This window comes from Harpia harpyja, chromosome 16 (assembly GCF_026419915.1).
Source record: "Harpia harpyja isolate bHarHar1 chromosome 16, bHarHar1 primary haplotype, whole genome shotgun sequence".
Taxonomy (NCBI): domain Eukaryota; kingdom Metazoa; phylum Chordata; class Aves; order Accipitriformes; family Accipitridae; genus Harpia; species Harpia harpyja.
The window spans coordinates 15,762,439-15,833,477 of NC_068955.1; the positions used below are offsets into that span (position 1 = coordinate 15,762,439).

The 71,039-nt window shown below is 48.5% G+C and overlaps 1 protein-coding gene across 1 annotated transcript; it reads right to left on the minus strand.

Moving 5' to 3' along the window:
• Positions 1 to 14,162: 14,162 nt before the first annotated feature.
• Positions 14,163 to 31,875, minus strand: TH (tyrosine hydroxylase). The gene is made up of 13 exons (XM_052811256.1): positions 31,786 to 31,875; positions 27,352 to 27,555; positions 23,951 to 24,125; positions 23,044 to 23,132; positions 22,760 to 22,827; positions 20,957 to 21,007; positions 19,929 to 20,074; positions 19,378 to 19,513; positions 19,175 to 19,244; positions 18,808 to 18,864; positions 18,109 to 18,204; positions 17,805 to 17,938; positions 14,163 to 14,880 (listed from the first exon to the last, which is right to left on the minus strand). Exons 1-13 carry the CDS (start codon positions 31,873 to 31,875, stop codon positions 14,721 to 14,723), a joined length of 1,476 nt encoding a protein of 491 aa, XP_052667216.1. The 3' UTR covers positions 14,163 to 14,720.
• Between the last annotated feature and the right edge of the window lie 39,164 nt (positions 31,876 to 71,039).

Sequence of the window (71,039 nt, forward strand, 5' to 3'; positions counted from 1 at the left end):
ATATTGGATGTACTTGAATGACCTAGTGGTATACCCATGAAGAAGGTCTCAGGTTTCAGCAAGATATGAATACTGGGAATTCACTTACTCAGACCTTCTTTCTACCAGGAGAAGATGGGGAATTAGCAGCTACACAGGATAAAACCTGGCATTTTACCCCATTTGAAGTAGGTTGTTGAAGCCAGGAGCAGAAACCTTGTGCCACTTGCAGAATTACCCTACAGATCCCCTTAGCAGTTGTTTTCCTGCAGTCACCACACTGCATGAGGTCTGATGGATCTCAGTCCAGTGGTCGCCTTGGAGAGGTTCCGGAGCAGGGTGTTCCCCAGGTTGATCACACACTGAGATTTGCCATTTAGGGTTTTCCTTCTTGCACTTTTGAACATTACCTGTGCTCACCTGAATTCATGTTTTATTGAGAGTGGGACTTTGTAAGGAAACTCCTCTGTCCACTTTCTTCTCCCTTCTGGGTAGCTTCCCTGCTGGGCTTCGCCCTTCCCCGAGGCTTACCCCACTGATGTAGCAAAAAAAGCTATTTTATTTTGTGTTGGAAGTGCCACACTATTAGTCTGTTGCTTCACTTACTCTTGGCTAACCAAATCCTGGAGGTAGCTTCGAAAAGCTTGTGGCATTTCCACAGCATGCCCCAGCAGGGGAAGGGTTGACTGTACCCGAGCATTCAGGAATCCCTCTTGGCTTGTTGTAGTTTTGGTGCAGAAATAAGCCAGAAGATTTATTGGAAGGAAAAAAGATATCACGCTGGCTCAAAGTTCAGCATGGGCCAATTTTTTTTTGCAAAAGTTTCCTACTATGATTTTTTTTTCCCCTTCCAAAATATGATCACTTTGATTATTTATTGGAAACCATATTTTCTTACCATAAATGGTCATTTGGAATACAAAAAATGCTAGCAGTGATATAAATGGATATAAAATGGATATAAACTGCGGAAAGTTTTGTCTTAGAGGGAAAACTCCCATGTCAGCAGCAAACTGAGAGAAGGGGCCAAAAAGGGAGCCCATTTCTCAATGGAAAAGTTTGTCTAAAGAAAAATCTCAGCTCACTCCTTCCAGGTTGGGCTTCCCCATGATTTTCATGTGATTAGGCAGCGACAGGCCAAACGCTCGTCCATTGTTTCAGCTACGCATGCCTCCTGTGACCCCCCCAGATCCCCAGCTCCACATTGGGCTCACTTGGCCAAAGGGTGGGAGCAGCTGGGTGGGAGTGGGCTGCTCCTGGCTCCTGCCCTTTGTGCTAAACCACCTTTAGACGTGACTTGAAGCCACCTCCCTCACTCACATCCCCCTGACCCCAAGCAGTTGCATCAGTGGGAACGAGGTTTAGGCAATCCCCAGTGTCATGTAATCAAGTTTTACAGTCCGTTGCCAGCACAATAAAATCTTTACTACTGTAGATGTCTAGCATTTTCGAACCCTGTCCTGAAAAAATAACAAGCCCGCTATGGGGGAACTAGTTAACAATTACAAGTTTGTGCAAGTTTTACTGACAGCAAAGGTCAGGTCTGGAGGCGAGTGGGTTCTCGGAGAGCACCCGGGGACCCCGAAACGCCACCCGCATCCCCGCCACTGCTTTCATGCTCAGCAGCCACCGTCGGGGCTGCTCTGCCTGTCCCCGGGTGTGTGTTGCCCCAAAAGCGGAGCTGAGAGCAACGCAGCAGTGACAGCCTGCCTCCTTTTCCCTGCAGGGCAAATTCGGTGGCCTGTGAAACAAATAGCCCCAGAGGAGGAACCGCCTGCCAATGCACCCCTGTGCTGCACCAGCAGCCTGCTGAAACACGGCCCTGAGGCACCCGGAGGGGTCTGCACCCCCAAGAGCAGCTTTTGGTGGTGGCCAGCCCCTGGGAGGTGCTCCACTATGGCCACTGGTAGCTGGGGATGTGTAGTTGGGGCAATGCGTTCAAGTACATGCGCCATTTGAGCTACAGAGGTGTAGCTTTTCACTCGGTACAGGGAAATGGGGTCCCCCCAGGACCCCGTGGTTGCCCCCTCCAGGCTTTGCTCCGCTTCCCATGCAGGGTGCAGCAGCAGCCGGTGGCATGGCGCAGAGCAGGGAAGCTGGCATCCTTGGTGCTCCTTGTCTCCGTGTGGTTTCCAGCAGCTGTAATCCCATTGGCGTGTCCAAGCACCCGTGGAGTGGCAGCGTGTGACTGTCCCGCCAGCGGCAGTGGCACGAGTCAAAGGGTGGGGAGGTGGACCTGGCACTGAGGAGGGTACTTAATCACAGGAATGCTTGCAACCAAATCCTGCGATGCCTGCAGAGATACGTGGCAGGTGGGGCAGCCGCCGTGGGCTTGGGGCCGGGGGGAGAGGGGGCTGCTATAGAAGGGTGAGGCTCTGCGGCTTATCTGCAGCCACACAATGAGAGATGCCCTTTCTTCAAAAGGGGCATTGTGCAAGCAGAGAAGGGGGCCACTCACTGGGATACAAGTAATCTCAGCTGCTTCTATAAACTACTCCAGGCAGCAGCCTGGGTGCAGGGCATGTGAGCCATCCCCATCACCCCGCCAGCCACCAGGCTCAAGGGAGACGCTCCTGCCAGACTGCGGATTTCACAACGTTCCAGGCTCTTCCAGGCCAGGGACATTATCTTGCTGCTTAGAGCACAAAGGGTTGATTCATAAAATGGAGGGTGTAACCCAAAGCCCAGTGTAACCAACCAGGTCTGGCCAATCAGTTTCTGTCACCTTTGGGTTAGCTGCTAACAGCAGAGAGGGTTGTGAGTACATCCGCACCTCTGGAGATGCAGCTTACTGGTAGAAGATGATCCAGGGAGCAACTCAGAAGAGCCAGTAGCTTTCATGAGAGGACAAGGGAGTTTCCCAAGTGTGCTGTGGCTCTGAGAACAGCCTCCTGCAACCCAAACCCTCTGGCCGTCCCTCCTGAGTACATCACACCTCTCAGCAGGGAAATGCTGGCCTTTGGCCAGCCCAGCTCACTGGGGACCATGGAACCAGCAAACTGGTTTGGCTGCACCTTGCTCAAGCCCCCCCTGGCCTCTGCAGGCTCAAACCTCTACACAAGTACAGCTACCCAAGAAAAATAGACCAAATTTAATGATCTCTAGGGTAAAGCTCCCAAAATCTTTCCCATCCACCTTGGGAAGAGCATATGTGAGGTTATAAATATAGATGGAAAAAACAAGTGTGCTCCTTTTAACCCCATTAAAATATTACTGGCCACATATTTTTTGAGAAAGTAGAGGAGAAAATAGCACCTAAAAGCTGCTAATAGTTCCTAGACACAGCTATTAGCAGATGCAGCAGAACAAATTAGTGTGTTTATCAATGAGGAGAAGATGAAATCTGTGGCTATTAATGGCCCAAAAGTAATCCTTGGCCTAGATAGAGAAACATTAGAAGAGGTGATGAAACCATACTAGAGGACAAGTAGTGAACAACAAAAGCAACAAATAACTTCCACAGAGTGGAGACACGCTGGAAAAGTAGCCTGAATCAGCACCAATCCAAAAATACACATTTTCAGCACTGATACCACTTCTGTCCTTCTTCATGTTGTGGAAGTCCGTGAGAACAACCAAAGAGGATCTTGACCTGGTCCTCAGGAAGCAACCATGAGAGGGGCTATTGAGTCCATCAGGGAGTTTTCTCCAGTGTCCACAACTGTAGGCACTGAAGTCTTAGGGTGCCACCACCATGGCTTCCACAGCCGGTGGCATCACAGGCACCACTTGGAAAGCAAAGGCATGGATGACCCGGAGAAGCCTTTGGTGAAATAGAGAAGAAGATGACCTGGTCCTTGGCCACTGTGCTAGAAAGCATGGGCAGGCCACCAGAGAGCAGCAGACATAGCAGAAATCGATGGGTGCTATAGCCAGTTGAGGCAGTGAGGGGGTAAGGAGTGAAATGCCAAAAAATGAAGGAATGGTTTTTGCTGGCTCAGGCTGGATTTGTCCCCTGCTGTAAAGTGGTGTCACAGGTTGAAAATAAATGATCGTGTCACATACTTCTGTGTTGTCTGCCACTGCTCATCTCTGCAGCTGTGGGTGCACTGTCGACATCTGTCACAGTGTCTCTGATGATAAAATTGGGGACTGCAAGTGATACTGTAAGGGGACATTGAGGAACAACGTACTCATTCTCGCACTACACTTTCTGCTGAGTTTAAATATGAAGATTTGAGACCCCGTTTTCTAGAATAAACTTTACTTTAAAAGCCACTGCTTTGCTATTAGGGTGCTCTTGGAGATTTTGGCTAATGCTGCCCTGATGCTGCTGCCCTGAGGCCCCACTTTTCTCCAGGAGATGTGGCTTGCTATCTGAAGGTACCGCTCGCTCCTTCGCCTTCGCAGGGTGCTCCAAGCTTTAGCACTTCGGATGCCTCCAGCTGGGTTGGGACCCGAGACAGGAGCTGTGATTTTTTCCACCTTCCCCCTCACTCCCACAGCATCACCCACGTGGGAACTGGTGTTTCGCTGACCAGCACAGCTCTGCGCCAAAGGACCTTTGCTAACACAGCATCCGGCAGCAAATAAAACCCAACCCACCATTGCTCTTGTCAGCAGTGGCTGCTCCCAGGCATCCATCTCCCTGGCGTTATCGCCAGCACCACTGGTTATTCCTCGCTCCCGGGATGCTCTGCCAGGACCGGGAGGTGCCGAGGTCTTGCAGAAGGGCTGACCCCCTCCCTGCTCGCAGTCAGCCGGACCCCACTGTAGAGTGCTCTGATCTTCCCTGCCAGGGGATGGGGACTCCCTGGTCCGATATCATTAATTATCACTGGGTAAGTGGATTGTTTTGAACACTTAAAGCTACTTTAAGGATTTGGATGCACACCGGTAACCAGTCTGTAGGCTTGCCTATGGGTTCCTAGACAAGGAGGTGTAAATCCTACTGATAAGGCTTGTTAACGTTAGGGGCCTGGGGAGGGGGAGATGAGGGGGTGTTTGGAGCCAGGCACAGGGATCTCCAGGGGCCAGGAGGGGTGAGCCTGCCGCTGCAGCCCCCTCCTCCTGCCGGGGAGCCCTGGGCCGGGGGGAGGCACTGGGGTGCTGCGGGCAGTCGGGGTCAGGCTGATTTACAGCAGCGGAGGAACCAGGGCTGTTAATTCAAAGGTGCCGCTTATCGGTGTTTAGAAAGCAAGCTCCGATCTGTTGGTTAGCAATTTGGCCTTTGCTGTAAATAGAGGGGCCCCGTGCTTTGCTCTGACATTTTTGTCCTTATTATCTTGTTTCAGCCTCTGAGGGAGGTGGGAGAGTTATTTAAGGCTGACCTTAGTGGAAGGAAAATGAACAACTCCCTTACCCCACCCCGTTTTTCTCTCTGCTGTCCTGGGTAACAACTGTTGCATTGAACTATCTGTGCGAGATACTTAATCCTCCACCAACCCTGCAAATATTTTGTAGATCAATTCACCCTGCTGTGCCCAGAGAAAATAATCGCAAAGAGACCACGTAGAACTAATGAAGGGAGTGAAAAAATGGATTTTGCATTATTATCCCTCCAGGAAAATCAATGAAGATGGGCCTTGACCCCATCAGGCACTGGAGCTCACCACTGAGCCTGTCCGGTCTTGCATCACTGTGGTTCAGGTCTAATTCAAACCTGTGTTTCACAGGAGTTTCAAAACTAGTTGCTCCATCCCAAGCTAAACCTCTGAACATCACTTACAGAAACATGTGATAGTGGCTGGTTGGAGGTGGAGGGAGTATTTTGGATTTGGGGAAATATAGATCGTGACACAAACCCTCTACGGTTCTGAAGGAGAGGATTTGGGGGATGTGCAGGGAGTCTGGGTGGGGTGGGTACATGGTTTTGGGAGGCTTGCAGTACAGAAGTCAGTATGTGCGCGTGCTCCAGCTGCTCCTGGGTGATATACACCGTGTACAAGGTGGTGGAAGTGAATTCATTAACAGAGACATGAAGAAACCCTCGTTCATTTGAAGCACAGCACCTGCAAGTCTGAAAAATGTCCAATCTCCAAATACTTGTTTTATTGACCTGCCACCACCAACCCTACCAGCTGCACAAGAGTGCTGCAAGGCTATGGTAGCACATCTGGGGTGCAGTCACATAGGTTTTAAAATCCCTTACCTAATCTTTGCAAACCTCTCTATTCAGTTAAAAAAACAAAAAGCACCCCCCCCCCCCCAAAATCTCCTGATCAGTTTTCAAGACATTTCAGATACTTTCTGCTTTCAGCCGTGCCAGAAAAATGTCAAAAGATCGTCTTTCCCCTAGAAAACCTAGTGTTTTCCCAATCATTGTAATGAACAAGTGTAGGAAAACTGAAAACAAATTCTTTGCAGTGGAAAGTGCAGTACCTTTTCTGGTCCCTGGGGAAAAAAACAAGTCTGATTTGAGCTGGATTAGCAGTACGAATGACAGCTCAGGTCAGCTGCAGCCTTATCCAAATCAATTCCCATCTCCAGGGGGGCGGTGCGTGTGTGCGCGCATACCTGCGGCTATAGGATTTGTAAATAATTGAGTTCTTCTGATCCGTACCATCACAGCACAAGAAGAAAGATTTGGTCCTGAGGGGGCTGACAGAGGTTCAAGCCCCAGATCTGCCACTTAGACGCTTCTTCCCAAAGCTGTTTAGGCATGTAATTACTTTTCAGGCTCTGCGCCTGGTCTGAGTCTCTCTGATTCTCTGCCTCCTTTTATCTGTCAGCCTTTTACAGGGACAAGAGTACTTCTCTACCTCCCAAGCGTGTAATGAAGATGAATTCATTACAGCTGTAACACTTTAACGAGCGCTATGAAGATACAGGGTATCCTTACAAGTCCTAAATTAGGAAACTCCCTCTCAGACACTGCTGGGGTGCCTGGATGCATAGTCCAGACCTGTGCCGGCAACACATTAATCTACCTCTGTCTGTGATTCTGGAAGGCATTTAACCAGAGAAAGAGTCTGGCTTTCATGTAAAAGCCAAGCTTGCAGCAGTGACTGGAATTAGTTTCCTTAAACATAAGGATAACTGGAGTAGGAAACACTTATGTGGCCTTGGGCATCTCTTCTGGTCTCCGGGGGTGCATTCCAGTTCCTGGGCATCCTGTATCCCATCCACCACTCCCACATGGATGCAGCAGATGCCTTAGGTCATCTAAAATAGTCCCTACGCTTAAGCAAGCAGGATCCTCCCCTAATTACTCTTAGAAGGGTGTTCAACATTTAGGCTCAGAGTTGCATAGCCTGGTTACACGCAAACCAGACTACATTACCAGGCACAGTGCACACGCTGGCATTCCTACATGGCCAGCATTACTGGAACTGAACAGAAACAGTGAGAAATGCTGGGAGAGAAAGCACGTAGCGAAGGCAAGCCCCCTGGTGTGTTACTATTTAAAAGAGACCTCCCAACTACTGTTCCATGCATAATTGTGCAATTGGTAATATCCTGGCAAAGAAAGGCTTAGATCAGCTCGTCTGCAAACAAGGGACCATTTTTCACCTCCAAGTTAACATTTTGCATGAGCACAAGTTGCGGATCTCCTGCCGTAACGGGCCCCAGGTTGGATTTTGCGTACTGCCTGCAGGCAAGATGGCTGGCTGACTTGAATCTGGACAGCAGAAGGACGCAAGAGCCAAACTCAGGATGCTAGACCAGAAATATAATTTTTTTATTCTTAATATCATGTCAGCAGCAGCACGATTCCAAAATGAAAAATAATTCTGTTTCGTATTTCTTTACGCAGAGAGACAGACAGACAGATCCACCCACAACAGCAGCAGCGACAACAGCAAGAGACTGCTCAGCGAGGCACTGGGACACGCAGATACCAGAGGGTACGGTGGGGCCTGGCTCCGAGGAAGGCTCTTCTCCTTTCTTCCTCCCTCACCAGCCATCACCTCCATCTACAGGAGGGTTTAACCTGGGCTGACCCATCACCTTGGCTTTCTCCAGGTCACTTTTTATAGAGCTTGCAGCCACATTTGGTAAAGTCTGGGGAAATGGCATGAAGGCTCCCATGACCCACCCAAAGGACATGAGCTTATGCTTAGCTCTAAGCAGCCACATAATCCTACAAATCTGTTCCACTGTCAGGAAAAAGGAATTTATAACATCTTTTGGTGGAGGGTGTGACTGGGTAGATCCTCAAAGTCTTTTCCCCTGAGCAATTTCATTCAAGGCAACTCTACAAATCTGACCAGCCTTGTGCGCAATACTTCAGGGATACCTTAAGATGAAATTTAAAGCATGGGAAAAATCTAAGACGACTCAGGAAAAAGCCTAAAAACAGGAATATTGGAGGGCTACAGGAAATCCCAACAATATCAGAGATTACAGCAGGGGCTGTGGGCGCCTCTCCAGCCCACAGGAAGCTGATGGGTGATAGAGACCAAATGTTCCCCAATACAGGAGAACGGATGAAGGCAGACTCAAGGATCCACCGCCTCTATTAGTGGGACTGGTATAGGAAGCAGCAATAATCCATGCCGACCGAGCCAAGGCAACTTCAGAGTATCAGCTGCTTCAACGGGAAAATTGTGTTTTAAAAGAGTCTATCAAGTGACTTGAAATAAGTTTGTCTTTAGAAAAGGAATACCATCTAGTGGCCCAAAAAGGCAATAAGGAGGTGCAATGGCAATTAGAGAATCAGATGAATTTAGAAAAAGAGAAGGAAAAACTGCAGAAGTAAGGAGAGGGATTAACATATATAGTGCAGTGATTCACCCTGGAGCAAGGGAGAGCTCAAAAGGGACCTGATCATAGTAAATGCAAAGCTAAAATTAGACACTTTCAAAAGCAGATTGGGATGCAAAAATTAAAAATAACTGCTGTAGCTGCAGGAAGTGGTGGAGAGAACTGGATCGGGAGCCATCAGAGAAAGATGATTTCAAGGATGATATGGGCAAATGAGAAAGAAAGAGAAGTTGGGAATAGCAGCATATCCCACAAAAACTGCAAGTGCTATCCCGGGGCAGGCAGGTACAGCAGATCAAACTGCTGTAGCTGATAAAATGAAAAAAAGTGACCCCAAGGCAGGTAGCTGCAGATATGAAGCCACTGAAAGGAAGCACAACAGTAGAGTGGAGTGTACGACTTAGAGAAATTGCTTCAAATTTTGAATTAAATGGGAATTAAGCAGTAAATTGATTAGAGCCTGTGCTCCACCAGCTTTTATTCATTGCACATTGGGCACCTCCTCGAACATTTCATCAAGCCATCATGGGCATTTCATCAAATTGCCCAGCAGAATGGTAAGACAAGGATGCAACTGGCAGCATTAACATGAGTCCATAAGCTTGAGGAAGATGGAGAGCCTTTAATGAACTGATGGGGAGCTGTTCAAATGTCAGCAGGACATGATACCATGTACCAACCACCCACTCCCAATGGAGCACAGGTATCTCCATTGCCCCTGGCAGCCCCGAGGCTGAGTCAGGCTCCTTGGACAGCAGATGAATTAGGAGAGCTAGCGGCACAAATGCACCCCCACGATTCACAGCAAACTCCCATATGGCAAAATGCAGGGGAAGAAGCAATTTACAGAGTTGCTTTCACATTAAGAGACAAACAATATACTTTTATTTGCATCCCACAGGGCCGAGCACCTGCCCCACTGCACACACTTGCATTAGAAAAGTGTTTGAATGATGGTATCTGAGAGATGAAGGAAAGAAATTGTCTTATGTGAATAATATTCGGGGACCACAGCTACAGAAGAAGAGGTACAAGAGAGAAGTAGCCGAGTTTTAAAATTAATAGACCAAAAGGGATTTAAAGTCAATTTGAATACGGCACAATTAATGCAACCCCAGGTTAACTGCTTGGGAATTCGAACTGGTGAAATAAGAAGATGGATAGATGCTAGAAAGGTTAAGTTTTCTGTGAAATAAAGACTCCCACTAACCAGTCCCAACTCTGAAGAGTGCTGGGAGGATTTAATTTCTTATGGCAGCATATCTATAACTGTGCTAGTATCTTCTGGAAGCATATCCATCTTTGCTAGTACCAGCAGAGCATTATGGAAATGACAGAAAAAGAATCAGGAAGGGAGCTGGAGCAAAGAGCAAGACCGTGCTTTATCTAACGTGAAAGAAGCTGCTTGAAAAGCTCCTGCACTAAAATTCGCAGTCAAAGGAAAATTATTTGTAATAAGAATTCCAACATGAGCTGATTCTGTGGGACCAGTACTGTTCCAGAAAAATAGTGAAGGAAAATGGATACCGGTAGCATGAGTCCTCCTCTCTCCAGGGGCTGCACCAAAATTTCCCTCGCCATAAGAAAGCCTGGCTAGAGGCAGTCTGGCCTGTGATGGTCTTTGAGGCTTTCCCCCTTGATAGTCCAGTTGTACGCTAGTCTACTCATACTCTGCTCTTAAGCACAAAGAGAAGAAATGGTTATTAATATGGATATCTTTTTAAAGGAAACTGGTAATAAACCAAAGGTATTGAGCACTCAATGGGAGTGCTAAATTTGAACAAGAAGGAAAAATAATCTAAGATACTGCTATTAGAGGAATGAGGGAACAAATAGTGGGGAAACTAGAGAAAGGATCATGCCAAGGAGCTTACAGGCTGTCAGTAAAAGACAAACCCCCTCACAATATCTCTCTACAGATAGCTACTATGCTGATAATAGGATAAAATATTGGATGCATGAGAGGGAGAAAGGCAATGGCAAACACATAATGGGACACCATGAAGAAAACAGGAGGTTTATTTCACAAGTCTAGAGGGAGAGTGGGAATAAAATATGTGTAAATGGTGTTAAAGTACATGGGAAGACTGAAAGCAATACTGAGAAACAATTTAGTGAGCAAGTAGATAAATTGACTCAGAGTTTGTTTACTGCAGCCCCAACGAGGAATCAGCTAAAAGGGAAAATGGGATGGATACTGTGGCTGGCTGAATGAGAGCAAGTTATCTTAGACTGTCGTAATAAGTTACATAAAGGAGTACAGGGTACTCTGAAAAGAGTGCAAAGAATTTATATTTGGCCCCAAACGAAGCAAGAAATAGAGGACATAAATAAAAACTGCATAAGGCGTGCAATGATGCAAAAGTGGACTAGTAAAAGAAAGCTGCCAACTCTATTGCACTGGCTAAACTGAGGACCTCGGCAAATACTGCAAAGGGATTATCCAGGTAAACTGTCACAAACTAAAGAAGGTTATCAGTATCTCTTTGTAACTATGAATATCTTTCCAGGATGGATTAAGGCTCTTCCACCTAAAAGGAATACAGCTGCTTGAACTGTAAAAATGCTGTTAAAGAGAATTGTCCATAGGTATGGAACAGCAGCTGAGATAGGATGAGATGAAGAGCGGACGGGGGGTGGTGGTGGTGGTGGTGTTGTAAGTGAGGTAACTTGAGCCTTAATGAGTAAACTGGGGATTAAGCAAGGACTGCATATACCCTACCACCTGCAATCCTCCAGACTGGTAGACAGAAATGAGTCAGACTATTAAAAACAGACTAAAGAAAATTGTAGGACAATATCCAAAACAATGCGCTGAAAAGTTAACCTCAATATTAGTAGCTTTAAGAAGCAGTGAAAGATTAGGGCCTGGCTTACAACCCTACCATATTTTGTTTGGATAGCCCGTTCCGTGGCGGCCCTAAAATATTATGGCAGGATAAAGAAGAAAACAAGGCTTGGGTAGAAGCAGCAACATGAGAAAAATAGGTAAAATGAGAAAGGAAGAATCCAATTCATATCTGGCTTATGAAATAAGGGGCCAAGTAATGTATCTGAAATCAGATAAAAAGGAACAAGCCCTAGAGACAAAATGGAAGGGGACCTATTATGTTACTAATAGGATAAGTCCTCTAAGATATTAAATAGATGAGGGCAATGGTAAATACAAATGGGTTCATGTTTCTCAGATGTCCCCCTAAGGGGCCAAAAAATTCTGGAATCTGTCATGAATTTGTCAAGAACACAGACACAGAAAATGCCCCAAAGAGGAACCTCCAGCACCTGTTCAGCCTGAGCCCCCGCACTCACAGCACGCCCCAGCTCAGCCTCATCTCTCGGAAGCAAACAGGAGCGGCCCGCATGGTGTTTACCTCACGTGTGGCTGCAGTAGATCTGTTTATATGCTTGCATGCTAACGGGGCTGGTTCATGCTTCAAGTTTTGCTTATTTTCTATTTTTGTAGGGCAACAGATTTTACTACAGCTCCTCGAACAAGCAACAGCTGACAGAGTCACGGAGCAGCAATGCAAAATCCAAGGCAAGGCGGAGGAGTTGAGGGCTCCTGCAGTTGCAAGGATTTTTAACTTGGCTTTTCACTCCATATTAATAGCTTTGGTCTTTTTATAAATTGCATTAATTTTAGACATTTAACAAGGCAGATAATGACTGTGATGTACTTTGGAGAACTAGAGGCAACCATCTTCAGACCTTTATGGGTTTTGAGGCCAGGCCAGAAAGCAAACACCTCCACGGAGACTCCCTGCTCAGTCCTGATCAGGAGCCTGGCATCACTGCAGGGTTTGCAGCATCCTTGCTGCACTCATGGGCAGTAACCCAGGAGCTGGAGACTACCAAAGGAGAGGAGGAACAGTGACCTGCAGTAATGTGGCATTGCTATTACTGACAAGGCCATAAGCTCTGCATTAACTATACAGGCTTCATTGTTACTTCTTGCCTGTTTGAAGCTTTATTTTCTTTATCTTAGTCTGTTTTACTGGAGTCACCAATAAGATTTTCATGGCTAGATAGCTAACCTATGACCTAACCTGCCTTAGTCTTGCATAGCTTGCTCCAGCTACTTAATCAAAGAGTAATAGCTTAAGACCCCAAATTAAAAATTGTTACAGCCCTTAAGGGAACCTTGAGAGTTACAGCTCAAGATCTGGATCCACCCAGATTGGGAAATCATAGCTGAAGCTTTGAAAAAAGTGCTCTAAAATTATAACAACTCAATGAACTCAGTAGTTTTATTAATTTATGGGACAATCAGAGGAGGAGGAACAGCTTGAGGAGAAGTAGCTAGCCATAGTGTTGAACTGCTGATTTCAGTAATGGCCTTTTAAGCAATTTAGGAGGAATTTAGGAGGGGGGTCAAATAAGAAAGGAAACAGAAAGGAGGGATTGAAGTAGGTGGGAGACTAAGTGCTGTCAGTAGCTCAGTAGTTACAATTTGAGAGAACTGGGGGTTAAGCATATGTATGTGAAGGTCTGAAATGGGATAAAGTGTAATGGATTGTAAACTATTATGACTGAGCTACATAACATTGGAGAGCGATGGTATATATAAATATTGGAGGATACTTACACCTAATAGCCAAAACTTAACTGCTAAGCCTTGCATTTCTTTAAAGAGGAAATTATAAAAATAGTATATAGTGGACAAGGGTGGTAAAAGTCTATACAGAAATGTTATAACTGGTCATGCAAACATCTATGTGTAATTCTCCCCTTCGCTGTCCCCCACAGCTGTTTAGCTGCCTCCACGCATCCCAAGCCCAGCTCTGATACTGCACAGCTGCATAACCTTGGGCCAAACTTCTGAGCAAACCGCTAAGTTATGAGACAGCCTGCAAGAAGATAAGAAGGGCAAAAGCAGGGGGAGGAAAACTGAGAGCTTTGGATCACATCAAGCCATTAATTTCTACAGTGAAAGCTGGATGAAACTGGGTTTGAGCATCCTAACCATGTGCTACCTTCCTCAGAAATGGCCAGCAATGGCATTAGTCACACACCTGAGCTACATCAGGTGACAGTGACATTGGGATATCTAAGAACAAGACAATGCTGTACCTGTGTAATAGACTGGAAAAGTGAAAGCATGTGAAATCCTCCCAAGGACTGGAGAACTTGGGGCACCAGTGGCCCTACTCAGTCTGCCATTACCAATAAAGTCAGGACACCAAGAGGCTGCCGAGGCTGCTCAGGGCCACCAGCCCACAGGAACATCAATAGCTGTGACTGCTATCTGCTGTGAAGGGTGGCAGCTGGGCTTTTGAGGACTCCCTGCTGTGGGAAGCTCTTAAAAGAGGATTTGAAGGGGATGCCCACATGCTGGTCTGGGGTGGCCAGGGCTTGCTCTGTGGTGCTTGTGCTGGGAATGATGCAGGTAGATCAGGGCTGCTCTATGCCAGACAGGCAACTCCTAGCTTAGGTCAGTTTGGAGGTTCAGGGGAGCTACAATGCTCGCCCTGAGGCATCCCCGGGTCCCCACGTGCTTAAGCAACCCCCTGTGCAAGAAGCTATGGGGAGGCTGGGAGCTGAAATTTCAAACTCATAGGGCTGGTTCAGGCAGAAAAGTTTCTAGAGCAGCTCTTCATTTCCCAAATGTATGAGGCTGTAGGAGGTAGGAGATGGTGGGGACTGAGGGTCCCTCATGAAGTTCCTATAGGAGTTGCTCTGGGGCTAAAAAAGCAGATTAATTTATTCTCTCGAACTGCAAAAAATAGATTTCCTCTCTCTCTCTCTTTTTAAATAAAGAAGCTTTTCTCCTCTTCCTTGCACCCAGGAGCCTAGCACACAGCTCTTGACTTCAACTTTGTAGCTTGGCCGTGCTTTTGGTGTGTGTTAAGCCTCTTCCAGCGGTCAATAGAAAAGCTACCCAAAAAGCCAGCAACCCTTGGGTCCATCCCTCTGCCCTCCTCCAAGCTGGCCCTAGATATAAAAGTGGAAAGCTGTTGGGGTTGCATGGTGACAGGCAGCAATGCGAATGTTTGGAGAAGACAGGTAGGAGTTAATAGGTGGGAACTAGGCGAGAGCAGAGCAGGCGGGTTTGGGGCTGTGTGGGAAGAGGGGAAGGAAAGAGCCCAGTTCTCATATTAACTGATAACATTGAGCGCGTTAATCAGCGAGTGAAGCTCATCCCTTACACTCTCCAGGGAGTGGCAGATCGTCTGAGGGCTGTCCAAGAGCTCGATGCTGTGGGTGTAGGGCTCGTATTTCACCGAGAAGGGCCGCTTGATGTGTGCCGCGTAGCTCCTGCAAGGAAAAGGTGCAGAGGGCTTGGTACAAGAAATGGGTCCTGAGTCTCCATCCTACCCACCACCGTTTACCCAGATCACAACAGGTTAATGCCTCCTTTAGGCAGAGTTTCTAGGTTAGCACAAAAGCTCTGGTCTCCTACCTTTCCAGCTCCACAGGGCTATAGCAGTAGTTGAGATCCCTTCTCTTCAGCAAGGAAGACCATGAGTTTGACTGCAGGTTTCCATGGGCTGAACACATGGGCTTGCATCAAACTGGAGGGTACACTGAACTGGTCACTTCCATGGCCATCACCAGGCATCCTCTACTTCAATTTCTTTTTTTCTTTTTCAAAAATGCCAAGGAGATTTAGAAGCTAATCGCAGGGAAAGCCCGTGGAATTATAGTATTATATTCCTAAATCCTTTCTGACATTCATTTATTGACTAATCTCTGCTTGGGGAGGGGGGAACTAGCTGCAAGCTCTATTCAGGATAGATTTGACAGGCTGTGGCTCAGGCCTGGGTGAGAGGATGGGAATTGCATTATCAGAGCCATGTGCTTGAGCAAAGTTGCACTACTGTACCCAAAGCCAGCTGGAGTCCAGATCTCAGTAATGAGCCTGACTTTACCTGATACCTCTCAAGAGCAAGACCACCTTGCTACCTTTCTAATGGAGAAGTACATGGTCAAGTGAAAACAAATCAAGGGTAAGTTTTCTCCAAAGTTGCTCCTGTTCACCTCCAACACCAAAATTTGTACATTTGACAGGGTACAGGTTTTTTTCTTTAGCGGCCGTGTAAATATGGAGCTGGGGATCTATATTTAGGTACCCATGGCTACAGTCTCATGCTGGAAAGGCCTGGGAAGATGAGGGGACAAACAGCACTAGCACCAGGCATGCTCCTCGCCTCTGCTGAGGCTTCACCCTTTCGCTCCTGAATTGCTTAGCTTAGGGTACCCTCTTGTGGCTACCGTGGGTCTGCTCTGGCGCAGGGCTCGGGGAAAACGCATCCCTTTCTCGGACAGATTCTCCTCTGGCTGGTACCACATGCCGTGGGGAAACCTAGTCCTGAATTGCTGGGGCTGGGGGGGAGAATACCAGACAGGGCCAAGGGGCAACACGGTCAAAGCCACAGGTTGGCGCTGGCAGGGAGCTGCCAGGCTTGCAGGGAAACAAAAAGAAGTGCAAACGGAGGGGTTTTCTGCATGCTCACGTTGTCCAGTTCCTAAAAGATGTAGCTTATCTCAGTACTACCAGGCAAGGTCCAGCTCATCTCACTTATTAACGTTATTGGCCACTGTGATGACTCGTAGCACAGCTGCTAATGGTTAGAAACTTGCCCTCCAACATGGGTGTGTTGACACCTTTTTGAAGCATACAAGTAACACATGGATGCCTAGAAGGGCACTGAGGAGGTGTGTCCACCCTGGAAAACTAGTAGGAAGTTTTCTTTCTAGGAAAAGAGGCTTTTCATGAGGGATAACACTGATAATCAGTGTTCATGGTGGCAACTGCCAGTAATGCAAAAAATATAGAAGTTTTAATGTTTTCACCTCATAGAGTAACATCTCTGTGGTCTCTGAGCTCTTTAAAGAGGATCATTTACAGTGCTTGTCACTGTCAAAACCCTCTAGCCTCATCCTGGCTGTGTATATGGTGTATTTTTACTTTTTAAATGCAAGGAAATGACTCATTAGGCCACGGTTGGTTGGGTTTCTTTAAAGCAGCCTAGTGTGTGTGAGAGGACGGGCTCCCCAGCTACTTGCTTTTGAGCAGCTGGACTCCGGGTTGTATGAACGGTGCAAGTGAGGGTAATAAAAGCAGAAGCTGAAATATAGCAGTCCTCACCACGTTATTTATATGAAATACCCCACTTGCAGGAACTGCAAAGTCATGTACATTGTGTAATACTTCGTCTCATCCTACCCCTTTCCTAAGGTAAAATGGTATAGGTAAAGTTTACCTCTGTCAGTCAAATGTTAAAGGACTGAGCTTTCCTCCTGTGGGCAATTCTGGGTATGACTAAGCAAATCCTCTTCTGAACACATGTCCGTGGGTAGAGCTGCCCCTCTCCATCCTGTCTGAAGTCCCACAGGATGGGGAAACCCAATTACACTGGCGGGATGCTGTCTGGCATCTGCTAACCGGTGTTAACCAGCTTAGGAGGCAGAAGTTCCTTTTTTTCCATGGATAAATCTATCCATGTCAAGCAAATATTTTTTGTTTGTGTATGAGCTACTAACGATGCCTGGGGGGGGAGTTGCTGTTTGAATGCTAAATGGCTACATTGCCCAGCATCTGCTCAGAAAGACAAACATCATTCTACATCCTAAATTCAGAGAATGCCACCATTTTGAGCAGCTCTTCACCTCTCTCCTAAAACTTTCAGCCACAGAGCAAACTTTTACATGACACAGAAGCCTGTGTTTCAGAAGGACACATGCTGGCGAGATGCTCCCATGAAGGACAGCCAGTACCTGACCTGTATTGCTTGGCCCTTCTGCAGTGAGGAAGCAGAGGGGGTCCTGGTGAGTGCTTTGGGTCTCCAACTGCTGGACCACCAGCCCTCTGTTATGTTGCTTGGCCTCCCCTGGGAACTTGAGATGGTCTGTAACTCCTTCCTGTGAGAATTAGGCAGACGAGCTAGATTTGTCCCTTTTCTTGCTCCCTCAGTCTTGTCTCCAAGAATGCCTCCCACTCCATCCCACTCCTCCACACCCTTGAGTCCAGCATATTTTGGGGGGACTCTTGGGTGAATCCAAGGGAATGAAGCTGGACCCTGTAGGAACTGGAGAATCACTTTACTTTGAAAGACCTGACAACACTTTCCAGAGTACTTCTGAGACCCTGAGCTGAAAGCAGCCATGGTGTCAAACCCTGTTTCAATAAATTATATCTTCATTTCCTTCTGTTTGAGTGTCTCACTGCCCAGTCCTACCTCAGTTTACTTTTGGCATCGCTGAAGCTCTCGGACACAAAATATACAGGCTGGTAGTTCTGGTCCTGGTAGGGCTGAACAGCAGCAGCATCAGGGTCAAAGTCTCGCACCTCTGGTTCATCTGACAAGGAGTGCTATGGACACAGCAGAAAAATGTCAGCATGAAATTAAGGGATCAGAGAGCACATATGTGATAGACAGAGGTGGAGAACAGATTGGGTAAAGCCATTGGAGCTGTGCAGAGGAAGAAGGTTTTTTGCTGTAAAGGGTCTAGAGCAGAGAGGCAAGTTATGCTGGGACTTACTATGAGCTCCCCGTAGGAAGACAGGAGCCCGGCTCCATAGGCTTTGACTATCCCGTTCTGTCTGCAGAGCCCAAACTCCACCGTAAACCAGTAAAGCTGTGAAAGGAGAAAGAAAATATGCATAGGGGATGCAGCTCCTCATCTTCATCTCCTTGTCACTTCTGAGCCCTTGCATCATGACTGATGTCTGGGGTTGTTTAAATGAACGGGTGCCTGGCATTTTGTCCCCTCTCCTTACCCTGCACCCATCGCAGCCAGAGCAAAGTGCTAAACTAAGTTGCTGCCACACCAGGACAGATGGAAACTGTGTCCCTGAGCTGGTCCTCTGCATGCCTGGCTGCTGCACGGTGCTGCCATTCGGTGTCCTTGGAGCAGGTCGGGTCACCTTGCCAAGGGAGAGCCAAAGGAAGTGGGTGCCATTTAATCCCATCCCAAAGAGTCCCAGCAGTGCTGTTGTTAGAAATACGATGCTTGATGATACTCTGGTGCCTGAGAAAATTGGGTTAATGTGCAAGTGAGCTCTGCTGTTTAACTGATCTCTGCTCTGCACAGTCATCATGAAAAAGCAGGTCTGAAACAGCTCGGGTAGGGGCTCTGAGCCTGCAAACCTGGGGACACCAGGCTGGACCAGTCCCCTTGATACTGCAGAAGTGCTGCTGGAGGGGTTGGGGCCCCCATCTAGCAAAGAGAAAAACTTACCGTTGCGAGTTTCTCAATTTCTTCATCAGTTGCTCCCAGAGACGCCAGCCCAATGTCCTGGGAAGAGAAGGGAAAGGGCGAACATCAGGACAGATTTGGTCTGAGGGCCTTACGCGTGCATTGCTCTGTTTTATTGCCTTGAGACAACAGTTATTGTTGCCCTGCACTGCCATGCATCTGCTGGGGCTTCATCATGCTCGCACTAAAAATGCTTTGCTGCAGTCTGATATTTTTACTCTGTATTAGTGTTCTCAGTCTATCACTAGGACTCCTGAATATCATGTTTAATATAAATAAATCCTAGAATAAGAGTTTAGGTGGCAAGACCGGGGTCGGTTTGGGGCAAGGAAGCAGACAACCACCTTACCTGAGAGAACTGGGCAAACGTCTTGTCAGCCAGCATTGGGACATGCCCCAGCAGCTCATGACAGCAATCCCTGCCAATGCCCATGGGGAAAGGAGGAAAATGTGGTCAGCAGTGGACAGAGTTTGTCCATTAGGGAGAAAGTTAATTACTGGCCAGGTGAGATGTCTGAGCAGGGGAGGCCATCAGGGCTGGGCAATACTCACGGCTCGGGGGAGTGCATGGGCGAGGACGCATGGCGGATGTACTGCGTGCACTGGAAGACACGGAAGGCCAGGCTGGCGAGGAAGTCCCGCGCCGACAGCAAGCCAGCCACCGGCCGGAGCTGGAAGCCGGTCCTCTCTGAAACAGCGCATACTGTCTCTGCAGGGGTGCACAGCCCACGGGCTGTGCTGGTGTCCCGCATTCCCAGCATGGACAGAAAAAACATCGGTGCTGGAAACTAAAGGGCTTCTGCTGTGCCAAGCATAATCTTTTTGCTCCTGCTAGGGAGCAAAATCTGCTCTTTAGGTGCTCAGTGGGATCATTTGACTATGAGCTTGACCTTCAGTTGCAGCCCACTGTGTTTAGCTGCAGTCCCCACCACCTGGGGTCTACCCCGGTCCTCTGTCATCAATGCAAAAGCCTCTACCAGCTCTCCTCCCAAATCTCAGTTCACACACTCCTCCTTCCAGTTCGGGTTTCCCAGCTGTAGCTGCCACCACTGTGCTGGAGCCCCAGCAGACCCTGGACCTGGGTCCCCCAGGCTCGTACCCACCTTTCAGGAAGCGGGAGACCTCCTCCAGCTGAGGGATGTTGTTCTCATTGTAGCCACAGAATTTCTCCAGCAGATTGAAAGCTTCAAGATACTCCTTGCAGGCATGGGTGGGGTACAGGCTCTTCAGGGTGCTATACACCTCCTTCCTTCAGGACAAGAGGTAGCAGACGTTCAGTGGCTTGATGTGTCTAGTCCTCTCCTGTCCTCTGGTTATACACTATCAAGGACTCGTGCCTCTAGGTTTCTTGTCCTTTTGCCTTTCTCTACCACTAAGTCTATGTCTGTGCGCATTGGTAGGGGTATGTAAACATACAGACACACATTCAAATGAGCCTCCAAAGTCAGCAGCTGTATCTGCACAGACCTATTTCTGACCTTGAAGGTCAGAAGATTGTATAAAAGGTATTAACTGGAATGAAAATATTCCCTGTAGGTTAGCTCCTGAAGTTGCACTATGAAGACAGTCAATATAACCAGGAGATGACATTGCTTAGGAGCCTGTGTACTCAGCTCGTATGAGCTGGCCTTGTTTTCAGATACACTCCTGCAGCAACACTTCTGGAAGTAATCATGTTCAAAGTGTTTTCCTAAGTGAGGCCAGCGAGGTACCATGCAGATATTCACTGCAGGCCTCATACTTCTTTCTGCAGCTATGATAACTGCCCTTTGGAGGCTGCTACTAAGCCAGGTCCCCTTAGAAAAGTGGGATTCCAAATTATCTGCCTTGCTCTCTGGGGAGGCTCCTTTGGAGGAAACTCCTGGGGGCTGCAGCCTGGAAGTGCTCTCGGTGCAGCCCCAAGAGAAGATGAGACAGAGCATCACTGTTTTGGAGGTAGCTTGCTCTCCCAAATGCAGTCCCTACCATAAAACGCCACGCAATGAGTTACTGGTTTTTATAACAAGCCGTTAAGTAGGATGCTTGCACTCCTGATACATTTTTCAAGAAGTCATGCCCTAACTGTTTAGGTTTTGATTCCCAGCTTCTAGTGGTGAAGCCAATAAAGGTCACAGATTAAATCAGCGCTCACCAGGTAGCGATCTCGTCCGCCGTGTACTCCACATGAGGGATCGGGTCCCCACTGCAAGGCAAAAGCACCATTACTGACAGCAGCAGAGCACAAGCTAGACTCCTCTTCCCTTTGAGAAGGAAGCACTTTGGAGAAGCTCTGCATGATATTGATCAATCTTCTTTAAACCAAACAAGGGGGTGACAGGAAAGACAAAGCCTTAGCACTGGGTCATTTGTACAAGTGTAACAAATACATAGACACAGAGAAAAGCATTAGTCTAGCCAGAAGTTATAAATGAACAAGGGATGCACAAAAGCTTAGCAGGCATAATATTGTCCAGAAAAAACAATGGTCTTCACCGGAAAAAATTGAAACTTTGTGTGAAAATAAATTAATTTCATGTGCCTGAAATTCAGGGGCTGATGGCTCCAAGAATGAATCAGTGGCTGGGAAATAAAAGCAGGTAATGAGGAAAACTAAATGCATTTGAACTGCAGAAAAATATATTGTCAGTAAGATTAAGGACAGCAAGAAAAGAAAATCTTAACATTGATATAAGTGGGAACTAAAGAAGACTGACACTTTTGTCTTTTCTGCATCATAATTAGCAACTGTATTTCCTAAATCCTTCTGTTCTGTATTTGAACAAATGAAGTATTCACATATTACAGTGATAAAGCATAGTTCCTCTTCCATTAACAGCCTGAAGGGATGCTACACAGTGGCTCATAAATGCTAACCTGCAGATGAGATGTGAGGAAAGACATCTTAAATGGGTGCATCACCTAGGACAGTATTTCTTCCTGTGTCCCTCAGGACTCTCTTGCTGGCACAGTGACTTTCTGTACATTTAGTATTAGTACCAGATAAAAACATCAATGTCTGTATTCGGGGCTTCAAATCTGCAAAGAACATGAAACCTAACAGAGCAGAAAGCCGTGCCAGGATCACACCAGTTGCCGGGGTAGCTCAAGAAGGTGACCCATATAATTTCCATAGCCTGCTTTCAGCACAGCTCACTACAGAAATCAGCATTTAAAGTCCTGCTCAGAGAAGGAGATGCTACAGTGGAAGGCAGTGTTACTGAATAGGATCTAGGGAATATTTTACAAACCCAACTGAATATTAGAGCTCTGTTGGATGTTGTAGTGAAAAGGCTGAGTCCTATCACTGCATATATCAGAACAGGAGTATTAAGTAGGAGTACAAGAGACAGTCTTAAATCTATATCAGACAATGATAAGACCATTACTGGAGTCTATTTAATTTATCAGAGAGAGGAGGTGAACCATTTAGTCTATAAATTTCCTCACAGCAAAAAAATATATCTGATAGCAGAATTCAATCTAGCAAATGAAAGGCATGTATGATCCATTGGGTGAAAGCTAAAGCTACCAACATTTGGTTTAGAAATAAAACCCACATTTTTTTCACACCCAGGATAATGAACCATTGGAACAAGTTTTCTGGGCATATAGTAGCTTTTTCAGTACTTGAAACACTGGAAGTCAAAACTAGATGTCATTCTGAAAGAGATGCTACATTTCAGAGTTAAGTTTGAGGTCTGATGGAATTATAAGTAGCTTTTGTTATGCAGGAGGTTTATTCTGGCTTTATCAATGTATGAATTAATGACTACAGTAATTTTTTAATTGAGACTGGAAGACATAGAGAGAAGAGGGACACAAAAAGAGCTGGCCAGGCTGAATGTGGAGACAAAACATAAAAGAAGAGAAGTCTCATGCAGGTAGAACAAGGACTTCCCAACAGGTTGCATTGACATGGCATTATCCTTGCATGGATGTTAGGAAAGAGACTTACTGCTTATAGTGAAAAGCAATTTCTGCTATCGATTTCCTTCTCTGGCGATATACTTGGTCAGAGTAGCCCTGTGATGACAAATAGGAACAGAGACAGGATTTTTAATCGGTTACTAAAATTTCCTACCCAACAAAATTCATCACTGGCTGGAGAAATTTCTCTCATGTTGGTGATTGCACTACAGTTCCCTGATCAGCTCCACTAATGGGTGTTCTCCAGCTCCCTGCTTCTGAGGGAAGGCTCAGGACTCCAACGTGAGGCTGTGCCCACACAGACTAACTCACCGGGTGATCCAGATCCAAGTCAGGGTCAAACTTGGTGACCAAATGGTGGCACTTGTCCAATTCACAAATTTTTCTGGGAAACCAGTGAACTGTAGGGAGAGAGAAAGAGAAAAACTGTCTGTGGAAGTGAAGATGGAGCATCTCCTGCTGAGAAGGGCTTGTGAGGTTGAGTAAGATACATCTGACCCGGTGTACCAAATGCACACCCACAACAAACAGCACATGACACAGCTGTGCCTTCCAGGCAGTAGTCCCACACTCTCAATGCTCATGTCCTAGAGTCAGGTCTAATGCCATTATCTGTATCTCATGACTTCCCTGTCCATCTCTCAGCAGAGTATTTTGTGACAAAAGTAAACAAGAAGATGAAAACTGGATTTTACTTAAAGATTCTAGACTTCACATTCACACACATCTAGACCTCACAAATCCAGAATTCCAACTGGTTGTAGAGAGATCACTGCAGATCTCTAGGGAGATTTTACAATAAGAATCACCTTGCCTTCAGAACAGGATGGCATGGGGAGTGTCTTGTAATTTAGTGCTGGATCTGTACAGAGTTCCCGACACATAGGTAGGAAACTACTTTACATTTATAATATAAAACACTGGAATAGAGATGGAGAACTCTGTAAGAGAGGTATGAGCAAAGCATGAAATTTCATCTCCTATTTCTATTTTTTCAATCTGGCACCAGAAGAATGGGCTATGGACTCTGGAGTCTGTTGAGAAATGGACAAGGAGGGAAGTGGATTTCAGGATTCAGCCGTCCCAGAGGCAGTCTCTTCTGTTTTGCTCAAATTCAGCATACAGTAGCCCTTCCTCTTCTTGGGGAATAACAAAGTCTCCACCCCGTTTCTACAGCTCAGCCTCTCCACAAAAGTGAAACAGTTTGTAAGTTCCTTACATTTGTCTTCCTTAGTGGTCCTCACGTCTTCTGCTACCCTCTTGATGGAGCTAATGAAAGTATTGAGGTCAGAGCTGTGGACTTCACAGCGCACAAAGTATTCCAGTTCAGCGGTCCCTTCACGGGGCTTTCGGCTAAGCCTGGTCTCCAGGTGGTGAATTTTAGCTTCAAATGTCTTTGGGGACATGGAAAAGGAGAACAAAAACATTAAACAATGCTTAAAACACCTGCTGGTACTTCCCAAAGGTGTCCATATGGATACATTTGGGAGGGACTCCCCCTTGTCTTTTTCTTCTTCCTTTTTTTCCCCACTGGGATAAACACACTTATCCATTAATTCCACAGTTTTTCCTTCTGGACAGACAACTGGTGGGGCTGGTCAATAACTATCAACAGAAGACTTCCACCATGGCAAAGAAGATCGTATCAAGAGGGGAAACCGATGCGGCAAAATGCCACCTCCTATGACCCCCTGTCCTTTAATCTCCCACTTAAGGCAAAGGTGCTTTTTTACCGGTTGAGGGGGGAAGGGGTTGGCGATGACGCAGAAGGGGCGGGCCCTGCCCGGGCGCGGGCAGGCGGCGCGGCGCTGGCCATGGTGCTGAACCGGCGGGGCTGAGCCCCAGCCGGTCGGCAGTCGTTTGGGCTCCTGATCAGAACTGACTCCCAAAGAATAAGAAGGAGACGGAATGGAGCCTACAGTCGTCCAAAGGGCCTGGTAGATTTGTGGGTATTTTCTTTAGCTCAGTGAAAACTGGCAGCACAAGCCCAAGGCCCTGGGCAATGAACCCACCTTTCTAAAGTCCCTGCAAGGTCTGTGGTAGAGGAAAGGACATGATTTCTCTTGTTAATCAGGGGCAGAAAGATGAGAAGGAACAGATGTAATGCCACAGGTAAATCAAATTTAGGACCGTGTTTTTTAATGTACCTACCAACTTCACTATTACATTGTCCCCTCAACAATCAATACCTTTGCATTAATCTGACAGCCGTGATTGCATTACCTATGCTTTGGCTGCATGTAACACATACAGAAGAGCGAAACCAGCTTCCCTGCAGCCTGGTTCATGATGAGGCAAATGTCATTATGCCCATCTGCTTTCATATCTTGTACCTTCATTGCCGGAGGGATCTGGGAAATGAATCTTCCTCTGTTGTGGCTTGACATGCTTGTCTTTTTATTATATTTAAAGTGCTCTCTGTGACAAGCTCAAAGAGCTTTTTTAGTAAGAAAGCTCTTGATGTGGCAAGTAAATTGCTCCAGGAAGAAACAAATAATATTTGAACATAAGCTGCCTCTACTTCTTGCTTGATGTTTTAAAAATTATTTAAATTATAGACTTTAAACGCAGCGTAACATGAAATCTACCAAGTACAAAAGCCTATACTTCTATGTTTCATACTCGCTAAGCAGTCTGTTGCATTTGAAATGTTACACTGATGGATTTTTCATGCCTTATCTGGCAGCTGTGCAGTTCTAGGAAGGAGATCCCAACCATGAAAACACCAAGGCTTTTGTCTGACAAGCTTGTCTTAGAGATTCAGTCTTGAGATAAGAAACATATGTTGTCCAGAAAACAGCTTTTCTTGCAGCAGTCCTCTTAGAGGAGATGCAAGTTGTTTTGTAATTGCTGAAGATCTTAAACACTTTTCATAAGATGATCAGAGATAGTACTGCATGGGCAATGAATAGTTAGAATGCCCTACAATTTCAGGGAAATACTTATCCCCCAAACACACTTTTTGTATGCTTACAGCTGTTAAGTAGTGGTTTTGCTGTACAGTGTTGCTGGTGATCTGTTTTTACCCCAGAAGTGGTTGCATTTCATGGGGAAGAAGGTGTTACATAATTACCATGTGTATTAATATATGAGCTAGCAGCACGCCCTTGTAACGAGAAAGGCCAACCACATACTGAATTGTAGTAGCAGACTACAAGACTGTAGATAACAGGTCAAAGGAAGTGATTCCTCTATCTCTATCTATCCCAGATGAGGGAGACCACATCTGGAGTACCATGTCCCATAGAAGAAAGACATTGATGAGCTGTAGCAGGTATACTGGAGGACTGTCAAGATGCTCAGGGGGCTGGAGCACAAACGTTATATGAATAAAGACTGAGGGAATTGGATTTGTTCAGCCTTAAGAAGTGAAGGGGTAGGGGAGATCAGTTCACTGTCTGCTAGTACCTGGTAGGAGGATGTAAAGAAGACAGAGCCAGACTCGTCTGAAAAGCATACAGTGGGACAGCAAGAGGCAATGGGCAAAAGCTGGAAGCAAGGACATTAAAAAGGAAAGGGAAAGAGAAAAATCTTTTTACCACGAAGGCAGTTAAACACTGCTCAAGGAGTCCAAGGAGACTGTGGGATCTCTACCTTGGTGATATTCAAAATGCAACAAGCACAGCCCTGAGCAACCTGCTGTGACTGGACCTGCTTTGAGCAGGAGGTTGGCCTAGAGACCTCTGGAGGCCCCTTACTACCCATGTGACTAGTTAATAGGAACAAATTGTCCTCTTACTGCTGAAGTCAATGAAATTACACTACTGTAGACAAAACATATCTCAGAACCTCAGTTTGCAAACCACTTTTGAATCCTTCTGGATGAAAATGTACTACATAAATGCAAGTTGTTGTGTTTTGATTACTGTTTAAATAGGCAGCGCTTATCTCAGTCTTTCCATTCATGGTACTGTGATTGTAGATAATGCAATATTATAGTGCTGGCTGGGGGAAAAAGCTCAATTAGTTACCAGTTTTCCTTGGTATTAAAGCCATATACAGGGCGCATCTCAGTGGGGGACCAATAGAACCTTTAATATTTGAATCAAATTAATCCCTGAAGTAGGGAGGTAATTTTGAAATCAATATGCCAATACCAGTTTTACACCCAGGGTGAAGTTGTTCCTGTAACTCTTTGGCCAAGGACCAATGTGGCAATGCCATTCAGAGACTGCCAAAGCCTTGACCCCCCAAGTAAGGTGGGTTTGGTCTGTAGCCATGCAGGACACACAGCTTGCTTTGAATGTGGGATCAGAGCCCTGCACATGAAGTTGAAGTGCTGAGCAGTGGAGGGGGCTGTCAGACTACGCTACAAGCCACAAGAGTGTGGATTGTAGGTGTGAAACTGTGTGGTTGGATCCAGTAATTAAGCAAAGCTAAGCCCAGAGCTTAACAGCACTACCAGACAGAGATACGGCTCATTCTTACTGATGGAAAGTGAGGGCATGCTGGGGCATGAGCAAAGCATGACTGTGGGGACATCAGACAATTAACTGATAATTTGCAGTAGGCAGACCTAGTCTGAGTCTTCTTTAGTAGACTGAAGTGATATTTCTCACAGAAGAGCCATGAAACCTGTAGTGTGTTCCTTGAGTCCCATACAACAGGTTAGGTACTCACCTCAAATACCTTAAGGGCACGGGACAGTGGTGAAGTCTTGGCTCCCTTGAGCATGAAGAAGAGGTTCAGCATGGCTCTCCCATCCTTCTCCTCAAAGACAATGGTCTCTGTAGACTCTGCAGCATCAGTGGCTGCAGCTGCAGCCTCTCTTTCCTTCCTGGCATCTTCAATGAGGCTTTGACGTCTACCAATGAACCGCGGAGACTGAAGGCAGAACAGAAATAAGTAACACTTCTGATAGAACTGTAGGGGAGATCAGAGGCATCCCCGGTAGCTGGATGAGGTGTGACCAATGTGTCTCAGCAGAGGAAGAAGGGGAAGGTTGGACTGGCTTGCCTGGCTTTGTAGAGGAAGATCTGGTGATGAGGACTGAGGCTTTAGAATTGAACTTTCAGAAATGTGGAGCTTTAGGAAAAATCTGTGTAAAATATCCTTGTAGCACGACTGGAGAGTGGGCTTCTCCCCTCACCTTTCCTAGCAACAGTTTTCAATATCCTTCAAAAAATAAAAACCAGAAACAATCTTACGCGGTTTTCAGGTGTCTGATGAACCCAAGTGGAGTGGCATTAGATAAACATGAAGTCATCTGAGAAAAGATACACTGTGAGGGACAGCTGAAGCCCACAGCTGCGACCTGGCCAGGAAACACGAATGGTTTGCAGGTGTATTAGCAGGGCAGCTTAGCTAAATTGTTCCCAGGATCCAACGTGACATTTTCTTCTGACATTGAGTGGATGCTTGCCCATCGAAGTGTAATTGGAACCACATCCGTATACTCCAGAAAATAAATTCCTCCCACTGATCTACAGATTTGTTTTGTCCCAACAAACTCCTGCAGATTTCTGTTACTTGGAATTGCACCTAAAATGCTGCAACTCTCTGCCTGGGGTCATGTTAGGTCACTTTTTATATTTATAGTGAGCTACAAACTATTTCAATCACTGCTGTTTCTTTTGTTATACAAATAGCTCATATACAAACTTATTTGTTCTTGGTCTTTTTACAACCAGTTTTCCATTTAGAGGCAGCTCAGCTGGTTCCAATACCCAAACCAGATGACAAACCCTCAGAACTTGCTAAAAGAAACCCGGGGCAGCACTGAAGAAGGAGCAGCACATAAAGCCATCCAGCGCCTGCATAGATAGCAGGACTGGCTGCAGTTTTCCCTCTGATTACATTGAAAATATCTGGAAAAAGATATAGATGCTAACCAAGCAGCACCTCCCCTGCCTTATGAAAATTTGGAGAATGTTTTCCTTTTAAAAAGGCAGCCTGCTGAACTACTAAGCCCACTTTCTCTCTGATTTTCAAAGCTCCCCATCAGTAACTAATGTTTCCTGTGAAAATCCTCTTGGATGCTTTACCGGTGTAAAGCTGACATTTTAAATGCAGCCTGAAAAATACAGCTCAGCTTTCAGTGTGTTTTATATCACTACTGTGTTTAAAGCTAAGCTGGTGTTTACTTTAAAGTGCTTGCAATAAGCAGGGCGAACAGCCTTGTGCTAGCCACCATAACTGGGCTCTGCAGCTGCCCCAAGCTGGGCAGTGCATTAGCTAAGGATGTTCTATCACACTGTGCCTCGAGATGCAGAGGTGCAGCAGGATTTTACATCTGGGGTGGGGAAATTAGACCCCATGTTTAAGCTGTAAATCAGGTTAAAGTCCAACTGGGAGGAGTTTAAATAGCGAGAAGACTTGTGTTACTGCAAAGCTGCACTGGGAGAGGCAGCCTCGACCAGTCAGACTCATGTGCTGGGACTGGGTGGCCCCTGGCAGGCAGGAGTGGGGGTTTCAGTCCCTCTTGAGGGGCCCCTGAAGCTGCTTAGCTCCATGCTGGCATGTGGGTGGGTAAATTAAAAAAAAAAATAAAATAAAGTCTGAATCTTGCTTGTGAGAAGAGGGCTGGGAGGGGTCTGCCTGCCTGCTGCCTCCTCTGCCGGGTAGGGCTGCCTGGCTGCATGCTCCCCATCTCATCCTCCTCTCCTCTGCCCCTCACATGTACGCTCATTAGCCTATTACCTCCTTTTGCTGGAAATTAGGAATCTGGCATATAAACTAACCAAACTGATCTCTCATGATAAATGCTTTCCTTTCTTCGGAAGGCACAGTTACCTGGTATTTCTGAATTGACTTGCAGACTAGCTCCCTGAGTGCATATCTAGCTACAGTGAGAATTCTATTTTGATTTTGCAAAGCATTTATTTGCCTAACCGGGGCCTGAGTTTGACAGTCATTCACCTCTTATGAAGGGTTAGTTTGCACCTCTTACAAAGGGTTAGTGCATTTTTCCTTCTTTGAATTTGCTGCCACTCAGAGTGCCCAGCCTTAGTAGTGACACTAAAAATACTGTGTTCTGAGTTAAAGTACTTTGGCTTTTTTTTCCTGGCTCATTATTTGCAACAAGCAGGAAGGATTGTAAAGACAGTTTCCCTCCCTGTAGCATGGGGACAGTAACGTCCCACTCCTGCTTGCCTGGGAGCTCCTTCCTGCTGGTTTGCCTCCAACTGCTCTCTGCTGCCTGGCTCTGCTTGTGTGCCCTGTAACCAAATCCTGCTCCAGCTACAGTCCTGGGGCGTCTTGTAAAAACTATTAGGAGCAGAAAAACTAAATAAGTATCGAAAGATTTTTTTGAGGTGTGAGTTTGACCAGCTGCCCAGCTGACATGTAAAATACCTGCCGGTGTAGGTGAGTTCTGGGATTGCAAAGGTCTTTTTTTTCCCCACAGTTTGCACAGTTTCCCCTGCAGCAGGGTGAGGTCACCACAAGGGCCAGGGACACGCAATGTCACATACAAATGCAGAGTCATGCCTCTTGCCTGGTAGAAGCCAGCAAAATAAGTGACGGGGTTGTGGAGATCTCCTGTGCTAGGTGACAGCAAAGGGCAAAGCCTTTCATACAGCCTGCTCTTGAAATGATCCTCACAGGGCTAAGTTTTAAATTTTTTTTATTTTTCTAAGAATTTCCATTCAAAGAAGGGACGCGAAGACGGGCTGAGGTTTTATGTCCACCCCAGGCTGGAGGAGCCGTTTACCCCAAGCATGTTGCCACGCTCCTGCCATCACACTTGGTGAACCCAAATTCCTCTGGCCCCTTTGTTCAGTGGCCCATTTCCTATCAAACATGAAGCAGCAGCCCAGAGTGTGTAATAACCAAACACTCTCCCCTCCTCCAGACAACAATGAGCATCTCAAATACTGATTTGATGAGCAGCCTGGAAAATACCAGGTTTTCAAGAACGACTTAAGTGTTCATTATTTCGCCAGAATGAAAACGGTTGTGCAAGAGGGAAGCCTTCCTTGATTTCCATTTATTAGAGAAAGCAAGCTCACCTCCTTGTTTCCTAAATGTTTCCCTTCCTTTCCAGCACACTCCACTCTCCAAAACACCTCTTGCTGCCTATGTAGCAGCTGATTTTACAAAGTCAGAGCATCACAGAGGGTTAAGAGGAGGGCGGATGAACAAGGCAGCGGGCATAGGGGAGGAAAATGGGGAGCTCTTTAACCGACCTGCTGGAGTCACCCTGCAGACATCTGCCGAACATATCTGCTCCCTAACCTGGCTCGATTCCCGGGTTTCCTCCTGCCGAGCACCCTGAGGGGTTCCCCTCCCGGTGCACCCGCTGCCACCAGCTGCTCTGGCTCCTCCAGGGTCACCCACAGCCTGGCCACATCTCTGACCCACAGGACTGTCCCGTGGTGGGAGTCTCCGGGCTCCTCCTGTCTGCCCTGGCATTTGGGTTAGGAGGTGAAATGTCCCTGTCCCTACAGCCAGTCCCATGGGTTGGCCAGACTTAGCTTTCTAAAGGCACTTGACAGCTCAGCAGGAAGTTTTTCTCTCCTTTCCCTGTCACATACAGATCTGGTGTGTGCAGAAGCATTCCCCGGGCTAAACCCAGGGCTGAGACCACATCAGGGAGGGCTGGGAACAGAAGCAGGGGAAGAATGTGCTGGGAGAGAGTGGAACTGCGGACGCAGCAGAAGCGAACAAACTGATTCAATTGCCTGTGCCTCATATGTTGTCTGAAATAACAGCCACACTTTTTCATTATGCTGGAACAGGTAAAATCTCTGCAGTTTATTGCCTTGAAACCAGGAAGGCATTAGATTTTTGAATTGCCTTTCACGGTGGGGATTCCTTGTTATTCCTGCCTTAGGTCTATGGGTTATTTACCTTGCTTTTGGTTGGGGGGGGTGGGCGTCGCATTAGTCCAAGATTTCATCCCCCCAGATGGTTGCATTTCACATGTACCAGTATGCAGAGAGAACTGTTCAGGTAATTTCCCTTTGCCAGCCTGGAGCCCAGAGGTGCCAATGTGGGGGAACTCCCACAAAGGCAGTGTTGGTCCATCTATCCCTGCCTGCCTCTGCCTATAGCTACAGGAGAGGCTGCGGTTTTTGGAGGGGGAGGGAAAGAAGTGGAGTAGGGTTGTCTTACCATGATGGCCTCAGCTTGCTTGGAGTCCAGCTCTGACACCGCCCTGCGGAAGCCTTTGGCTGCAGAGGTGGAGATGTTCGGGGTTGGCATCTTTGCTCTTCCACGAGCTCTGCTCTCCGCTTTCCAGCTCCTTGCCAGCTTTTTATAGGGCAGGGCTGACGTCAAAGACTCTTTCAAATCTTCTCTCCCCCCCGCCACCTCCCCATCATCACCTCCCTCCTCTCTCCCCCTCGGGCTGAGAGGAGGAGGGGACGTGAAGGAGAGAAACGTTTCTGTCCCATTAAATCTAATCGCTACAAAGATTGCAGACACCCTGCCTTCGCTGACCAGACACTCCCCCCACCTGTTTGCCTGTACCCAAAAGATTTCTACTCTGTTTTTTCCTTCCCTTCTCCTTGACGGAGTTCATTCTCATGCCGTGTTGCAGTCCAACACATTTGCTTTCCCAGGTTGGGAGCTGCATGAAAGGATTTTGATCTGTGAAAGGATGAAATAAAAGGAAGGAAGAGATTCAGCCCTCTAGCCCTTTTTTCCCCTTGTTTGCCTTGTCATTGAGGCAGTAAAGGAATAGGAAAATAACACTGATTCCCCTAAGGCAGCCGCGGGACTGGATGCTGTTCTCACGTACGCACCTCCCAACACCCGGCTCCTGCAAACGTTCTGCATTTCAGTGCTCTCTGACCACCTCATGTCTTGGCTTGGCCATGTAATGCTGACAGCAGGATGGCAGAATTGGGCCCCTTGAGTCCTCAGAGATGAAAAAGGCTTTAAAGAAAATAACCTGGAAAAACACTCTCAATCCTGCCTTCCCCAGGGCTTTGCTCCTCTTGCAGTAATTCCTAAGAGACCAAATGCCTGAGGACAGCTGGGGCTGTGACAGTGGGTGGCAGCTCAGGACCCGTCCTGGACTTTGCTTTGCTGTGAGTAAAAGTGGCCTTTTTCTCCTGGGGGATTTGTAGCATCTCTTCCACCCCAAACCAGCACTGAGGGAATGCATGGTCCTGCTTCGTGTGAGCCAGTGCCACGCTGGGGACAGGGCACCGGCTGGCACAAATCCCTGCTGGCCACCTTGCCAACCACAGCATTGCTTTGGAAGACATCTGCTGAAGACACCTGGTTAGCATTGGTGGCTCATCCTTCCCATGGTGGGACAGCTGAGTTCATGCCAACGTGCTGATGATTTTTGCAGTGCCAAAAGCCCTGGAGGATCGACATCCCATTGACCTCCTCAAGGTTGCAAAGGTCTTGACGTTTGCCATCTCCTGCAAACACCAGGGAGCAGAGAGCATGATCAATGTTGCCAGCCCCACCAAGGCAGCTTGGGAAGCCCCCACTGGCTAGAGGCTGGTAGAAGTTAAAGCTGAAGTAAGCAGTTGGCAGCAGCTCAAGATTTGGCCAATAGTGAGCCAAAATTCATTTTAAGTCAGGTGGAGCAGCTTCTCTTATTGTGGGTGCTGAGGACACCATGCTGTTCAGTACAGTGGAAACCAGAGGAAGGAGTTAAGCAGCCATCAGGGCTCCTCTCTCCCCAGTCTCTGTGTCCTCCTGTGTGGTACCACCTCGCACACCGAGAGCAGTCCTTGCTTCTGCTTTAATTTCATCCCTAATCCCCTCTGAGTCTCCTAAACTTTCTATTTTCCCTCTGCAAAACCCTGGATGCTTGAAACACAAGATAAAAACCCACCAAACTGATCGAGGGTAATGCTGCCTGGTGTTGCAGGATCATCTTGAAAAACATTTTGCAGGCAGGTCCCAAGTCATGCCCGCTGCCCAGCAGCTGGGCCAGGAGCAGTGCTGCAGGCTCAGTCACCTCCTAGCTCCCGGGGTGGCCTTGGGGACCCCCTTACTGGGAGACACGAATTAGCACAATCCTACCGTTGATTTTTTTTGTGCCACTGGCTGAGGTGGGCCATGGTAGCCAGACAAGCTGGGCTATGAGAAACACAACTCCAAAATACCGGCGCTCACTCTCATGCTGCCGCCTTAGCCAGGCGTCCCAGATGCACTCGCTGCAGGCTGCACCTTTTCACAACCCTTTTAAGCCCATTTTTTCCAGCAGGTGCACAGAACAGATGATCTTCGGCATTGCTTCGGGCTGCCACTGAGACACTGCTGTCACCTAAGGAGTGACGGCTCTCTTCGATGGCCGGGCTCACTGACCTGCTCAGGAATTGATTGCCTGCTGGCTAAGGTAATGAAGAGTTTGGGGGATGACCGTGGGACAGCATTCATTTAAAACATAGCCCAGCTCCTGCTGAAGTTAATCTTTCCATGAAACTTAAAAAGTTTAGCATCTCATGCAGATTGCCACCCATGTTGTCTCATGTTCTGTCCTGACTTTTTTGAAGCAAGATTTTTCTCAGGGATCTCATAGGCAGGACTTTCAAGCAGTATGATGCTCATTTCCATGCCGGAACATTTCTGTCTTACCCCAATCACAGCCACAGAGTGTGAAGAGGGATGCCCACCCCAGACAATCCCACAGAAGTCAATCACAGGAATTCATCTTGTTTTTTACCTGGCAAGAGATCTGGTCCTGTTCAGAAACCAAGGTAAAAAATTATTGGATTTGGGGGGGGGGGGGGTGGTAAGTTTATCTTCAGTATCCTTTTTGATATAGGGGGGATTAAAGACAAGCAGTAAGTCAGTAGACTGTCAGAAGCAGCTCCTTCAAACAAGCAGGTGTCTGTTCTAGGTTCCACCAGTGTCTTGCCTTAGGAAGACTGAATCCACTCTGCTGTTAGTGCTTCCTACTATGTAGGAAGCCGATCCCATATGGAAATATATGAGTTAAAAGCAAACTAAGACCATATTGGTCATCTGAAGATAATATATGAAAACTGGCAGGAAGAAGAACCAACTCTAAAAGAGGCCACAAAAATAAAACTTACGTATCTTTCATGTTATACATCAATGAAGAGCCCTCACTGGGGATTCTGTAACTCCATTAATGCCAATAAAGTAAACATACAAAGAAAGCAAAGAAGATGCCTCTTGCAGCAATTGCCTGCTTGCTTTGCTGAAGAAGTTGTCTTATGCAGCTTCACAGCCACACGAGGCCATTTCATGCAACGGTGGTGTTAGATAACCTAGGATGAAGCTGCAACGGTGTTAAGAGCAGAAAGCCATAGTTAGGCTAAGTACTCGAGAAATGTTTAAAACTATTCAGTGACTTTGCTAGTGTGATACACTGTTAATATATGAGCATTGTCAATGAAGGGCCTTGCCAAGATTGTGCCAGATTCACTGGGATTTCATTTGGGAAGCAAAAAGGGACTTGGGTAGGAGGAGAGTTACAAGAATTGCATTTGAATATTTTTATCAAAGAAACTTTCAATTCTGGGTGAGCTCTTCTGGATTACACTACATTTAAAACAGCATGTAGAATATGGAATTTCAGCATTTTTTGTTTGAGGTTTTCAGTTCAATTTTAGGACAAAGACAAAATTCAAGTTATTTAATAAATTTGATCTCTTTTCCTTCATACTGTTTTCTTACCTTAAAATCAGAAAGAGAAATCATTTTGCTAGACCTTTTATTTTTTGGTAACTGACTTAGTTTAAAGGTCTCTTTAGAACAGCATTTGCCAGGGTTGATAAAGCTAAAATCAGCCATCAAAGCAAGTTCCAGTTATTCAAATTTGTAATCAATTTGCTGAAAGGATAGCCTTAAAATGTCAGTTCATGTAAAGAATTGAGAAAATTCGTAAAGTACTTTAAGAAATATGGGAACAGAACGGGTCACTCAGCCTTCCTGCAGACTGTAACATATTCAGTGATCCCATATGAAGGATCTTCTGACAAACAGTGGCTTTAAAAAGCGCCAATAACATCAGACAAGCTCTCAAGACTATTGTATGAATAGATGGTATTTCTTTGTATATATTTCCTTTTTTTCTTTCGTCTTATTACGTATTGTTTCTCTCCTTGTGAAATCCAGTACTTCATTTAAGCTCATCAGTTCTTCTATTTAGTTATCTCATCCCAAAACCCTTGATTTTTAATCCCTCTTCTTTACATGGATGACAAATTAGTTGTACAACTCTTTTCTTCTTTAAGCCCTGCTAATCTGTCACCCCCCATCCCTGTCTGGTGATGAGAGTCCTGCATTGTATGGAAATACTCTCCAGCACAGAGGTTCCACGTAGCCAAAGTGAAGTCCTGCTTTCCATGCAACCAAGGGCAAAACTTCCAGATTGCCACAAGTGATGGTAGGACTTTCTCCCTCTGATAAGAGTGGAAAAATCAGGTTGGTTCTCCTGTCCTGGAGGAGAGGACAGAGAGGAGAGCTGACAGAGGACGTGAGCTGGGAGAAACCACGTGGCAGCAGGTTCTCCTTTTGGGCAGGAAGGTGGGCAGTGGGTGGATGCCCTTCAGAGCAGTGTTATCAGCATAGCTGCAAGAGGACAGGCATTCTTTTTTCACAGCCAGTCCAGTGCAAAGCTCCTTAACACATTTTCCACCTGTGTCCTTCCCAGGCTAAGTCCCACCTTTTTGGAGACCACCCACAGCTTGGACATTTCCATCTCTTTGTGTGTCTACATCTCTATAAACCACCTGTTTGGGTCCATGTTTAAGTTCTGCTGCTATCAGGCATGACTTCTGGGGGATGTGAGCCTGTTTGGTTAAACCAAGCCAGGCTTGTCTCAGCTTTTGTCATGTTTGACTAACTACCAGATTTGCTAATGAGGAAGAGGAGCCTTTAGGAAGCTTTATGAAAGAAATACAACAGATGGATGGGTCTTCATCAGTGCTTTGTTTCTCACACTCCAACCACATGACCGTCCTTGAATGTGTGTGGGTGCCATGTGTATCCAGCTGTGTGTTTTAAGGGATTAATCTGACATAAAGCAGAAACAGCAAACTCTGTTGGACACTGCTTCACTGCGCCAGTCCCCAGACAGAAAAGCCCATAAACTGGGCAGCTCCGGCTGTGCCTCCCTCAAGGGTAAAGCAGACCCAAAAAGAATCCAGAAATGGCATTAAGGTGCAGACTGCTGCTGGTCCTTGGGAGACTCATTTCACCTGCCACTGGATGCAGGATTGGCGTTGCAGAGAGACGAGCAAGATATTTTCTTCTTTGGCTGGATCCATGTGGTCATTTTGCACATCTTCAAGCACTGTTTGCAATAATCACCATTCCTGAGCACCTCAGGTATGGGCACCAAGAGGAAAAACCCATCTGCCCAATTACCGTCCCTCACCATGGGAGTTGGAGGGATCTCCACGCAACAGCCTGTGGTCTTGATACAAGTCCCAGGGTAAATCAGTGGCAAAGGCACCTACAGCCCAGCCTGGTGAGGGTGGGGGTCTCTCCAGTGGCCCAGGCAGCTTCAGGGACAGGGTTTGTGCTGTGAGAGTGCCCCGCCAAGAGCCAAAGGAAGGGACAGTGTATGCTGATGTGAGGGTGAGCTGTCATCTCCCATCACAACCGAGGCAAACCTGATGGCCATGTGGGATGCCTAGGCCCCCTTGTTGCTCTTTCTCCCACCCACATGCTCTCTCTCCCTCTTCCCCTCCACAGCCTGAATAATTACAGTCTGCCACATGAAGCAATTACAGGGGGGTTAGCCAGCTCGATCAAGAGATGTTTTTTTCTCTTCTCCCTTCACAGCTCCATTCAACATCCCTGAGTGCCGCAAAGGAGTTTAATAACCCATAATGACACCTCAGGGCTCCACGTCATTGCAGCCTCCCTAGGACTGGGGCAGTGACAGGAGGAAAAAAAAAAAGATAATTAAAATCCTCATCTCCCTCTTAACTTTGCAGCCTCCTATTATCTAGAAAACACTGAATTTCATGCTCACGCTCTTTCACAACTGATGAGCCCAGGCGAATGGGGGCCGCAAGCAGCAGAGATGTGCTAGCTCTTCAGTAAGGGCAGCGATATGTTTTACGTTGCCCTGGGAGAAAAGCTCTGCCAGATCAGATGGTCATGGCCCTCCATTTCCCGCACTGCAGAGGCAACCGCTGGGACATGAAGAACTGAAGTACAAGGGTTGTTCTTCCAGCCAGTGGGTAAATCCCAAGGCAAAATCAAAAAAGCCAGCTATGTTAAAAAAAAAAAAAAGGCAGAAGATACACTTTCCTAGAGAAGATGCAGTAGGGCTGTGCAACCTCCTCCAGTGCTGTTTTGCCTCGGTATGTGCCAGTACATATTCACAGTGTAGTGTACAGGATAGATGTGCTCCACAGACGCAAACCGATGACTTAAGGACCCAGGCCAATACTCTCAGCAACTAAATGCAAACCTCTGTGTCCAAGATTTCACATTTCAGAAGGCCAGATTAGTCTTTAACTAAATCTGAGAATATTCCTACTACCCACAAAAAATGCCCTCCCACCCCTGGTTTTGAAGCATGGGGCCAGCTGGTCTCGCAACTTTGTTTTCATCTCCACATTCAGATACAAAATTTTGTACTCATGCTGCTCAAATTTTGCCTCAAAACCCATTGAATCTCCTCTCATCGGTCAACAATGAAAATGCAATTCTGGGAAGTTTTTACAGCAATCAACTTTTCAGAGGAAAATAACCTGGTTTCTAGCAAAATAGTGAATGGTTTGGGGAAAGGGTTTTCAGAGGGAAGGGAGGCTGCTTGGATGGAGGAAAAAACTCAGCACCTCCCCAGGAACTGAGAATTTAGCCTTGAGTTTTCAGAAGCAAAAGCAGCAACAATCCCTCTCTCTTTCAGGAAATGGACTTGGAACAGGCCAGCGAAAATTCAGAAATATTGTATTGATGATTCACCCACCGCTGCAGAATCCAAAACAACCATCTTGTCTCGGATCAATGGGGAAGCACTTAGGAGCAATTTTCTCTTTGGAAATGTGGGCAGCAAGCAGACAGTCAGGAGCAGGTGACAGAATAAAATGCACAGTCTCTTGGAGCATGCCGTCTTGTCAGGTTGTAAAATTAATTGCTGACACCTCTGGCCCACTGTGTTTCAACTGGTAGAAAACTTCTTTAACAAGGTCATCAGGGAATGTCACCTTTGTGCGGAAAGGTAGCCTATGTGTATTGCAACAGGTGTCTCCTCCTGCACTACCAGTCCTTGTGATTTCAATTTATTTCTGTGATACCCAATATTTTACTCCCAGCTCCTGGAGTCAGCTTTCTTTAAAAAAAAAAAAAAAAAATTAAATGCAGCCCTTTTGAGGAGGAAAGATTGAAGAGGAGTCTAGGAGCTCCCAAAGAGGTAGAAAAACCCTCCAGAAACAGTAATTATCATATGGAGATCTGGCACAGAATTTTTGAACATTGAGTTTGACAGTGAATTTACTTTTCTGGGAAAAAAAAAAGGTTGTGCAGGTAAATAACTAACTGAAAACATCAGAAACATTATGACAAGAAAAATCAAATGTCCAGCACTAATCCTATTGCCAACAACCAGCACAGAAAAGACAGGGCTGCTCACCGCATGGCTGTGGGCAAGTCGTTTAACTCACTGCCTTTGTTTCCTGCCTTCTGCCTCGAGGCTGGTAATTGCTGTAACCTTCACGTGCAAAGAACCAGTTAATAGTGGGCAACAGATGTAGAAATCGATGGAAATATTTAACTCTCTCCTCCTTTCAGTCTGATTGCCCATCAGGCCTTTGCATTGCTGAATAGATGTGGAAAAGGAATTCATGCTACTGCTCATTTTTCTCCAGACCCTTAGAAGTCCCAGCACTAAGAGGTTTGCAGTGACCTGGATCCTCCAACTCTTTCTCTAGATGAACAGAGAAAGTTGAGGGCTTGTCCTCATTTTATTGCCAAGTTCATTAAGTCCCAGTCCTACTGTATTAAGTCATTCTTGTAAGTGGGCTTTGGGGCGCTTAGTCTCTTCACTGCTAGTGACCATGGTGTCTGGCTTGATGTGTTTCAACCTCTTGCTCATCCACCCATGCCCATGGAGTAAGACGTAATTTATCTAACTCATGGCGGCATCAGAACAGAGAAAGACAAGCTGTGGTGAGGGACCCAAATCAAGTTCCCGTTGCCCTTTCAGAAGGACTGGAAACACTGCACTGTGTGTTGGTGTGGTCTTAGCACAGCCTAAGCTGATGGTGTGGGACCAGAAGGGACTTTGATCCATTGCCACCAGTCCCATGTGACTGTTAGGACCTGCACTGCAAGGCTGCACAGTGTGGCTGGGACAGGTCTGGACCCCACATCTCTTCTTGAACCGTTCCCCTGAGTCTTGTTTTCTCCTCAGTTTCCCAGTCACCCACCCCTCACTGCTCTAGCTGTGGAAGCAAACGATGCTAAAAGAAGCCAAGGATTTTCCATCAGTGATTTGTCAGTGTTTGTCCAACACTTTCCTTTTTCATGAACATGTCACTTCTTTGACGTAGATATATCTCCTTCCCCCTCCTCTTACCCCGTTACTCATCTTCCGTACCAGCAGCTCCAGGTCAGCAAGGTGGACCAGCAAAATGCAGCTCAGTGCTACTTCTGTGTGAACAGAAAATCACCGACTTCTTATCCACTCGGTTCCCTCTCTCCTCGGGCGCTGGAAGATAAAAACCATCCGCCTGTCAAACAAAAGGTCTGATGTGATTTTAGCATTAGGAGTCACACAAAGGGTCTCAGACCTATGAAAATGTCACCATACTGACTTCATACAAATGTTTATTCATCGTTCTGTTTATAGGTGGAGAGGCGTTTTGCATTTAGCATCAAATTGATGAGATCTATTATAGAGACACAACCAGTTCTGAATTGGAAATTGTCACCAGCATTTCATACTGAAGTCAGTGGTTTCCTACAGATTCACATCTGCTCAGGATCTCATCTGTTATTCCTAACAGGTAGTCATCAAATAAATACATGGGAAAGAGCATGAGGAAATATTTTCCTCTCCTTTTTAGAGGATGAATGTAAATGTATCACCCATGGCAAGATTCATTCCACCCAGCAGGCTTAAGAGGATGACTCATCAAAGCCCTGTGCTTCTCTTCTGGATCTTCAAGGTGTATCAACAATGGTTTATTGACCCACAGTCATGGAAAGTAAAGAAAGAAAAGAGTGTGAGATCTATACTGGTACAATATGCCTGACTTCAGTAATGCTGCCGTTAAGCTACTGGGATGAAGCAATGGAAAAGCAGGGTCTATGAGATTACATTTCCTATCTTCCCAGTGATAGGACTGTCCTCTACACATACAGATCTTTCAATCTAGTGGAGAAGAGAACAAAAAGATCAGCAGCTGAAAGTTAGGCAAAGAAGAAATGTTCAAGTCAGCAATAGGACGTGCATTTTTAATAGTGATGGTGCGCAAGCCCAATGGGCATTGGGAAAGCCATGTTCCCCTTTTCTTGAAGTGTCCTAACCAGAACGGGCACCTCACTTGAAGATTGTGTCCATCACACACCGAGACAGGACAGGGCAGTGCTAATGGGAATGGCACAGCCCACGTGCTGTGCAGGAGGAGATATGGCTGTGATGACCCATCGCCACAAAGCACAAAGCCAGAGCAAGGGTACCTACTGACCCCAGCCAGGAAGGCAGGGTAGAGGCCTACCAACTCCCACCAGCACAGCATGGCTGAGGTCCTTCTACCTTACACCTGGCCAAGACTGGTCTTGGAAACCTCACATTTTTAGTGAGAAAAGACAGGTAAGGAAACACCATCCCTGCAGAGGAAGTCTTTAGCCTTCCCACATGTACCAGCTGGGAAAATGCATGTCTCTGCATCACTTAATGTGGTGGAAATTATGTGTTTCGAATGCTCATCTTTCCCCCTTCCCCTGTTGGTGCAGGTAGTGCCTGCCTCAGGAAAGTTAATAGTACTTTCACTTATTTAATTTACATCAGGAACGTGCTAGATGGCAATGAGATGTGCTGGTACAGGAGGACAAGCACCACACAGAAGAAGAGGCTAAAAACTCCCCAGATCTTCAATGTTCTGTCTGCCCTCTCTTTCCCACCCCCAAAACATCACCAGAAGCAAATAAATGCCTTTCTGGGGGGAGCCAGTATGTGATTTTCTCCAGCAATCTCCTCTTTCTCATATTGCTTCCCTGCCTCTCCCGTGGGTTTGCCTTCCTCCCAGCCTATGTCTGACCTGCACAGCGGCAGGAGCCTGGCCATAGCCTGAAGGGATTTGCCTTGTGCCTTTAGTGGGATGGCCTTCAGTTTCCCTTATCTGTCCCCGGTAGGGCCATGTGTTTTGTCTCTGCTCCCCCGCCCTGCAGATGCGTGGCTGAGGGCAACCAGAGACAAGGGGTCCTTGTAAGTGCCTTATGATAATTGCAGAGCAGCAACTGCTCTGAAAATCTAAATTCCTCCCTGACATTTCCAGTCTAAAGCTCCCACTGACTCAGCTGCTGCTTGTGATATTTAAACAAGGATTATCTCCTTTTTTATTCTTTTCTTTTTGATAATGGGATGGCAGAAGGTTAGTTTAACACTTTCCTACAGTTTGTTCGGCTGTTACAGATACAGCGCTCTTGGGGACTGTAACAAAATCTCTGTTTCCCAAGTCACTCTGGCATGGCTGGGATGAACAAAGGCTCCCATGATGAAAATACAAGGATCTTTCCCTGGATTGTCATATTTTCCAAATTTTTCTTCAGCATGAGTTTTAGCATACTGGGAAATTTACTACTTTGGGTGTAAGAGGACTTATCCCACTGGCTTCAGCACAACTACACCTGACTTATCCCTCCAGGTCCTCAGGTATTCCCTCTTACAGTATTTTTCTGTATACTAAAATAGATTTCATTTTGTAAGATGCTGAGTAGCATCTCCACAAAGGAACCTTAAAGAAAGCTCAGGGCACTTTTTGATCCCCAAGAGACAAAAGTGGGGCAGCACTGGGGGAGAATATGCACTAATCAAAGCTCTCCATCAGTTCAGAAACTACCTGACAGGCGAGGGACAGCACAGCAAGTAAGTAATACCCCTTCAGACCCCCCATTTCAGTGTTTCGAAAGAGCACCCCAAATGCAGAAAGTCAGTCCCCCTTGTGACAACACAAAAGAGACATCCAGCCCCAAGTGTTGGGTCATCCCGAGTGAGCCCTCCATGCCCCGAAGGGTGCCCTGGGGCACACAGGCTCCAGGAGGCTGCCATGGGTCTTACTCTTGGGGGGCTGTGGGATGCTGCAGCCTTCTCACTAGTGCTCAGAAATGGGAGTGGGATCAATGTGCCTGATAACCTGTCATTATGGCATGCGCTGAGCGAGATCAGCTCTTCCAGTGCCCTGACATTAGCCAGCCATTTATTCCTGAAATTGGCCAAGAAATTGCTAAGCATAGGGCAAGGGGGAGCCGAGGGGGGGAGCTGAGGAGGACAAGGCTGGGATGCAATCCCAGAACAGCGTGCAGGACCAGCTTCTCACCCTGGTGCCAGGGTTTTGTAAATGACTGAGCAAAATCTGAGCATTTCTCTCTGCTTTTCAAGGAGATGGAGGGGTTAGGAGGTGGTAAGGGGGCTTTCCCACACCCCGTGGTGGAGGTTAGTGTGGGGTGGACTGGACAAATTTAAGCAGTGCAGACACGTTTGAAAGCAAGAAGAAGGTGGGCACACGGCCGTGGGCTGGACCCAGTGGAGGTTTGGGATGGGAGTGAGGGTCTGCCTGTGCACACGGGTGTCTGTAGCACTGACACTGGCAGTGGGGGGCAGCGGGGGCCCCCATGTCGCACCATGGCCCCTATCGCACTGCCGCAGTCGGGCAAAGCAAACACATCCCTAAATGGAGATGCTCCCGCTGCCCTGCCGATAAGAAGCGCAGGGTGAGTGCAGAGACAGCTGCCTGTTGTTCCCCATGCCCCGTGACGCAGGGCTGCTTTTCAGCCCTGGCAGTGTCTGGAGATGGTCTCTGTTAAGCCCCTGTTTGATCAGAGCCAGCACTGTTTGGACTGCATCCCTGCTGGGGGAGGCCAACACCTTTGGGCACCTTAAATGAGCAAACGGTGCAGAGCTGGTGTGGCCCTGCTGTCTGTTGTGGGTCACCATCCCACCCTCATCATCACCCCTCTCAGTGCCAGTCCTTTCTTGCATGGCAGCCCGTGGTCTCAGGGACATCATCCAGGGTAGGGGCAACATAAGTCACGCCAGACCTCAGATGGGCAGAAAACCGGGTCTCCATCTCCATCTTGTGGTCACCTCCAACTTGGGGAACCTGTTTCCACTCCTGGGGTGTCCCCACAGCAATTGCAGCTGCCAGGAGGTGGAGGCACGAGGCTGAAATCCAACACTGCTCACTGTTTTGCTCCTCGAGAATAAAGCTCCAGAGAAAAAGCATGCTCTTCTCTTCCAGCACAACTTGGGGAGCTGGCAGTGGGGTATGGCTGTGCACCAACTGTGTGCAAGACCTCCTCTCCTGGCACTATTCTCTCTCCTAGAGAGCAGCAGGCAGCCACCAAAGCATGGCCAAAGCAGTGCAGCTTAGGCACAGAGTGATAACAGTGGCTTGAGTGCAAAGGTGAGACCGGTTATTCATAGAGCATGTTTCCTAGCTTCTTCTTTTCCCAAATTAACATATCCCCCTGGTCCAGATCTATTTGAAAAGCCTTCTGTGCAAGCAGCTCTTACAGCATGTTTGGGACTGGTTGGGTAAGAATGTGTTTTGAAGTCCACTATCAGGGAAGTCCATGACCCAAGATGGAAAACACTTTGTGTGTAGTTCTACGGACCCAAGAAGGACCAGGGGGACTCCTCATGCCCAGGAAGACCTTAAAAGCTAGACTCAAACTAAGCTTAGCCTCAATTCCCTAGGTGGCCTGTGACACACTGGGTGGCCAGATCATCATGGTGCCCTTCAGAGGGACCTTGGCAGGCTGGAGGAGTAGTCAGATGGGAGCCTCAGCAAATGACAATGTAAAGTTCTGCCCCTGAAGGGGAATAATCCCACACACCAGCACATACTGGGGGCCAACTGGCTGAAAGAAGCTTTGAATGGAAGCTGGACCCAGGCCCATGCGGCTGCTTTACCTAAGCAGGGGGCTGGACCAGATGATCTCGACATCCCTTCGAACCTCAACAACTCTGCCATTCTGGGATCATCGATGGAGAGAATAGAAAAGAAAAAAAAAACAAATAGTAGATCTTGAAAAAGATCCTCTTGAAAAGCCCACCTGAAATACCTCCAAAATGAAAAAAAACCCCAAACTAAAAAAAAGAAAGAAAAGACTCCCTTCTCCAGCTGTTAACTGGTCAATGCACTTTTCAGTTTGCTAGGAAAATTTTTATATAAGGACCACTGTGTGCTCTTGTCAATAATATGACAGCTTGCTGCCTTCTTCTAATCGCCATGACACATCGGAGTTGCTACCAGATCAACCACAGGTCTCCTTGCTCTGTGCCTTCGGGTCCCTGATGCCTGTGGGGCAGCCATGAGCCATGGGGATGGAGCAAAGGCAGAGCCAAGCGAGCATGGGAACGGGTGACCAGCTGCTGCTTGTGACCTGCCTGGTGGCCTGTCATCTCCACTGATGGTGGCATGGAGTGACTCAGTGCTCCGGGCTGCGCCCCACGCTGAGTCACGGCCCAGGAGCCTCCCCCGCCCTGTTCTCCAGCCATTGCTGGCACAGGTGGGCCAGGAGAAACGGTGGCTCACGTGGCTGATGCTATCTCTGGAGAAGGCTCCCCCTCTCCTTCCAAACTGTCTCCAGAAGATGGCTGATATTTGTCCGTCTCTGCAAGGTGCTTTGGAGGTCCTAGAACAGGAAGATGCTGCATTTCTGTTCAATAGTAGCATGAAAAGTCACATGCATGTCCTTTCTAAGGCTCTTCTGTAATTATGACACCATGTGCTGCTCCCTTCCCCATTTCTCATAATGGTTGCCCCAACAGGCCTCCGACACGCAAGCAAAACAGGTTGTGCTTCTCACCGGTGCCTCACCAGCTCTAATACTCTCTCCATTATTCTCCCGTCTGGCTGTAGGTGGTAGGATTGGCCATGGGTAGGTCAGTCTCTGGGCTTTTATTCTTGCTAGCAAGACCTGCAAAGCAGATCCCTTTCTCCCAGAGTCCACAGCTGTGCAGGACACTAGAATTCTTTTATTTCTGCCCACATCCCCATGTGCATGGCTGAAAGAGACTCCATTCTCACGTTTTCTTGAGAAATGGTGGTCTGGAGATGTCCGCGAGATGGTCCTGAACCTGAAATCTCCTTCTGAGGGCCAACTCACCTTAAAATAGGAGCTAAAGCTGGTCTAGAAACCTACTGTGCCTATTTTGTATGCAAAGCAGATACAAAGTGCCACAGCTGTCTCCACCCTGCCTTTTGGTCAGTGATATCAAAACTCTGTTAGGTCTAAAAGAACTGTAATCAAAGATGCATCCGGGAAGAAGAAAAATCATAGAATCATTTTGGTTGGAAAAGACCTTCAAGATCATCGAGTCCAACCATCATCCATGCCCCCTAAACCATATCCTGGAGTGCCCTGTCCACTCGCTTTTTGAATATCTCCAGATATTCTCCACACCATCCTCTCAGCTCCCTTCTTTACCATGACTCACCGTCCACAAAAGGAATTGTTCATAAATGTGCCTGATGTTGCAAGTGTCTCCTTACCCTTCCTCCAAAGCCTTCCCTCTGCCCCAGCCCGGGTTGCTGGTGGTCAGCCAGGGATTGAACCAGGAGGCAGGAAACCGGAGATGCTCCCATGGGTCCTCACACCAGGCAAGCTCTGCCTGGTGGGGACACACGTCAAAGGAGGATTGCAAAACCTCAGCAGCTCTCAGGTCTGCTCCTCTCTTCTTCTCCACTGACAGCTGCTTCTACCAGGAGATGTCCAGAAGGAAGTGGTTTCCTGAAACAAGAAGGCCTTGGAACAGCCCTCCTCCTTTCAGTAAACACTCATTTGTTTAATGGTTGGAGATGAGCAGGAGAGCACCTGAAATCTCATTCCCCTACCGAATTTCCAGGAAGCCGAGCATGCTGACTCCAGCTGCACACACAGCCCCAGCCCACAGAAGCCTCCTGTCCCTCGTTTGCTCATGACAGCGCTTTAGCTTGCCCTCTTTCTCCATTGTTTTTACCCTTTCGTTCGGATCCTACTTCACTTCAGGGTGACTGTCAATAATCTCTGCGGATGGGCATCTGCCTCTCCCTCCCCATCAGCCCCAGCTGCAGCCCTGGGATATGTCATGGCAGCAGACAGGGAATGGCTCCAAAGCCAAGTGTGCCCCATGGCAGGGCAGGGCTTGCAGCCTCTCTGCTCCCTTTCTCCATGGTCAAAACCCAGGCCACCCAAAAAGGCTTCAGTTCAGACACCTGCATTGAAGTAACTGATCTGGGCCTGATTTTCGGAAAAGCTGGACACTTAGGTAACTTTGGAAAAATTATGTGTCTGCTGTGAAAAATGGGGTCACAGGGTTCACCTGAAATTCTTTCTAAAAGGTCTTAAACCCCCCGTTCCCCTTAATGTATTTTTTAAAACCTGCTTTTTCCTTTCTTCCCTGTTGTCCCTATTTTCCTGATAACTGGAGGCATGGGGCAGTTTCCCTTCACGGCATTTCTTTTCAGCATTAAAGAGTGACCTCCTGAAGTGGCTCAGGGGTGTGCTGGCATTTTGCAGCCTTTTATTAGGCAGCGGTCCACTTAGAGATGCTGAAGAGGGCTTAACCGCTGCAGTTGTCAGGAGGCAGGGAGAGGCAAGGGAAGGGTAATTGAGGGTTTAGACAGCGCTTCTCTCTGCGAGACACCTACCGTCAAAATCAGGCAGGTCTATCGATTGACCTCTCAAGTGGTCTGCCTCTCCTATTAGCCCTTTCCTGGGCAATGCACAGGGTATTGAATACATATAGATTTTTGGTCGCACTTTGCAGTGTCACCGGAGGCAGCTGGAATTGGGACGCTCAGGAAAATAGGAAGACGTGATCTCTTTACGGGAAAAAGACAGGGTTGCTGCCTCAGTTCAAGGGCAGGTCTTCATGGCACCATCACTTTGTGGGGGGCAATGCATCCGAGCTGGTCTGGGACAGTCCCATGGCAAATCCTTTCAAATAATGCAGTCTTAATTTAAGATACCCCAAATGACGGGCTGAAAGCTTTTCTGTTTAGGGAGATGAGGAGTTAAAATGCAAAGAAGAGTTAGTTGTGCAGCAGAAAAACCATGGAGAACTAGCCCAAAGCAAAGCACACTTAGTAAAAAAAAGGACGGCATCCTCTCTGGCCAATGCTGTTTGATATCTTAACCAGTGGTCTGAAAGAAAATGATGGTGGCTGGCTAACCTTTGCAGACAGGGAATGAACTGGTGGTGCAGTGAATACTGAGAGATCTGTAGTTTTCTGTGTAGTGTGTTTTAAGATGGAAAACGGATTAAATAGATGACCCTAGCAAGATAGGGATGATCTCTGCATGTCTGAGCCTAGCAGGAGGGAGTTGGCCGTGATGAACAAGCAACTTCCTAGCAGGGTGCACCATGAGGGGCTGCATGGTGCAGAGGAAGGAGCAGGGGTTGGAAGGTGCCATCCCAGCAGCAAGGAGACCTTTGCTAAAATCCTCCTGCTCCTATGGGCTGCTTTCCTCGGTGGGTATCCCCAGTCTGTTGCGAGGCCGAGGTTGCTGTGCGAGCGATCTGTGCTTTGCTTCAGGGCTCCATCGCCAGCACCTGGACCTCACACGCTTTGCCCAGGTGGAGCTGGACAAAGGCAAAGGAGCATTTGTGACAGACGGGGCACAGGCAGAAGGGACATGTTGGGGCACAAAGAGGAGATGTCATCTTTTTGTGGCCTCCACTTGGCATTAGGTGTTGGGATGTCTGTTGTGGTTTAACTCCAGCCAGCAGCTAAGCACCATGCAGCTGCTTACTCACTCTCCCCACCCAGTGGGATGGCGAGAGAGTAAAAAAAATGTAAAACTTGTGAGTTGAGAGAAAGACAGTTTAATAGGATAGAAAGAAAGAAAATAATAATAATGTTAGTAATAATAATAAAAGAATTGGAATATACAAAACAAGTGATGCACAATGCAATTGCTCGCCACTTGCTGACCGATGCCCAGTCACTTCCCAAGCAGCAGCCCCTGGCCAGCTTTCCCCCCAGTTTATATACTAGGCATGATGCCCTATGGTATGGAATACCCCTTTGGCCAGTTTGGGTCAGCTGTCCTGGCTGTGTCCCCTCCCAACTTCTTGTGCCCCTCTAGCCTTCTCGCTGGCTGGGCATGAGAAGCTGAAAAATCCTTGGCTTAGTGTAAACACTACTTTGCAACAAGTGAAAACTTCAGTGCGTTACCAACGTTATTCTCATACTAAATCCAAAACATAACAGTACACCAGCTACTAGAAGGAAAATTAACTCTGTCCCAGCTGAAACCAGGACAAAGTCTGAGTCCCGTCCCTCAGGGCTGGTGAGCTGTGTCCTAGTGCCTCAGCATCCCCATGGCAGAGCGGATCCTGCTGTTCTGCTGCGACGAAGGCTGTTTCACCCTGGGGAAGGCGAACGGGGAGGGCGGAGTTAGGGGGACCTGCGGTCCCGGAGGCTTTCCTTGCTCATGGGGGTCCCGCCCGGCGGGGTGACCCCGGGGCCGGGCCGGGCGGAGCGGGAACGGGAACGGGAGCGGATCGGGCCGGGGCCGGGGCCGGGGCCGGGGCCGGCCGCAGTACGGTGGCAGCGCACCGGGCGGCGCTGCGGGTCCGCCGGCGGCCGCGGCATCCTCCCTCCGCACCCCCCCGCCGCTTCCCCGCGTTTTAGGGAGCTGCAGGTCGGTCTAAGGAGGAGGGAGAAGCCGGACAGAGTCACTGCCGAGCGGCAGCGGTGCTGCCCCCCCACGCAGCCGGCCTTGCTAAGGACGAACAGCCGAGGAGCCTCTCTGCTAAAGGAGCAATGCACCATGCAAGGGTCAGGGTCAGGCCCGGGTGACGAGATCCGGGCCTCCCTGTTTGGAGGCTGCAGCTATTCTTGCTGGCAGTGTAAGGGTACAGCTGCAAAGCCCCTCTCCAGGCTTACACCCAAAGCATTTCATGGCTTACTGCAAGATATAAAGATGGGCATTTTTTTTCCTTTGAATCTACGTGCTGCAAACGCCCTATGGCACAGCTTGCACTCGCAGAATTATTTTTGCAGGGAAAATAACCCAAGGAATGAGTTTCTCACTTGAAGAGTGACAGACTTCTAAAATATAATGCAAAGTATTGGTAATCCTATGGCAGTCTCCTGAGGTTGACAGTGACCTCCAGTTGGCGACAACCTGACTTAAAGCGTCCAAGGAATTTTGATCTGAATTCAGTTCAACAAAAATTCCCACAAAATTCAGCCAGTTCTTCTCCTTCTGCTCTTCCCCCTCCCCAGGCATCACACGCCCTTGCTGGGCTCCCGTTACTTCTGATCAACAGGGACCTGCAGAGACATGGGTGGTACACAGGTGACAAGTTGTTCACAAAGGCGTCTGGGTGATGATTTACAGCAGTCCCTCCCTCAGATGCCTAGTGACACCTCCACTAGCCCTGAAATGGAAGCTGGGCTTTTTGGCACTGAACAGATCCCATCGCAGCAGCCTGGCTCCCTCCCTTCCCTTGGGGCAGGAGGCTTTGAGGGACCGAGCCATGACGGTCAGCAGTTCAGGGCCTTAGGAGGTGGGCACCCATTTATGCCTCAGACACCCCTTAGTCCCTTCCTGTTGGCTGTCCTAGCAAAGTCCCCTGAGTAAGGCTGTCGCTGCTGTTTCAACACTGGTTTAACACTGCCTGGACGAGGGCAGCTACCTTACCCCTGACCAGCTGCAGGAGAGCAGTCCCAACCTGGGCACATCCCCAAAGGACATTTTAGTGACAGCTGTGAGCCATGCCCAGTGCTACCTCTCCTCTCTTGATGCTTCCAGCCCTTTGCAACCCGCTCTTCCACCCTCTGAACCCCAAGAAAAAGCAGCCTTTGCCTGGAACATGGATATTCCTGGCTTGTGCTCTCTTTGGGGCTACGTGGCCACAGCAGCTCCCTCTGCCAACATAGCGGGACTGGCCAGTGCTTTGTAAACACGCTGGGCAGACGCACCCACCCAAGTGGGCATGTTTTCTGCCAGAACACTGGCATAGGCGCCAGGGCTACTATTGGCTTCAAAGTTTGGGGTTTTTTTTAAAGATGCTTCAAAGTTTTCAAGGCTATCTTAAGGGTTTGGATTTCAATCCCAACAGTCAGCTCTAACCATGCGCCCAGTCCATCCCACGCCATGGTCACCACTGCAGAATTTGAGCCCTTCTCACTCACCAATGCATTTCTCAGCCCCTGCTACAGCACCACGTATCCCTGTTCCTTGCTGGTTGCAGCATTTCCCAGTCTCAGTTTAAGTGCTTGAAGGATTGTAGGAAACCACGCCATCATTTTTGGCAGACAGACAGGCTCGCCGGGCTGCGGCAGGCGCAGGCTGCTTCTCCGCATCTCTTTGCATTTATTCTGCTGGAGCTATGGGGGGAGCACAGCCCATTTCGTGAGATGCGACTTGCAGGGACGTCAGGCGGGAGGGAAGGAGGGGAATCAAGAAAGGGAAAACTACGTCAAGTTTGCCATGAATGCGACAGTGTCACAGTCTTTTCTGCCAAGCAGAGGGCCTGCTGGGAAGCACACAGGTCCCTTGTCACCCCGTAGCATCGGCTCTGGCTGATGAATGTGCATCTCCATGGGGAGGGACGGCTTGGGGTCCCTGCCACACCATCACCCCCGACTCCCCCTGCCCCCAGCACACACTCCTTTCTTTTACCTTCTGTATGGTAGAGCAAAGAGCTCAGGCGCTGAAAAAGAAAAGGCTGGGGTCCAAAGATAGCCATTGCCCTCACTCTGCTCTTGCTCTATGTGTTCACACATAGAGTGTCTCCATCCCAGCAGCGCTTTCTTTGCATGACCAGAACAAGACCAAAATAAACAGGTTTGGAAATTCTCGGGCAAGCATTGACAAGGTCTTCTTATCTGTGACTCCTTCAGAGAAGTGGGAAACGTAATCTGAAAGGAGGTACATGTTCATAAAGCTGTGTTCAACAACTGTGTTTTACCAAATTGGCATCTGTAATCAATCAGAAGAGCGACTGGCACATTTCCAAGTCAAGGAAGATGTACACCACTGGCTATCAAGTCTGCAGGGCAGAGCCTGTCCTATCGCCTGTGTTTAGCCATCACCTCCTCTAATACATCCCTCGAAGGCAGATTCCAGGTAGCCCCATAATAAAAGTAATAGCATTAATTATTATAATGAAGAGTAAACAGGACCTGTTCACTTTAGAGTCGGAGGGGCACGCAAAGTTTTCAGGTTCACAGAGAAGTCTGTGGGGCACAACTAAAAGAAATGGTAAGGCAGTGGAAGCTGCAGCGATGCTGCACAGCGAGGGAGTGCATGGTGGTTTGGGGGTCCAGGCATGTGTCCCAGCCCTGCCGCTGCTCTGAGCAAGGATGCAATCCAGCTACATTTTGTGTAGACAGACGCATGTGCATCTTGCAGAGCTAGAGGCTGAGATCTGCCATGGGGCAAATTCCTGTCCTGTGAGGGAAAACATTATTAATCTAACTACCAACCCTGCAAACTCATCCTGGATCTCACAGGAGTTTTTTACAGGCAATTGCCTGTAGCAGGTCTCCTGCAGCACCAGCACACTACTTTTCTCATCATCTCCTGCCGCTGTTTATACCCAAGCAACACGCTCATCCTCACCATCTGCCCTTGCTTACGTTAATGTAAGCCCACTGGTTGATCCGTGCAATGGGTTGAAACCCAAAGGTGTCATCTTTGCAAGGCTGGGGAGCATTGAACATCACTGCTGCTACACCCAGCGGGTAGGACTTTGACAGGCAGATGCAGCAAGACCTCTTGTTTCAGAGGTGCCCCTTTGCAGACACGGCTCTGCAGAGGAGAGCTGTAGCTGTAAGAAGGGGAGAGTGGGAACGGGGGGAAAGTGAGGGAGGTACAAATCCCACCAAATCTCTTCCAGGCACTGCAGCAACTCCCTTGAAGTCCCTGGGAGCCCTCTTTCTGCAGCATGTGAGTGGGTTAGCGTGGACATCGCTGGTGTGGGATGCTCTGCTTCCCACCAGCTCCAGATGTGCTTCCTCTGCTTCCATCCAGTGACAAGGGTCCCTGTGGATATATAAAGAGGGGGGGTCCTCTGCCACCCTGCCAGCCACTTACTTGCACAAAAGGCTAGGGCAGCAGGGCTACCTCCTTACCTGCTTTCCATGTGGAAAGAAGAAGTTCTTCCAGCATTTAAAAATACCTCTTTGGTAGGATCTCACTGGCACTTGCAAATGTGCCAGGGCAACTGAGTGCCACTTCTGGACGTTGCTCAAGAAGATGCTGTGGATAAAAGCATCTTCTGGGTTAAAATAGCACCCTGCCTCCTTGCCCCTAGGCTTGTTGGGAAGGTCTCATGCTTCCAGGTGATCAGCAGACCTTTGTGCTTCAAGAATTTCTGGTGATAATGTAGACCTTGCACCAGAGCAAACCCAGCTGAAGGAGCACAGGGGTGCCAGGAGGTGGGTACCTCTTCTTGGGGCTTCTGGTAACTGCTGCTGCCAAGCAGAAAATGCATGTTACTGAATCCATTTTAGCTTTCTCTTCCACACCACCATTTCACCCCTTTGTCCCCCTTCGGAGAGCTGCTGAGAACAGCAAAGATTTAAGAACACTTAGTCTTTACTTCCCTTGGCCCTAGATCTGAGCTAAACCAGGAGTCACAAGGGGGTTGCCTTGAGGACTGCCTTTCTTTTCTTCTCCAAATGCTCTACCCGCTCCTTCATGGGGATCTTGCTGCAAATAAACTGCCACTGTAGCACCAGCTCCAGCAGCCTCTGAAAGGGAGGCGAAAGGGGGGAAGGATGTGTCCTCCAGAAAGGAGAAAGACATCTCGGCATGTTTTTCAGGCTGGAAATGGTTAAGTGTTGAGAGAGCTTGGATGCAGCTTGCAGACTCGCCTAGAGAGCAGCACAGGCACAAAATATGATTAAAAGAGCAAAATGACAGCTTGGCACTGGAGGGTTTCAGAAGCTAGAAGAAATTATTTTTAAAAAATTAAATATATAGATCCATGAGGAAGTTTCCACAATGGCTGGGAGTGAAAGCCTGATCCACTTGCAGATGGGGGGGGTTCCCAGCTGCTGTCGTCTCCATCCCCCCGCCCGCGTTCTGCCCCTGTTTCTCTCAACTCCCTCGCAGTGGGTGCAGCGGCTGCGGTGGGTGCCCTCCAAAGCACCGCAGAGGACACAGAACTTGGCAGCTCGTTGGCTGTGCTGAGAAGTGACACTTGGAGACAGAAGGAGTAGGGGAAATGTCAGGGTGTCACCCTCCCGGGGCCTGGGGACCCGTCAGCTGGGGGGGCACAGGCAGCGGGGGGGAGCTCGAGCAGGGTGGCAGCTTTCTCTCTGCTTGCCCTTTCCACCGCCTGGTTCGAGAGCAACTGGGGCCAGTCGGGATGCTCAGCTGGTGCATGCATAGCATCCCGTGCCCAGGGATGGCCGAGCTGAGCCAAGGGACACGCATGCACAGCACTTCCCTCCCTGCCACACCATCTCTTGGCTAAAAAATGCTGTTTTGCCTCCGAGCATAGGAGGGGACCTCCGGGGGTTGTGTCGGAGCTAAGAGGCAGCCCAGATCCAGCGTCAGCCTCTGGGGCTCCTGTTAGGAGTCCCTGGGGATTTCCCACTCTACACCCTGTGCCCTGAGCACTAAACAGCCCCGGGACCAAGCACACCAGTTATTTTCCTGGTGCCATGCACCTTTGCACTGTAAACTGGTGGTAACATTGTGTTCTCTTGTAAAATTGTGTATTAAATCCCACAGGAAGGCTCCTAGCAGTTTTAACGAAACAAAGTACAGCGTGGGTGCTGCTGGAGTATAACAAGTATTTCTTGCAGCCTGCAAAATGCATATGCTTAGTGGTTACTCTTGTCCCAAAAAGCTGCTTTTTCCCCTCTCCCTCACTCGCAGGCAGCACAGGCAGTTCCCGAGCCGCTGGCTGTGTGCTAATACCAGCTGGATGCTTGGACGTTGCTATTCCCGGGGCATCTCTTAGAGGGTGTTTTGGACCCCAAAGAGGTCCTTCCCATTACAGCAGATTTTAGGTATGTTGCCCAATCTGCAATTCAGTTAATATCTCACAAGCAACTTTTCCAAGTTCTCCAAGGTTTTTCTCATCTTTTAGCAAGAACATGCTTCCTTTGCAGATTGCTCTGGCGTTGCTGGAGTGGGCACAGTGATGCACCCCGCGGAGAGGTGCTTTGGCACCCAACTCCTCCTTGCTGGCCCTGCCACAGCAGCTCTGTACTATGGTGGTGGATGCTGCCCTGGGGGCAGCCTGAATTTGGGGGTGCCCCCCCTGTCCTCCAGCCCCCATGGTGAGGAGGCAAGAGCACAAGCTGAAGGGCTCCCCAGGCCATGGGGCAGCCAAAAAGCAGTTTTGTTCCTCTCACCCTCCACAAACTGCTGGCTGTGCAAGGAACTTGGGGCATGACAGGGAAGAGATCTTATGCCCAGGGACAAGAGCTTTCCTCCCTGCTTCCCAAGGCACACACTTTACCCTCAATCCCGACAAAACCCCTCATCTCACAGCCCCGCGGATTGCCCACAGCCCTCCCACGCCAACACTTGGTTGGAATAACAAAACCAAAACCTGCTTATGCCTGTTAGCTTCCAGCAGCACTTCCACCATGGTGGCGGGAATGGCACAGAGACCTGACCGGCAGCACCTCTGCAGGCGATGGGTTTAAGGCTATCCATCTTTGGGTACGTTTGGGCTGTTTCAGACAGTGGTCAGGGAGGGGAGCGCAGGTTCCAGGCTGGTTGGCAGCTGGATGCTCAAGCGTTCCCCAAGCGAGTGCATGAAGCCTGGTCCCGGGCTGGAGGCGGCTGCTCCAGCCAGGGCTGCTCAGATCAGGGTGAGATACAGCCTGGCCCGGGGCGATGCATTTTCGAGCCTCCGCCTGCCAAGGTACAGCGCTTCACCGAGCTACCGGAGGAGAGTGGTGGGTGGGGAGAGTGGGTTTGGTTTTCTTCTGAGACAGCTTCGATTTTGGAAAAGTTGCGCCTGCATTTCAACCCTGAAAGCATCCCCTCCCCTTCTCCAGGGACCTGGAGTGCCCCTGCGTTAACCTCTCCCATGCAAGGAACCCCCCCAGGTTTTGAAACTTTAATGTCATAACCTGTTTGTCCTGTTTAAACCGCAGGGTAGGGCTGGGGAGCTGACAGATCCTGAGCAAGCTACGCCTCCAGCTACCCCCACGTCCTCATGGATCAGCAAGGGAGAAAGAAGGGGAAAAACAACCCTTAGAGCCTCACATTTTTCTGTCTCGGGGGTTTTTTTTCCCCCTTCAAAAATAGCAGTGGGACTGCATTTGGATGCATGTCTCGGCTCTGAGAGGGCAACTCAGTGATGTGTTCAGCAGTGTGTTCATCTGAAGGGTTTGCTCCCAGACGTGAGCCCACGTGTGAAGGCTGCTCACAGGCATCCCCGAGATGAAAAGGCTCCCTCCCTATCTCCAAAATCAGGCCGGCATCTCTCATCCTGACCCGTGTCGGCAACTTCTGCACGCAAAGCCGTGGGGTTGCAAGTGCTCCGGCATACCTGCAGCCTGGCTGCTTGGCACCGGCATGCCTGCCTGGGCAGAGGCACGGGCCAGCGGTCAGGGCTGGATACCGAAAATCCCCTCCTTGCTTCATCGTCTGGCTTTGCACACCCCTGCCACCGCTCATCCTCAGGCAGACCCCACTAATGAGCTTAAAGCACGTGAAGTTTTGCGCTCGTGCAGACTGCGATGCCCTCGATGGCAACGCACCGGGCACATACACGTGCCGTGTTGCTTTGCTGGGGGATGCTGAGCTTTGCTGCTCAGGCAAACATATGCCTGGAAACACGCCCTGTTTCCATATACCATGTATCTACACTCCTTCAACGCAGGCGTGGCATGCTTAATGAGAGAGGTAGGCAGTACCTGGATGTGATGCTATTGGTATCCACAAGATAAACAGTCGAAATAGAGATAAATCACATTTTTCGTGTCAGCAGCGCTCTGTCCAGCACGTGTCTTCTCTGGGATTTCTATCACTCCAGATCTCTGAGGTGTTTGATGCAACTTACCACCTGAAAAAAGGATGAGGCTTCAAAACTTTCTTAAAAAAACAGAATTTTCATCTGTTTAAGGCATGACAGTATTGGTGAAGATTGCTTTCAAATGCTCAAGGTCCTACATATTTGTGATATATTTGTAGAAATAAGGGATTTGTGTTTTGTTCTGTTCTTTAACCATGAAGATAGTGCCAGAGTATTGGTTTGTGCCTGTTATGATAAAACCTGTGACAGGCCCAAAGACAAATACACTCGGGATTGGGCCAGCACTGAACCCCTGGATGGTGTCCAGGCTCCCAGGCTGCAGGACTTGGTGAGCCCACAGGTGAAGTCAAGTGCAATCCTCTGCCTGTTTGCTGGTCAGGATCCGGCCCAAACCCAGTATGAGTAAGACATCTGCGCAATTGGCCAGAAAATATTTAAAAACCCACTTGAAGAGGCAGTGGGCAGTTACATGTTACCACACCGTGTTTTCTTCTGCGAGTCCCTACGACTCCTTTTGAAAATGTGGTTTTAGCCCGAGTACAGATACGAAAGTCCTTTTGCGCGCACGCAGGCACGTAGAGAGGTGAAGCCGTAGGACTTGGCACCTCCCGGGGAGGTGGTGTGCAAGGCTCGGTGGCTCAACACGTGCCCGAAATGGTGCCAAGCGCCTTCGCCTTTCAGTAGTGGCAAACAGAAAGGCAAGCACCCTGGCCACCCCACAGGAAACATCTGCAATCAATGAACCATAAAGCAAGCCGGTCATGTTTTATCCCTTTTTTTTTTTTTTTTATGACAAAAATAAAACGATAAGTTCACTTTGAAACTCATTCTTGACTTTAGCGCCTAGAAACTTAAAACAAACTGGTTTATGGCCTGCCCCCCCTCTGATATCTCTGCTTGCAGGTGGCAGAGGCAGGCTCAGCCTGATAAGATTACTGATACGGGGGGCAATGCGGTACTGAGCAAATGTGCTCATTAAGCAGGAATCTTAAGAAGTTGGGGATATTTGCCTAATGCCCTCCTCCTCCCCTTCCTCCTCCTCCCCATCGTCTCATGGGCCAGGCAGTGGCTGGTTGCACAGGGAGGGGGAGCGGAGGGGCTGGGGGCAGAGCCAGGCTACCCAGGCTTGGCCAAAACTCAGGCAGGCACAGGGGGAGCAGGATTCAACGGGTCTCTTGTCATCGGGATTGCAGGCCAGACTGGATGCAGGTCCCAAAAGGTCTTTAGGGCTGGTCTGGTGAGCCTAAACTAAGTGCCTACATCAGGCTGGCTTTAGGACTGCAGGTCTAAAGAGACCACTGCAGAATACCTCCAGATTTAGGGTCATCGTTGCTCATGCAGAGCAATAACTTGCTCTGGGGTTAGCGCATGATAAACGTCTTTCTTAGTCATTGGGAGCAAAGATAGGGGAACAGGCCTGCAACAAGCACGGCTCTGTTCCACCTTTATTTGAAGACCAGCTGTTAAGCAACCAATTTTTGTTGGTCTTTTTAGTGGTTGCACTAGGCATGTTTCGCTCTTGCCTTTTTCTTTTCAGGAGGGGATAAAACTGTCACTGTGAAAGGAAATTAGTTCCTTGAACTCATTTTCTCTCTGTTTTCTGCTTTTTGGCCAAGCACTTTTATATGTCTGGATTCAGAACTTCCTTCTTCCTTATTTATTGTTAATTAAAATAATAGTAACTGCTGGTTGCCAGGGTGGAAATAAAGGGGGGAGGCACAAAATGACTGCCCATAAGGGATGGGGTGTCCTCTTCCTCCTTGTTCTGCTCCTTCCCTCCTCGATGGCGCAGGTGAGACAGCTGGGGACCTTAGGACTCGGGGGCTGCTCCACCTTCTTCAGTTTGGGGCTGGAGTTTTACATGTCATTGGTGAGACATAACCCTAAAGAGCATAAATGTGGAAGCTTTTAGCTGAGCTAAAAGGATCACAGGGAGAACAGGTCCAGATCAGAGAGGGCACAGATTTGGGGAAACTCAATGTCCTTCATGAAAGAAGATTTCCCGTGTCTACAGGAGTTTATTTGCTATCCAGCAGCAGTAACACCACCAAGAAAGAAACATCTGGAAATTTAAAGTGGGACTGCTATAATTTGGTATATTTATAACTTGGTTTGATTATATTTCTCAGCTTGGCTCCAAACTTCCTTTGGGAACTTACCGGAGGGTAAGGATAGGTCCCAGTGTCCATGGCTGCACCCCTCTCCATGCAGCATGTCCTCTCTCCAGGGCAGCCTTCTCACCACATCTCATCTGTCAGCTCCATTGCAATTACTTAGTGCAAAAGATAACATGAAAACACGTTGTTAGTATTCAAAGTGCCCTGCAATATCAGCTCACGTAACCGCTATATAACAAAGCACAAAGACCGCAGATTACAGCCTGTGACAGTGGGCATTGCCCAGCCCTGTGACTTGCCCAGGGAAGCGATACCAGATGTAAACATGAAGGCAGCACGATCTCCTTTGCATGTTAACTAAGCTGCCAGGGCAATCACGGACACGGGCATGCCGGTTCCGTTTCAGTGAGCCTCCTGATTTGCTCTTGCGGCCTGTACTGGGAGATGTTTCACCTCTGTGTCCTCCAGACCCGGGAGGCTTATCCTCATACTGGCTCAGGTGCTTCTTCTTCACCCGCACCATCAAAACTACCAAGATTTTCCCCATCACTGGTCTCTCAGTGCTGTTCAGTGCTCTGCAAAACTCACCTCCGCCAGCAAGACATGGCTCGAGTGGACAGGGGGGAGATCTTCACAGACCCCTTACCAAAAGAAGAGTGGCACTTCTTTATATGCCATGCTGAGGGCTGCACAACTGAGTTACAAGGTGACAAGGCAAGGTTTCATCTAACATGATAAAGAACAACCCTGCAAAGGTATGAAGCAAACGGGGAAGGATGTACGGAAACAGAGAGCACAAGCGAAGGATGGGAAAAGGGGTTGGTGTGGCCTGGAGGGATGGAGGACTGGATCAAGGTGAGCAGGGGAGCAGAGGGCAGGACAGGATGGGAAGGGCAGGGAGGAATGAATGGCGTAGATCTGCTCCTTCCCTTGCTAGAGCCTCGATCGCTGCCTTCCCATATGCGGGCTGGTGAGGGAAGTGATGCACCTCCTGCAGCAGCGGAGATGTGGCAGAGAGCACTGCAGAAGCAGACCCCTTTTGCCTAAGAGCCCGGTGAGCCAGCCATAAACAGGGTATCAGTTGGGCCCTTCTAGAAAACAAACAAAAAAACACCCCAAGTGAAACTCTCTGACATTCCAGAAATAACAAATCTGCATCCCTCAGTGTCTAAATCACACAGGCGGGAGCTCAAGCTGGAACACGCTGGCTGGTTTCTGCCCTGCACCGCGTTTTAGCCAGCTCTCCAAAGCAAACTGAAAGCCCCGGCTCCTCCTCCCAGGGTGCTGAACAACTAGCAATAAAGAAAGACGCCCTAAATTACTGCAAGCAGAAGAAGAAGTCTTGCTCAAGGCTGTGCGGTGCCTCAGTGGGGATCCATGTAAAGCAGCCGGCGTGAGAGGACGTGACACAACCTGCCGCAGGAATTGTACTGAAACTCGGAGCGTGTCAGAGCAGGAGAGCATCAGGGCAATGACTGATGAAGATTAGCCTAGATAGCGAGGAGGAATGGTATGTCAAAGAAGGAGGGGGGGAAGCGATATGGCTACGGGGAAGGGAAGGCAGGGTGGAGCCAGCGATTCGAGCTGGTGCCCTGCCAAGTTACATATATGCTCATTGAGCAATCCTGTTCCTCCGCTTCCCTGGCAGGTAACAAAAGGCATGCATGCCTCTATGGAAAGGGTGGATGAGGAATGCTCCACTAGCAGCATGGAGCTGGTCTCCTGCAAAGCCCTCGCCAGATGGGAACCCCCCACCCCAGGATGGGCCAGAGTTCACTGCAGATCCTGCCAAACCGTTGGGGAGCTGCCTGCAATAAAATAAAATAAAATAAAATAAAATAAAATAAAATAAAATAAAAATGACAGTAAGCCAATGGTAGCTGTATATGAGAAGGGCTCACAGCCACTCATGGAGGGATGGAGGTGGAAGGGCCCACAGGGGATTCTGGGTTGCTGAAGGTGAGGGAGCTGGCCAAGCATTCATGCTGCAGCAAGCAGAGGCTGGCCACTGCCTCAGCGAGGGCCACCACTTCACCCAGACAGCTTTACGCCCACAAGAGCAGAGCTGTGTTGCCACTGTCCACATCACTGTTGTGCAGCAGGACCCTGCCATCCTCTTCCCTGGTGGCCTTCAGCCCCAGAGCTGCTGCCTCCATGTATTAGCTTGGGCTCTCTGGTCCAAGGTCTGCATCAAGCGACGAGTATAATTGTGATTTCGTGGCATAGAGGAGGAATTCAGGAGCATGCCCTCTCTAAAGAGAAGCTGTGCTCTGCTGCACCATCAGGCTCGATGCTGCGCTCTGGCATAAGGAATATTACCCCCTCCATCGCAGCTTGGTTCACCAGGCTGCAACGCTCCTCTTTTGTCACATACCTTTCGCTGTAGGTTGGCTTCTGCTGTGTAGGAGTAAAGCAAAGCTGCTTGAATATCCCTAATAAGTAACACAAAGGAAGGGAAAGGGAAAAAGGAAAGGGAGGGGGGAAAGGGGGAGGGGGAGGGGGAAGAGGAAGGGAAACGAGGAGAGGAGAGGAGAGGAGAGGAGAGGAGAGGAGAGGAGAGGAGAGGAGAGGAGAGGAGAGGAGAGGAGAGGAAAGGAAAGGAAAGGAAAGGAAAGGAAAGGAAAGGAAAGGAAAGGAAAGGAAAGGAAAGGAAAGGAAAAGGAAAGGAAAGGAAAGGAAAGGAAAGGAAAGGAAAGGAAAGGAAAGGAAAGGAAAGGAAAGGAAAGGAAAGGAAAGGAAAGGAAAGGAAAGGCTAGAGATTCATGATCTAAAGTTAGGATTTTGTCAAGACCAGCAGGGGCCATTGCAATCATCGATGCTCATCCCCTACAAACCATCTGAACAGCCAACCCAGACTCATAAGCCAGCACATAAAAGATAGTGAGGGAACCCTTTCTTGCCTTCATGACTTCTGTGTCTTCCCACATACTCAAATCTTCTTTTTAAAGTCTTTCTTCCTAACTATTAGGGTTGAGCAGGTCTTCGCATGGCCCCTAAAGGTGCCAAGTGCCTGCAGGAGGGTTTCAGAGCAGCCCAACAACTCTCTATCACAAAGCTGCAGTGCTGTTGCTCTTTGGGACGCAGGGTGTCCTCCCAGTAGGAGGACTGCGAGTGTCCCCAGGGGTGGCTGAGGTCTACGGGTCTCCTTGAAGAGCTCTCACAACCTGCAACGGCACATGAGCCATGCTGTTGTTTCTCCCTTAGGCATGCGCTGGTTTTTGTTGCTGTTGGTATTGTTAGGTTTATTTTCTTATAGCAAATCCTGATGGCACCATTAGGATGCTAGGAAACACTCACCCCTCCGAGCCAGTGAAGAGAAGGGTATTAATTTGCTGTGTTGCCTGCCCGCCGCCCACACATCACAGCTGATCCTTTCTGATGGAAACCCAGGACTGGGGGCCATAGAGCAACCAGGGGCAAGTCCTTCTGCCGGGCAGCAGTGCTGTCTGCAGGAGGAGGCAGGCTGGGGCCAGCCAGTGGGTTAGCAAGTACAGGATGAATCCCCGGAGCCACTGCCGCTCCATCAGGGAAACATGCCACAAAGCACGAATTAATCCCCAGTAGCAGGGGTTCGGGTCGCAGCTCTCTTTCTGTCCTCCCAGGGACTTCTGTGGGTGTCTGCAAGCTCTAATCAGCTCTTAAGAGTACTTACCAAATAGGAAGCACTTGTACCTCTCCACACAAGTATATATTCCTGACAAGAGGTGTGCAGGGCTCTGGGAGCCTTCCATGCTTCTGGGAAGCACCGGGATGGCTTTCAAGGAGAGAGGCTGCATCAGGCTCAGTCTTCACTTTGTTGTTTGCCCTTGCCTAAGGAGTGCTAAAATACAAATAGGGCACCCAAAAACAAGGCATCTGCAGCTTTGCACTGCCCCATTCCTAGGAACAGTGTAAATCACTGCTTTGCCGGTGCCTGGCACAGGGAGGGTGAAATGCATAATGCATTGCAGCAGGGCTGCCCTAGACCTGAGGGGCATCCCAGGCTGGAAGCCCTCTGACTGCAGTGAGAGACCAGTGTGGTCCCTAGTCCCATCTCGTGCCCTGTGTGAGTGTAGGCTACCAGCTTGCTTGCACCCACAGGCTGCCAGAAATTTATCTCTTGGGGGAACAGGGAGATGGAGGTAGCAGCGCGAGTTGCACTCAGAATAAGACATGACCAACCTGTATGTTACATTACTGGGTATCAAACACAGGCTGCGCGGGACCACTGGCATCTTCTCAGCTAGCCCAGGTCCACCCAGAGCAATGTCAGCCGTGACTCACCCCCAGGACCACACGCAGGATTCCCACCATCCTTTCATCAAAGTGTTGTGATCTGTGACATCCAGGCAATGCAAAATGCACCTTTTGCACATGCATTGCAATTCTTGGGGTTGCCGGTGGGTCATCCATAGGTTATAAACCACAGGTGCCATTGCACGTTTCAGCAAACAGCACCTTGTCCTTAACAGCCACCACTAGACAGAGCTGACGCCCAGCATTTGCATGGATTTGATTATGTGGCAGAGTAGACTCAAGCTTTTCTGTTAAGAAGCCATAGAGAGAACATCTCATTTGCCTTCTCCTCCCAGTCACTTCCTGCCTTTGTGCAAACTAAGGTTTGACCCGGTGCAATGAAAGCCCCCTTGGCGAAGTGTAGCCCAGAAGGAGTGAGGACCAGGGGAAATTACAGGTTTGCCATTCATGCCATTTCTTCACTGCGGTGTGTTGTGCTCAGACTCCTTGGTGGGGTGTGCAAGGCAGCCAGCAGCCCAGGTTCGCAGGGTCTCTGCCCAGCCGTTTCTACATCCTCCTGACCCAAAAGCAAAATGGTAGCGATGATTTGCCAAGAAATAAGGTTCATGAATATTCATGAGTCCATTTTTTTCTATTCTTGCCTATCTCCACTATTTGACCCGTTGGGGAAGAGGCATAAGTGAAGATCCCTCAGATAGTTCTGTCCATGCTGATGGATGTATTTTGCCATTTGAATGCAGAAGAGAAACTGATGCTTTCACATTAATGGGGTAAAATATGCTCTGTTCCTTGAACACTGATGCAAGAGCAGAGCCTCTGAGCTTTCTGCTTTCAACAGCTACACTATGCAAGACAAAGTGGAACTGACCCTCCATGCAAATTATGTGATACTGGTAAAACAGAAACACTTCTACAAGAAATATTTTAGCTATAAGCAAGAGAGAGGCTTGTTTGCTGGGTGGGAAAGCGATGAATATGAGAAATCAGGTGCAGTGCTTGAGCACCATGGCTCTACTTAGGTCCTGCTTTGTTTGGACACCAGCTCTGCTCTCACTGCCTGAACCTCTGATTTCCCACACGCATATCTTTTCTCTCTGTTTTGTTTTCAGCTGAGATGAACAACAGCAAATGGTCATAAACCAGTAAGATGGGAAGGGAGGAAGAGAGGACATGCACACTCATGGGTGGTGAAACAGTATCAGCATGAAAGGAAGGTGCAAAAGGCACCACTGCAGACCTGGTAGAGCAAATCACATGCTGGGACCTGTTTAGGCTTAGAGAGCTGGTTTTAGCATCGGTGCCATTATTAGCCCCACATGTCCCATAAACAGAGAAATATCGTGGAGCAAGACGTTGGCAGGTCCCCATTAACAGGGGGAAATGCAGCAGGACAAATGATGGTCATCCTCATCCAGGTACCCAAACATGTGAGTCATCCATACAGCAAGAGCAAGAGAGACACAGAAGCAGTGAGAGCACCATTGGATATCTTATTAAAGTAACATGCAGCAAAACTGTATGAAGCTGGACTTCAAAGGGTAACTTTAAGTGGCACCATACTTTGGGCAGCCAAAACATGTACTGTTCAAGCAATGTGGGTAGCGTGTGCACAGGGCCCAGTGCTTGCTGCACAGCTCTCTTTTGGGATGTGCATATTTTATGACCACATTTGAGGCACCTGTTTTTGAAAACGAAGCCCCAGGGCTTTATTTTATAGCTGCCTTCAGTGATAAACACTACCTCCAACCAGCCAAAGAATGCAGCTATGACCATGGCCAGCTGCGAGCAGAGCAATAGCTCATGAAGTCTTTCATACTTTGCAAACAGAGTTCAACCTTGTCATCTCTATTGGTATAAAAAAAAAGCCAAGGCAGAGGAAGGTGGAGTGACGTCCCAAAGGTCCTGCACAGTCAGTCAGTGGCATAGTGCGGCACCTTGGTTGCAGACTTTTGGTACACCCGTGACCTGTGCACAAAAGAGGTCTCAGGGGCAACCCGTACGGCTGGATTTTTCACTGGGCACCAGAGCAAGTACAGGGATCTTTCTGAAACTATCCCATTAGGAGGGCTTGAGTGCGTTTATAATACAGCTCCTCACCACCCCCGTAGCCGAGGTTTCATCCACTGAATTGCACCAGCCTAGCCAAGCTGCTGGGGGCCTTTCCTTAAGTGCCTCAACTCTGTGCAAGGAGGGAGCGGGACTGGAGCTGCGCCCAGGCGGGCAGGGCTGCTGCCCTCCAGCCTGTCTGCACCGGCATGTGCCCGCTTTTTCCTTAGCCCGGCAGGACACGCGTGCAATGGGAAATTGCCTGGGTTTGGGGTTAATTGGAGGGAGATTGTTTTAAAGGACTTCTTAAAACTGAGTCATATAAGAAACATATATATGCGCACACACACAAAACAAAGCTTTAGAAGCCTTTGGAGCATTCAAAAGAGGTTTAAGGGCTGAAGTGTTGACTTGGGTGCCTAAAGACACAGACAAGTCAGTACCTAAAAATGTTGATTATAATCTAGTAGGTTTCTGAAAAGCTCAGTAGGTGCTTAGCTGCCATATGGGCCTGAATCAGCTAGCAAACCCAGCCCTCGGTCAGCATTGCTAATACGTACTTAGCCAATATAACATGTCTGAAGAAACATTTTCATCCATGTTACACTCAGTAAAATGTTATAGCATCAGTACAGCTCCTTTGAAGAGATCCTTTAAGGACACAGGTAGCATGGAGAGCAGAAAAACATATCTGTTATTACAGGAAAGATTATTGAAGAAGGAAAAAATGACAGATTCTTGTTAGAGCTCTTCTGCCATGACAATGAACTGCAGCTAGGGGTGACAAATTTCTCTTCTCTGAATCATTCCTGGGTCAGGTTTGCTGAGATCTCAAATCAGAGAAGCAGAAACTCAGCCCATGGTGAGGTTCCTCCTGGTTTTTTTATTTGCTTCACTCACACAACCTTTCACAATCAAAACTTCAACTCCTGCTCAGCAATGCTCCGAAGAGCTGGCCTGGAAGAGCTGCATGCTCTGCTTTGAAGTGTTTCTTGTGAGTGAGCTTTATCCATTTCGGCAATGGGGATGAAAAGCATGCTTATTTAAGGGCAACCAAGTTGGTGAGGGGCCTGGAGCACAAGTCTTATGAGGAGCAGCTGAGGGAACTGGGGTTGTTTAGCCTGGAGAAAAGGAGGCTGAGGGGAGACCTTATCACTCTCTACAACTGCCTGAAAGGAGGTTGCAGCGAGCTGGGGGTCGGTCTCTTCTCCCAAGTAACAAGTGATAGGACAAGAGGAAATGGCCTCAAGTTGTGGCGGGGGAGGTTTAGATCGGATATTAGGAAAAGTTTCTTTACTGAGAGGGTTGTCAGGCATGGGAACAGGCTGCCCAGGGAAAGGGGTTGAGTCACCATCCCTGGAGGTATTCAAAAAGTGCGTAGGCAAGGCACTTCAGGACATGGTTTAGTGGGCATGGTAGATGGTTGGACGCGATGATCTTGAAGGTCTTTTCCAACCTAAATGATTCTATAATTCTGTGATTCTATGATTTCTATTCTGGTCTCTGTGTAGTCTAAACTGAATAATAATTTCACAGAGCAGTTATTACAGCAAATTTGTAAATGCAGTGGAAGGAGGTGTTTTCAATGAGTAGCTTATGGTATTCATGCTGTCATAGGGCTTTCCCCTTCTGTTTCCAAAGAAAGCTCTCAAGATAGGTCAAGGTCTGGGCATTTTGGGGGCTCAAACTTTGTCCCTTCTTGCAGAGGTTGGCACCAGGCTTGTAACAAGCCACGTTGCACAGGTAAAGCAAATGGCAAACATCTTTGCTGACGATTGATGGGACCATGGTGGTCCAGCATCACTCTAGTAGGAAACAGCTGAAGGAAGGAAGACCACTGGGATGGCGGGACAGGGTTTAGCCTTCCCACTACAAAGTGGAGTCCATCATGTGGCTCAGGGGTTACAAGTGGCATGCCCCCGAGGGAGACCTTATGCTACCACGCGCCAACATTGCAACCCATCCTTCTCCTGCCTGGGATGGAGGGGATGTACAAAGCCTGGAGACACCTGCAAACTCAGGGGAGAGATGAGGGATGTGAGGACACCAAAGGCCACTTGCCCCTCACCTGGGCCAGGGAGAACAAGTGGTCAGGAGGGCCAGTGGTCGGGGGGGCAAGCTGAATAAGTCAAAAACACACACGTTCTCTCCGGTCTGCCTCTTGTTTCCTGGAAGAAGTTTTATTGCCACTGAAATGCTTCAAGCTCTGTGAAGCCTTTGCCAGCTGGAATCGTCTCTTTGCACCTGTCTTTTTGTTTACACAAATCCCTTCTCTAATAGAGCTAATCACTCCTCTTTGATAAATCTGCCAGGCCCCCGATACAAGCTCCCTCGGCGCTAAACAAACAGACCATTGTCTCGGCGGGGCCGGCCAGCCTGTTAATGGTTAAACTGGGAGCGGGCAGGATGGGGGGAAAGAGGCATTGGCCACAGGCAGCCTTTTTTTTTCCTTCCCCCAAATCTGTAGGTTTCCCCATCCTTTGGGGGGGCTGGAAGCTCTGCATGTGTCCCTGCTGTCAGCTGGGGGCCCCAAGCATGGTCTCTGACTGCTTGGGGACATGCAATTCATTGGGGAGCATCTAGTGCCAGTGTGTGGGGTAGGATGGCCATCCCTGAAAGAGGAGTGATGGGGTGGGGAGAGGCACTTTTAGGATGTACAGAGGAGGACGTTAGGCAGGAGAGAAGGCAGACTGAGGAGCAGGCCAAGAAAGTGAGGTCTAAGACTGTCCCAAGTAAGGCTGGGTGACTATCAAGAGGAGAAAGTTGGAGACAGAAAACTGAAAGCTTGGGCATAAAATAACAAAAACTAGTTTTGAAGCAGGGGACGGGAGACATTTAGATTCAGCAGTGCTTTCCTTCCACAGCTCTCCTCCAGCTTTGGAGATGTGATCAATGCCAAAACCTCGGACTAATGCAACACCAACAGAACACTGCGTTGTTCCCTGTGCTTTGCTGCACCCACATAATCCTAGTCTAAGGTGGGTGATGCCACATGAATACAATTTTGCTGCAGATTTCCCTCCCCTGAGGAAGTACTACAAGAACTGCTCCACACCACAGGGCCTTGGCTGGCCGCTTTTCAGCTTGTGTTGCCAAATCAGACTTTTTGAACAGCTAGCCACCTCCAGTGACACCGGCTGCCCAGACTCTTCTGTGTGCATCAGACGAGCACGTGCAGCAGTTCTGATGTGCTGTTTCATGGCAATTGAGCAATGCCTGCAAAATTTGGTCATGCAGTACAGCTCCAAGGTAGAGCAGAAACAAGCATTAGCCGCTGGCCCTTCACTGGTATTAGCTGCATCTGTAGGAAGATCTTTGAATGTAATAACCAGGAAAGCTCTTTAGCAAGTTGTAATCAGCCCCATGGTGTTCAGATGAAACCAGTATACCCTTTACACCAGGTAACAAATCTATCAGCACCAGCGGATGATTTCTCAATTGCTTTGCTTGGGCCTGCTGTGTGCCTCAGGCAAGTGTTATTTGTTTAAGCAGGGAGGCAGGAGGTGCCCCGAAGGCAGCCTCAGTTACACTCCAAGCACCGGACAAGGATTCAGCCTCGCGTCCTACCTGCATTTTGCATTGCGTCCAGCCCACCCGCATCCCTGCCGCTGTCACATAACCCTGTGTGCCTTGATGTCCTTCATGGCTAAAAGGAAAGAAGCAGCTCCCAGATTATTGTTGCTTGGACATGCTGTGCATAACCAGTGCCCTGAGACTCTCAACTTAAAATGCGTGCACTGGTGTGTCAATGCTTTAGGTCCTTGGAGCCACGCTCCTGAGAGGCAGAGAGCTCTTCGGCCGAGGCTGGCACACGTTTCTGGCTGGAAAGGAGGGGAGGGAAATGGCACCAGAGCTGTCACAGCATCAGCCACCCCTAAGCCCCTGCAAGCACTGGTGCTGCTCGCCAGAGGTGCCACGCACTTGAGACCCGGAGAGCAACTCCCTGCCGGGAGGGGTGAGGTGGCCCGCCAAGAGATTGCCAAGCCGTATGATTAGGGACTTGTTCATGCATGGTCTAATCCTTCTCCACTGCTTGTGTGGGTGCAGGAGCCTTCCAGCCTTTATACCCGCCCCCAGAACAGGACAAAACTTGCGCCCGAGGAACTTGGCGATGCAGGAGAGCCGTGAGGTGAGGAGCCTGGCAGCACCCGGCAAGGGATTACACACGGTACATGGAGAGAAAACAATAGCAGGAACCAAGAGTGATACAAGACGCTAAGAGGTTTAAACCACCAAGAGCTTTAGAAAGCATGCAGATCCTCATGCCATCACCCAGGAATGAAGCGGTACGGGGAAGGCAGAGCGGATGCGGGGCTGGCACCCCATGGGTTTGGGTGCGAGGGCTGGCTTTGCTGCAGTACCCATGGACCCGCTCGCATGCCCCACACCCAGCATCACATCCCCTCCTGCCTCCGCAGGCGTGCTGCACCCACTGTAAGGCAGCCCCACGCCGGCTCGGCCTCCCCGGCTGCTTGAGGCACGGGCACACGGCCGCACACGCGGCAAGAGGAATTTTTTTTCTTCTCCTTCCCCAAACAATTAATGTCAATGCGGCGAGGCAGGTGCTCCTGGCGCGATGCCCTCCGTTTTGTTTACAGAACACTCCTTGAAGATTATTTGTGTTGAAATCTTTCGGCTTTTCTCTCTCTCCTTCTTTTTTTTCCCCTCCCATTTCCCTCCCCCCATCTTGTTAGCATTCTTCCAGCCAGTTTTCGTGCCCCGCGGGCCCTGGGTGATAAGCCTGGCTGCAGCCTGCGAAGCGGGAGGCTAGGCTGGGGGAGAGCAGAGAGGGGCTCCTCCAGCGGCGTCCCCCCCATTTCTTTGTGGCCACAGGGAGCGGACCGAAGGGGGCCATTGTCCAAGGGCTGCTGCTGACCCTGCCATTTCCATCTGAAAAGCTGCTTTCATGTGAAAGGGGCAGCTCCCCATCCCCTCTGCTTCGCCACGGACCCCCTCCTTGCCCGCCGGACCCCTTCCACCCTTCTCCTCTCCCTCGCTGTGTGCTCAGTCTGCCTGCCCCCTCCTTATGCGTCCTGCCCTTCCTCCTCTCCTCTTCCTCCAGCCTCCCCCTGCGCCAGCATCCTCCTCCTCTTCTCCTCCTCCTCCAGCTCAGGGAGCACCAGCGCAGGTTGTCCCGGGTGCAAGAGCGGGGAAGGAGGTGAGAACAAGTGGGGCAGCTCCAAACAATGCCCTCGGGGGGATTTGAGATGCTCGTCTTTCCTTGGAGCATGAAAAATCCCAGCTGTGGCTCTGCAGAGCCTTTCACTTGCCTTTGTTACCCATCTCGGCCATAGAAATCTTTCATCAATGTTTATAAAGAGATAGCATGGGGTCAATGGAATAAGCACAGCCGCTTTTCTTCAAACCCTCTTAAAAGCATGCCTTTTTGATGGTAAAATGCATGAAAAATTAGATAGGGGGCTGTATCACCTTCCTGAGAGGTATGTAGAGCAAAACCAGGGATTTACCAAAAAAAATCACCCAAGATCCTGCATTAAAAGCCTTTATTGCCTTTCAAATCCACTCACTTGGGTGCACATTTCTACCCATCACTCCCACCAGGCACCAGGAGGATGGGGGTGAGGCCTCGGGAGCACCCCTCGCTCCCATCCACCCCTGCCTGGTCCTCACTCTGAGAGCCCCTCAGGGACAGCAGAGCCACCATCGTGGGCCCGTGGCATTTTGGAGTGAGTCACCCAGGTGAGACAGACAGATTATAGAGAGCTTTACGGTTGTCTTCTCACCGTTTCAAAACAGAAAGCGGCTGAAACAGGTTTAAGGCAGCATTTCAAAGTTGCAAAAGATTGAGACAAAAGGCAACAGTGCACTTTTTTTTAAAAAAAAGGAAAGAAGTTGTTGGCAGCACTGAAATCTGTTGTAAAAATTCCCATCAACTT

Excerpts from the sequence above, each read along its gene's own strand:
- TH (XM_052811256.1), bottom strand. The coding sequence starts at position 31,875 with ATGCCAACCCCGAACATCTCCACCTCTGCAGCCAAAGGCTTCCGCAGG. Across the intron at positions 27,556-31,785 it reads AGCAAGCTGAGGCCATCATG|TCTCCGCGGTTCATTGGTAG; the intron begins GTAAGACAACCC and ends TTCTGCCTTCAG. Across the intron at positions 21,008-22,759 it reads ATTGCTTTTCACTATAAGCA|TGGGGACCCGATCCCTCATG; the intron begins GTAAGTCTCTTT and ends TTTGCCTTGCAG.